Source organism: Pongo abelii, chromosome 4, assembly GCF_028885655.2.
Source record: "Pongo abelii isolate AG06213 chromosome 4, NHGRI_mPonAbe1-v2.0_pri, whole genome shotgun sequence".
In the NCBI taxonomy this organism is placed as follows: Eukaryota; Metazoa; Chordata; class Mammalia; order Primates; family Hominidae; genus Pongo; species Pongo abelii.
Window position 1 is genome coordinate 11008289 of NC_071989.2, and position 72089 is coordinate 11080377.

The window sequence follows — 72089 nt, forward strand, 5'->3', positions numbered from 1 at the left end:
ATACATCTTTTTTTCCTCTTGCCAAGTGGATCAAATCCCATTTTGTTACTCAGCCATCAGATTGGACTGCAGAAGCTCAGATACTAAGATGTTAACTCTTTGGACTGCACCATCATCCAGCTCACCAGGCACTGTATTCTTTGGGCAATTAGAAATCTCTTGAGTTTATTATAGAACCCCATTTTAAATACATGTTTTTAGACTTGGTGTCTTTGCTGTGGCATATAACAAATAGCAAATATATCACTTGTCACCATCTGACATGGTGCAGAGTTACTTGCTAGTTGTTGGTATATTGTGCACTTCCTTGCTCTGGAATGAATGAACACTTCGTTTATTCCAGGGACTGGTTTAATTCACTCCTGTATCTACAGCACCTAGGAAGTGGCCTGACACATAATCCTCTCTCAAATAGCTATTGAATGAACGGATGACTCACAGCTCAACTGAAGCACAAGCACCTTTTCATCAACAGGTTCAAAGTTTCAAGGAGAAGAAACAGTGTTGCTTTAGTTGAGAGTGTAAATAGTTAGATATTTAGAATAATTATCATAGTGTGAGAGCTACATCCTGTGGGGGCACAAGGAGGCCTGGGACCTGGGTCCTATTTGCAGAGAGTTGAAAATCTAGTTGGGGAGATGATGAGTGAAAGGAAAACCGGGACAAGATGGGGAAACAGTAAATGCCAAATCAGAGCTCTCTGAGTGGAGTGAGGTCAAAGAGGAAAAGCAGATGGAAGAGGAAAGGGGAGAAAGGACACAGGCAGACTGGGGAAGGCTTTGTGTAGCAGTGGGGTGGGCTCCTTTTCATAAAGGATGAGTGTGATTTCAATAGGAAAAAAGGGACAAGCAGCCCACAAGGGGGAACATGGAAAGATGTGTGTTGAGCCCCACCTGAGCAGGGCACGCGGCCTGACGACATCAAACTTCACTGCATGTGGGGGAAGAGGAAGAAGGCAGAGGAGTTGCAGCCAGGCCAGGAAGCATCTCTGTGGGGCTGGCCAAGGTGTTTGATTGATGTTGCCCAGACTTGCTGATGGTAAGAATCACTTGCCCAAAAAATACAAAAAACAAGACATTTTAAAAAACTTCTTGGGCACTCATGGAGTCTGATGTTCAAGGGCAGGAAGCATCCAGCATGGGAGAAAGATGAAGACAGGAAGACTCAGCCAGTCTGCTCCTTCCACTTTCTTCTGCCTGCTTGTTCTAGCCACGCTGGCAGCTGCTTAGATGGTGCCCACCCAGGCCGGATGCAGTGGCTCGTGCCTGTAATCCCAGCACTTTGGGTGGCCAAGGTGGGTGGATCACTTGAGGTCAGGAGTTTGAGTCCAGCCTGGCCAATGCAGTGAAACGCTGTCTCTATCAAAAATTAGCTGGGTGTGGTGGCAGGCACCTGTAATCCCAGCTACTCTGGAGGCTGAGGCAGGAGAATGGCTTGAACCCAGGAGGCGGAGGTTGCAGTGAGCTGAGATTGTGCCATTGCGCTACAGCCTGGGTGACAGAGCAAGACTCTGTCTCAAAAAAAAAAAAAGAAAAAAAGATAGTGCCCTCCCAGATTGAGGGTGGATCTCCCTTCCCCAGCCCACTGACTCAAATGTTAATCTCCTTTGGCAACACCCTCACAGACACACCCAGAAACAATGCTTTGCATCCTTCAATCCAATCAAGTTGACACTCAATATTAACAATCACAGGCACTCTTCCAGGCTTATTGAACCAGAATCTCCAGGATTCTCCTTTGAAAAATTCAACCAGTCAGTCAATCAAGACAAATAGCCCAGGCAAGTTTGGGAAGTACACGGTATAGGTGATGAACAGACATGGACAGCTGGGAGTGGAGATATGATTTGACAAGAGCTGTGTCTTAGAAGAGTAATAGGGAGGCGATTTGGAGGTGGGAATTGGTGGATGAGACTGGAGATTGGAAATCAGTTACAAGGCTACTGAGAAAATCTGAGCAGGTAGAAGTAAGGGCTGAAGCCACGGAAGCTGCCGTGGGTCTAAAGTCAACGGGATGCCTTGAGTTAGACCCAGTATGGAACGGACAACTGGTGGGACGCAACAGAGGAGAGAGAGGAAGTCATTTAATGACTGGGAGGCTGCAGGAAGGGTGAAAGCATACATAGAAAGAATAAATTTCAGGAAGGGCACTAACTATACAGCAAGGTGATGGCCTTGGTCTCAGAGAAGTTGTGGTTCTTATAATAATGGGTGTTCCTTTGGAAGAATAAGAGATTGAATTTGTGGGACTGGGGTGTTGGAGAGAGGCAGGCCTGGAGATTAGAAATGACCCTTTTTTGTAGGATGGTACAGTTTACTTATAAACAATGCTGGGATTTGGGTTACTGATCCCTGCAGTTTAAAATCCACGTATAGCTTTTGACTACCCCAAAACTTAACTACTAATGGCCTCCTGTTGACTGGAAGCTTTATTGATAACATAAACAGTCACTTATTACATCTTTTCTATGTTATATGTATTATATACTGCATTCTTTACAATAGAATAAGCTAGAGAAGAGAAAATGTTATGTAGAAAAGATATTTACTATGTATTAGGTAGAAGTGGATCATCATCTTTACACAGAGTCTCAGTGGGGGCAGAGGTGGAGGTGGAAGGGGAGGCAAGACAGGCAGGTGCACTGGGTAGAACTTTTATTGAAAAAAATTCACATATAAATATGCAGTTTAAACCCGTGTTGTTCAACGGTCAACTGAATATTTGCAGCAAAACTGTCAGCCAAGCTGAGAAAAATGAAGAAAGAAAAATGTAAAATGCTATTCAGGCCGCAGTTTACACTAAGCCTGTGCAGGGAAGGAAAGCATCTAAAACTGCTGATCCAGCCTAAAGCATGCTGTGCCCACAGTGGAGAGTCGTATTTATTTAGAGGCAGGCTGGTTTGACTTCATCTGGTGAGGATTACATCCCCTACTAGGGCCGGCATTGTGCCTTTATTCTCTGATTCATCAGCTAATTCCCTACAGGTACTGTGCCCTGGACTTGTTTTGTTCAAAATACATCTTTTTTCCCCCTCAGCAAAATACAGCAGAGTTGACAAGAAGTTCTGATAATTACTCCCTAAACAATAAATCACTATGCTGCTGAACTGTGTTAACTCTACGTGGGACATGAATGCATTTCAAGGGAAACCCTCTCAAGACAAATGGCACCAAGAGCTGTGATTACAGCTTCAACAGACGTACAGACAGGGCTGCTTCAGGCCCTGCGCTGACTGCCAGGCTGGCAGGAACTTTCAGAAACGGCCGCAGTAGGAATGCTGGAGAGAGGGAGCCTTGCTCCTCAATCTGCCGCTCTTTATTGTTGGGAGAAGTGGAGAAGACAAGCACAGGAAGGGAGGGTGCTCAGTTTTCACCCACTTGTTCATTCATTCATTCCTCAGGTCCAGGATGGCACCCAGTTGTCGCAAGCCCTTGTGGGTGGCCTGTGTTCCCAGCCGTCGTCTCCATGATGGGTCCATCCTGACCACTGTTTCCTTTGCTATTCAGGATGCTAATTCTTGCAAATATCACCCTTTCAATCAAATTTTATTGAGCACCTACTATTCTATAGGTGCAATAGAAAGGGCTGGAATATGAAAATGACTGTCCTGGTGCTTGTCCTCAAGGAATACACAAACGAGTGGGGGAGATAGCTGCTTATATAAACACATTTTTAAAAAGACTCTCATTTGATCTAGGTAGAAGCTGCACCAAGGTCCAATGTTTGAAGAATCCAGGGAGGCTTCCTAGAGCAGAACATAGTGAATGAGACTTTGAGGGAGGGCAGGAGGCACAGCACCACAAATATCATGGTCCATTGGGGAAACAGTAGTCGTTTTGAGGATAAATGGATAGAGTACCAGTGGCATGGTTTTATTTTTAAATTGTATTCCCTTCTGTATGTGGTTTTACCATTCTTGTAGTCACTTTGTCATTAAATGACTTCCTGTCCTGCCTATGCTGGGTCCCACCAGTTGTCCCTTTTATGTTGGGTTTTGTTCACAGCACCCTGGGGGTTAACATAGGGGGTACTAGAGTTGGGAAGCAGCACAAAGCATGAGAGTTTGAATGGATTCTTGCAATTCCCTTGCTAAAATCTTTAAGCAGCAGACTGACAAGATCATATGTGCAACTTAGAGAGATGTCTCTAGCATGAGAGTGTAATAACAGTAACAAGAGGCGAGAGAGAGAGAGAACCATTCAAAAACACCATTTGTTCACACATTCATTCAACAAATATTTTTTGAAGGCCTACTCTGTGCCAGGAGACAGGCTAGGTGCTGGGGATATAGTTGTGACCAAAACAATTTACAAGTTAGTAGGAAAGTTGGGTTTAAATAAATAGACACCAAAGTAAATACATATTTATAATCTGTGGAATGAATGGAATTCCACGATGCTATAAACAAGTATGGCAGGGTGTTTCATTTCAATGGGTGATCAGGGCAAGGCCTTTTTAAGGAAATGGCATTTATCTGAGACCAAAAGAATAAGTAGAATTTAACCTGCTGTCTTTCAAAGAAAGACTGGAAGCAGAGAACCCAATAGGAAGCTAGTTCAGTTATCCCTTGCAAAGGAGAGGGAATGACATTGGAAATGTGGGGAAGACAGCTGATTGGAGAGGTCTTTTTGGAGATGCAGAGTTGGCAAGCCTGCTGCAATGTGTTGAGAAGAGATGAGGCTATGAATCAATTCAGAGGAAGATAGCATGGATTTGAAAGAGGTTTGGAGAGGAAAATCCATAGGACTGCATGAAGAATAGTGTGGAGGCTGTGTCAGGGATGGTGAAGCCTAGGATGATTTCTGGTTTTCTGGCTCAGTAACTTGGACAGACAGAGGCACAAGGAACCATAGGTGGCAGTAGGAGCTGATGATTGTTTCAGTTTTGAGATGTGTCTGAGATTCCTGTGGCACATCCAGGGAGATATGTCTACACAGTATACAGGTGTGGCCTGGGCTGGGTAGCATATAGGAACCAATCAAAGTGCAAAGGTGGATGAGTCCAGAATGTGTGTAGGATCCAGCAAAACCATTGCTGAGCCATGCACCTGAAATGTGAACTGATCCTATGTTACTAAGTGACACTCTTACATCAGACATGAAGGCAAGAGACAGACAAGAATGGTGGCAAATTAATAATTGCATCTCGGTGCCTTTTTTAATTCCTCAAATTACTCGAAGTCTCAATTTAATGCAATTTCATTCTGTTCATTTAAAGTCCATTATCCAATTAGCAATGGTTCTCTCTGGGGCTTGAGATTGGGAAGAGGTGGTTGAGGGGAACATTTCACTTATGTTATAAAACTTTTGGTTTTTAAAAAATTTTATTTTGCACCAACAAAATATTCCTTATATAAGCAACAGATAAACAGAGTACTTTAAAATATTTGTTTACAATAAAATTGGGCTTCCCTTCGTATGTTAAATACAACTTATGTGCCAGAAAAGTGGGAAAGGAAAATAGAATCTTGGGACCCCAAACTCACCATGCCAAAGGAAAAGTTAAGCTTGGGAACTGAGTCATGCAAAAACTGCCTTCCTTCTGTGCCCAAACAGATAGCTGTAATTTCACATGTTTACTTTCTCTTATGTAAAATATAGATTTATTGAGCATGAGAGGAATGCATAATTGACTTACTGTTCTACTCCCTTTCTTTTCAAATACAAAATGTAGATTCACGGAGTGCTAATCAGAGCCTCACAAGAATGGAACCGCTTGCCTCATTACCTACTCTGACTTCTTATTATTTTTTTCTTTTTTCTTCCCTGCCTTCTTGCTCTTTCCACTTTAAATATTGAAGTTCTCAAGACTCTTTTTGGAAATAGCAAAGGACACAGGTCCTACCATGACTTGTGTTTCTTTTTCCCAGGTGCATCCTCAACACGGGCAAAATAAACCTCTAAATGGGTTGAGATCTGTCTCAGACACTTTTTGGTTTACAAAAGTGTATACTGTTACAGACTTTTTGTACACTTTTTATTTTTTAAAAAGAAAAAAAAGTTACTCTTCCTCACCCCATCAGATGTTCCACCCATGACTTGGCCACTATAAATGAGTTCTGGAGAAGTGGAGGTGGCTGGGGAAGCAAGGACTGAAGATGCTCAAACAGTGGGCTGCAAGCATATCAGGGTCCTGCTCACAGCTAAGACCTCACTCGGGACCATCCTTTTCTTCAAAAACAGACTGAAACACAGAGGGTTTTCTCTGAAGCCACAGGTTGTAGAAGTCCTTGGGTGACAGGTGATTGACTGGAAGTAGAGGGGTATAGGAGATCCTGAAAATGGTGAGTGTTGCAGAGATTCCACCTTTTCTCAAACCCACTCGAGTCTGCTACACATTAATGGTGACTTTGCAAATAACACTTCTCGGCTGTCTCTGTGTGTTTAAGTGGCACATTGAAAAACAAGACAAAGGCTCGTGAAAGTGCATGTAATAATTTCTTTTCTAATGAAATCTGGAGAACATTCAGACTTTTTCTTCTTTAACGGTAACTCATTGATTTGTTTATGACTCAGGAAAACTTACCCACTGGACTCAGTTCCCTGACTCTGCTCATGTTGGTTGTTGTCTTCTTCCTGGGGTCAAGGATTGCTTTGATGATCTCACTCCTTCTACAAACTCAGGGGGGCTATTAAAAGATCATGGCTGATTACAGAGTTCCTTTTGCTATGGCTAAGACTCAGTCACATTCTTAGGAAAAGACCAAAATGTGCTAATGAGATTTTTCAAATAAGCAAGATAAAAGGAGTTTTTGCAGAGAGGAAGTTAAGAGTTAGATTTAATTGAATAAAAGGGATAGGAGAAGCAGGGGGTGATCAGCTCTGGATTCACTGTGAGTCCAGGATTCTCAGATGTGACTGTTAACAGTGCCCTGTTTTAGTTCAATAGCACATTTTAAACGAAGATAAATGAAAGAAACCTCTTTAAAAGAAGATCAGGCTAAGAAAAAGGTATTCGTTCTAATGAAAGCTGACTGTTCTGCTTGAGACATCTGCTTGTTTGGTGTCATCTTGCTGTACAGGGCCACACTATGAGGCATGTAGGTCAGTAGTGGGAGGAGCAGTTGATGAGCTAAACGAAGCAAAAGAAAAGCCAGGCAATTGGTTAACTGATTATTTGGGCATGTGTGCATCAGACATTTAATTCAACATATCTTAAATGGACATTAATCAGTTAGCAATATCATCTGTGTGACACCACTCTGGAAAACCAAGGCAGAGAGAGAAAAAATAAATCAAAGAATGATCTACTTCTTCATCTACCAGAGAGACAAATTCACTCAAAATGACTTTTAGACATTTCTAGAACTATTTCAAATGAAGTGGGCTGCTTAGGAATTGAAGTAGATCAATTTGGAAGATTAGAAAAGGAGAAGCTTGGACGCTGTTTATTTTACCATTGCACGTAGGAGTCCAAGTGTCACTCCTGAGACACAGGCAGGTTGTGCTGAATAAGGTCGTCAACCACTAATTCTCTGTTTCTGATGACCCTGAATTTCTGTCACATTGAATGATTCTGAATCCACATAGTTAACTCTGGCACATAGTTGGTTCAGGAATTTCAAGGTCTAGGTCTTACCGCCGAGGTCTTAGCAGCCTGGGGAAGTACAGGTCCACTCAGTGCTGCAGACACTGGATGTTTCCATCTGACAAACAGTCTATTGGATGCTACAAATTTTCCCCCATGTAAAGTCTCGGAAGGCCACATAAATTTTCCAAATTACAATCACTTGAACCCTTATCCTGCTCAGTTGCAGGACAACAAATTCTGCTCTCCAAGGATATCTGGGAAGCCTCAGGGATTTCTTAGATGTTCCCCAGTCTCTCTTGGTTGCCAGGCCAGCTGCCACCTAGCTCAGGACCACTGCTCGATCTGCTCTGCCTGTGGTTCACACCAGCTCTTCCCCAAGTTGCCTCCTGCAGAGAAAGCATTTCTGGGGTTGTTGTAGAATTCTCCTTTTTCTCAGTCTTCCATAGGTTGAGCATCAGCCACTACTCCTCCAGCAAATGTTGCCAAGTCTCTCTCCTTCAGCCTCTTTCTGTTCGGCTTTGGGGAATCATCACACTAAAAGCCCCCATGGTCACAGACAAGTCTTGGCTTTGACTATGGGTGACATGGGTGCTCTTGCAGGCACCTTGCCTACCCATCGTCATCATCTTGACCAAGTGCAGACACTGTCTGGGCACTTGGCCTCTGCTGCTACTGGCACCAGCCCCTCTTTTGACCTTGTTGCTGTGCCATTGTAGCCACCTGCATAAGACCAGGCAGGGCTGACTCTTGCCCAGTTCAAGATGCACCTGCTCTCCTGGGCTCCCCCGTCTTTCCACCAGAGTAAGTTACAAAGGTTGTCTTCCTCCATTTTAGTGATTGCCCATCTGACCTCCCAGGAACTGAGGTGTGGGGGAGTCTGTGCTCTGAGTCTAAGCAGGTAGATCTTACCCCTCTCCTTTGGGGCCTCTTACTACATATATTTAGAGAATTAGGAAAATGCCAGCACAGAGCCAAGTGGTGGTTCAGGCTGTTCCCATGTTGTATGCCTCATGAGCCAAGATACCAATTTCTGCCTCTTTCAAAGCACTACAATAAGTGTTCCATTTTTGGCAAGATTCTCTCCAGAGTCCTGTATCATTTCCAAACAGTCTCATGAATCACCTGTGGCTTTAATCCACAAAGTAGCATATGCTAATTGCTATAGTCTCTGATAAGTGTAGGGTACAGTATCTGGGTCTTTAGCCTATATTTATTCATCCCAGAGACATTAATTTATGCATTTATGCATCCATTGAAGGAGCATTTATTGTGAACCTTACTATGGACTAGGCCGAGTGGTAAGGGAGGTGCAAATACATTTGAGACATCGGTCGTATCTTCCAGTAGCTTTCAATCCAGATGGCCAAGTCCACCTGTGAAACATCTGAAACTGTTTCTGCTTCCATCCTCACTAGAGTGACCTTAGGCAAATCTTTTAAGTCGTCTGGGTCTCAGTTCCCTCACGGGAAAAAGGAAATTAAAAACACCTGTCATGGATGTCTCTTTGAACTCTTGTGCAGAACAGGTTCAGATTGTTTAATACCAGAAAGCAGAATTGGACCAAATGGCACAAAATGGCAGATTCTCCAATATAATCTCTGAAGGGATTAACTAACAATCCAAAGTAACCACCATAAATGTGCTGCCTGCACTACAGTGAGCTCTCTGTGCTTGCAGGCATTCACGTGCAGATGAGGTGGATGCTTGCTAGAGATGCTGCAGTTGTGTTAGAAACTTAACTTCATCCCCCACAATGCAGGGTGGTCTTGGTCTTTGGTCTTCTTTTTATTTAAAAGACATTCATTGGGCATCTACTATGCACAAAACTCTGTGCTCTGCCCAGAGGGCATGAACAGGTGAGAGGGGTGGAGTCTCTGTCCTTACAGAGGCAAACATTTTGATGAGGAGATAAACACACATGGTATGAAAGAGTGAATCAAGTCAAAGAAAAGTGCGGAGAATGTGAGTGAGGACACCTGGAGCTCAAAACCTTGGGCTTTTACCCTGGAGTGTGAGTGCTGTGTTCTTCCCCATTATTCTGGAGTCAAGGTTTATAAGAGGAAAAATAATTCTACTGGGCTTTGGAGCAGGAATGACATTGTAGGTACCAGAGTGAGCTAGACATGAAATGTGTTCTCAAATTGGAGACATATGGACCCTATAAAAATATTTTGACCATCTAAAGTTGACATAAACTTTATTTTAATCATAAAGCTATTTAAATACAGACAAAACTGAGGATAAATTTCTTAGGATCATGGTATAGCATATTTATAAATTATATATATACTAAACCATGAAACTAAGAACATTCATGTTTAATTTAATTTAATTTGATTTGATGGGTGTTTTTCTGAACCTAAATTGCTAATAATAGACTTAAGAATGAAGTTTAGACATCAATTTGCCAAGTGTTGTTGAAGTAAATGGAAGAACCAAGATTCTACAGGTTATTGGCCTGCAAAGTCCTGTTCTTGCTCATCAAGGCAAGGACTAGTAAAAAAAGCAACTCCTAAAGTAGAATAGGAGAATAATCCCAGTATTAAGGAGTGTGGCAAATCTGTTGCCTCCTGCCATCCTTGGCATGTGCCTACTAGCAGGTAAGTCATGGGGCTAGTCCACAGAACTAGTCAGATAAAAGCTAAACTCCTAAATCTGGGTTACAGCAAAGCGGGGAGGGGAAGCTGGTTAGCTTAATGCAATCACGCACACATCCAATATTAATGTGGGCTTAAAGAGGTTTGCAGTTAGTGTTGCAGAAATACATATTGAAAAAGAATAATGAACCTCTAATTACATACGGCTTGGGTCTTATTTCTTGGAATAACGAAAATAATCAGATGAGGATTTTTAGTGAATATTGACTGGGAATGTTTACAAAATAATAACAGCCATTGTAATCACTGTGAGTGTCCAAGACTGTCTTGAATCCATTGAAAAACAACATGAGGCTACTTTAAAAAGTTATAAGTTATTTACAACAATACTTTTCTGCTATTGCACAAAATGTCATTGTTCAGAATTTTCTACAGGTTGACTTTGACTCTGACACTAAGACAGATAATGGATTTTTTACCCTTCTGCCCAAAACTTTTCCGACCAATAATCTTAATTGACCTCTATTGTCTACCTCACGGCAGGAACCTGTCAACATTAAGAAAGAAATACAAGGTTTATTATGATTGCCCTCTTAAAATCCTGCTGCAAAGAACACTATTTTTACTTTATTGTTTTTTCATCTGAATTTCTTTGTTTTCCTTTCTTAGTAAGAAGGGCAGCTAGTCACTCTAATGTTTGGTGGCTGACTGAAAATGTACTGTGAGCCATACTGAGGTTGTCATAACTTGGATAAAACATTATCAATATCCCCTATTCAGCTCTTGAAGGAAGTGCCTTGTTTTATTTGCAAAGGGAAGTCTGAAAAAGGAAAAAACACAGTTCTCACAAATAAAGCACAGATTGTATAGGTGGTAGTAAAATATGTCTTCAGTCTACACAAGAATCATTTTACCTGCAGCAGGAGAAACAAGTAAGGCTGGGAGACATCATAACTGCAGTGGTTGTAAAACAAGGCTTTCTTTGGATTTCATTACTAAAGATGAAAATAAAATCAGAGAGGTGTAAAAATTGAGAAAACTGTCAAAAAGCACACCACACCTCTCATCTTAAAATCCATGATCTCCTTAGAAAGTTCTTTCATTTCTTCAAGGAACTGATAAATCCTAGGGCCTGTAAACTGTTCCAGGGCAGAAGGAAATAAGCTTTCCTCTTCTAACCTGATGTCAGCTTAACCCTCTTGCCAATAGGGCAACCACAAATGGGAAAACTACCCAATCCAATCCAGCTTGAACCATAAAAGCAAACATCTTTAATACAGTGTCAGCAGATAAATAGGTGTGTATTTTTAAAAGTAATATTCAAAGGTCAGGTTCCAGGAATGTAAGGATGGTTTAACATGAAAAAATCTATCAATATAGTATGCTCTTTTAATAGATCAAATGATGAAAAATTATATGATTGTCTTTATACATCAAAAGATAATATTTAACACATACGCAAGGCTAACAAGTCTTATTAAAATAGATGGAAAGATGCCTTGTAGTAAGATATGAGATAAAAACCACAATACATTCATGTTATATATATGTCTGTCACATGTGTGCATACATCATACTCCACATCTCTAAGTCACATATGTCTTATCACTGCATTGAAACAATAGCCAATGTCATGTTCGATGGTGCAATATGAGAATAGAGGACTTTTCTCAACAGCATCTAACATTGTTCTGGAAATGCTATAATAAAATTAGGAAAAAATTGGAATCAGAGTGTTATACCGTGGTAAGACAAAGACAGTTTATATTTTCAGATAATATGTTTACTACCACGAAAACCCAAAAAAATCCAGTGGAAAAACTCTTAGAAACAACAGAAAAACTAAGTAAGCCATCTGGTTACAATATGAGCATGCAAAAAGCAATAATGTTTTTACTTATAAATTAGTATATTTCAGACATATAGAACAAAATAAGAAAACCATAGAAACACTTGTGGACCCACTATCCAGTTTAAGAAATTAAACATTGCCAATGTAGTTGAAGCCCTGCATGTTCCTCTCCTGATCACATTCTTCCCTTAGAGGTAAATCCTTATTATGAATTTGGTGTTGATCATTTTCATGCACTTTTTAATACATTTTAAAATATGAGCTAGGCATGGTTGCTTACACCTGTAATCTCAGCATTTTGGGGGGCTGAGGTGGTAGGAACACTTGAGGCCAGGAGTTTGAGACCATTCCTGGTGATACAGTTTGGCTGTGTCTCCACCCAAATCTCATCTTGAATTGTAGCTCCCATAATTCCCACACCTTGTGGGAGGGACCTGGTGGGACATAACTGAATCATGGAGGCAGTTTCCTCCATACTGTTCTCATGGTAGTGAATAAGTCTCATAAGATGTGATGGTTTTATAAGGGCAAACCCCTCTTGCTTAGCTCTCTTTCTGTCTTGCGTGCCCCCATGTAAGATGTGCCTTTTGCCTTCTTCCATGATTGTGAGGCCTCCCCAGCCACGAGGAACTGTGAGTCCATTAAACCTCTTTTTCTTTATAAATTACCCATTCTCAGGTATGTCTTTATCAGTAGCATGAAAACAGACTAATACACCCGGCAACATAGCGAGGCCCTGTCTCTACAAAAATAAAAAAGATACAAAAAACACAAAATTAGCCAGGAGTGATGGAGCACAACTGGGAGGCTGAGGCCAGAGGATCACTTGAGCCCAGAAGTTCCAAGTTGCAGTGAGCTATGATCATGCCACTGCATTCCAGCCTGGGTGACAGAGTGAGTCCCTATCTCAGAAAAATAATAAATAAAATTTTAAAAAATATATGTCTTCTTAAATTTCATTGGCTGTTTGGCTGCTGTCTCATGGAAATGGCATTCTACTGGAAGGGTTCTTTGTTGCCCCACCCATTTCAAACAGCACTGAATTTGTGGGATTCACCTGAGTGGGTGCGTGGGGCTCTAGCACATCATTGCCTTACTATGAATTATTATAGTGCATGAATAGAGCCCTATTTATCCCATTGTTTGCTGTCACTAGCATTCATGTATATATCTCTTTGTCTCAAGTGTTTCTCCAGATCCCAGGGATCTAGAGTACGTACCAGGGACTGAGGAGAATCCCATATCTTCTCTTTTCCAGACAGAACCCACAGCTCTGAATTCATGTTCCAACCAGCAGTGCACACAAGCTCTCACAGCCTCACACCCTCCCCCAAACACTTGCTCTTGACAATCAACATTTTACGATACCAACAATAAATATGCAGAAAGTATAATGAAAATAGAAGATTCCATTTGCAATCGCAGTGATAAAAGTTTCAGAAATAAAATTAGCAAATGTGGTATAGAATTTATGTGAAGAAAATGAAAACTTTTCTTTAAAGACTATAAACAAAGACTTGAGGAAATAAAAAGTGATACATTTTCCTTAGGTACAAAGACTCTAAATTGAAAATATAAAATTTTAAATCTTATCTTAAACAATCATGGCTACTTTCCCATATACATACTTTTTTCTGTTATACTTTTCATAAACTTTTCATAAGTATAACAGAAAAAAAATATATGGGAAAGTAGCCATGACTGTTAAAGAAATGGGAAAGACGGTGAAACAAGTCAACCAGAATCTAAGTTATTTTATTACACACTTAAAACAATACAGTGCTCATGCAAGAAAATGAGACTGGCCACTGAAACCAAGCGTGGTGGCTCTCACCTGTAGTCACAGATACTCAGGAGGCTGAGGAAGGAGGATTGCTTGCACCCAGGTGTTTGAAGCCAGCCTGGGCAACATAGTGAGATGCCCCATCTATAATTAAAAAAAAAAAAAAAATATTGGTCACTGAAGTGGTGACTCTAGAAAAACCTCAAGTATAATATAAACTTGAAAAGTGGCATCTCAGATCATTGGGGAAAAGATGTATTTTATAAATGTATTGGGTTTTTGGCTAATAACTTAGAAATAAACAAATCTGAATTCTTACCTTACAATGTATACACATACAATTCAGGGTAATTAAATACTTTAATTTAAAAAATAAAATTAGAATGATTGAATAAACTTCTTGGTGATTATGTCTATGATACTGAGAACAAAATGAGAAACCACCAAGGAGAGACTTGACTACACCAAAATGCAAATCTTTGGTTCAATGACAAAATCCATACATATAAAGAAAAATAAACTAGAAGAAATATTATAAGAATAGTCCAGACATAAGAGTTTCTATCGATATAAGAAAAAGACATACCTCAATAGAAAAACAAGTACACAAACAAGCAATTTGTAAAAGAAGAAATGTAACACGATCAATAATTAAAATGCATATTAAAGCAATAGTAAGATACCCAGGGATGGCTGGCTTGTGGCAAATAAGCAATAACGAATCATGACACATTTTTGGAGGGAAATGTGTATATATTTCAAAAGTCAAATTGTACATAACTTTTGACCCAGAAACTCTATTTCTAGAAATTCATCACCAGGGAAATAGAGACAGGAAAAAATGTGTGGGCAGCAGCGGGTGGTATAAGAGAGTCCACACAGGAAACCAGATAAGCCTGGGTCTGAATCTCAGCCCAATGACTTTCTAAGCTTTGGCTTTCTCATAAGCATAACAAAATAATTAATCACACTTCTTAGAGTTGTTGTGGGAATTAAATGAAGCAATGTGCTTTGAGTGCTTAACAAAACACCTGACATATTATAAGTACTCTAAATTTTCACTACTATCATTGTCATTACTATTAAGGTCTATCTATAGATAGGTACATTGCATTAATAGTAATGACAATGACAGTAGTGAAATTGTCTTTACTATTAAGTAATACAGACATTTAGTCATTGAAATGATGATGCAAAATCAAGTCTACTGACACAGCAAGATGCCTAAGATATAGTATTAAATGAAAATGCAATTGATATACAGCATTTTAATATAAGTGTATTTCTGAGCTTGCTCTATGTATATGTTTATGTACTCTTGCTACCTCAGGATCAAGAGTGCTGGCCAGTAGATACTTAACGTGAATCCATGTAAATGGTCACATAAGTTTTGTAGTTAAAAAAAAAACAAGAAGAAAGATATGTATATCTTGAAGATTGAAAGAAAATCTCTTGAGAAATTTTATATTTTATCCTTAGCAAACTTTAAGATTATGACTAAGTACTAATTATTAAAATAAATACGTAATAAACTCTGTTGATCAATTTTTGACATACTTTTTCTTCTAAAATGTGGATGAACAACCATTAAGCACCTACTGTGTGCAGGCACTTTGCAGATACTGAGGACAGCAAAGAATGAACAAAATAAAGGCTTACCCATGTGGAGCTCAGTTTCTAGAGGGGAAGACAGATGAAACAAATCAGCAGACATAAGTGCTTGAGGCACTGTAGATGTAGGAGAGGAATATTGAGAGCCGCTCTCAAGAGGAAGGGATGCGCTCTCTGAAGGGGAAGCAGAGGGAGGACCTTTGGGAAGTGGGTACGGATCCCTAGGGGAAGAGAGCTCTAGGCACAGGGAACAAGTGGTGCAAAGACCATGAGCTAGGGTCATGCCTGACATGCTTGAGGAACAGCAGTAGGGCCCATAAGGCTGGACCAGATCTGTGGAGACAGACAGGAACACGTACAGCAAACTGAGGAGGAGCCTGCAAGGAAAGGAAAGTCAAGAGGATTGGTCACCTGGACACCAAGTGAAAGAAGCGTTTCAGGAAGCAGAGAGATAACTTAGTGCTGAGATGTCAAATCCTCAAGGACTGAGAAAAACCATTGCATTGGCAACCTGGAGGTCACTGGACAAGGGCAGCTTCTCTGGAGAGGTGGCAAAGAAAGCATTCTTGCAGTGAGAGAGGACTTGGCGACAAGAGCAAATAATTCATTTAATGAGTTTTCCCATCAAGAGGAGCAGAGAGATGAGAAAGAAGTTAGGGACCAGAGTGGGTTAAGAAAAAGGTTCTTATTTGAATATTGGAGAAATGGCAGCCTGTTTGAGAGACAGTGAAGGGAATGATCTGGTAGTGAAGGAAACAGACAAAGTCAGAAGAGAACAGGGCTGCAGTCACACCCAGGAGCAGTGAGAGGGATCAGATCCAGGGCCTGATGTCAGCTGGCCTTGGCATCAACGGTTCACCTACCTACCGCATTCCTCCCCACCCTGGCTTTACATTACAACAGGTGATAAAATAGGCCCCCAAAAGGATCCCCTGGGGGAACTGAAAAACTTTCATTGCCCAGGCCACACCACGGATCATTCAAATAAGTGCATCGCCTTAATGAAGGTCATCTTTTGACAAATTTCCAGTTTTCCTTTAGTGTCAATTTATATTTTATTTGACTCTCCTAGCAACGATTCTCAATTTATGGACAGCGTTCACTGGGGAGGGAGGATCAGTGAGCATCCATCTCTCTCTCTCTCTCTCCCCTTCTTTCTTATAACTATGATTTACTGAAATAACATAAAAGTTTCTAACACATGGCAGACATTTAATACATTTACTAAATCAAAATAAAACAAATAAAAAATGGCTGGAAATGGCTAAGCTTAAAAGGACACTTCTCTCCCCTTCCAGGCATCCATGGATGTGTCCCAAACCAAAGTGATGGAAATAAACCAGACTTCAAACTTGGGATATTCCTGATGATTCCAGGGAAGATAACAAAACCCAGACTTTGGCATCAGTTTTTAGTTCTGGAGTCCAAGGTCAAGGCACCAATAGATTCAGTGTCTGGGGAGGGCCCATCCCTCATAGACAATGGCTTCTATGTGTCCTCATGTGGCGGAAAGCAGTGATCATTTGCATACTTAATGCCCAGATATTTTCACATGGTAGAAAGCAGTGATCATTTGCGTAGTTAATGCCCAGATATTTTCACATGGTAGAAAGCAGTGATAGTGGGCATTTCCTTTGCTGATTTTGTTGTTATTGCTAGTTATGATATTTGCTTTCTTTTAAAATGTTGATTATAAGCACTCAGGTAATAAACTAGCAAAAAATATATAGGAAGTCTAGAAGGCAATGTACTACATTAACTTTTTTATTTAGCCTTAAAAAGAAAGGAATTTCTGATACATACTACAACGCGGATAAACTTTGAGGATATTATATTAGATGAAATGAGCCAGTCACAAAAAGAAAAATACTGGATGATTCCATCTATATGAAGTATCCATAGTGGTCAAACTCATAGAAACAGAAGGGAAAATTGTGGTTGCTAGAGACTAGGGGGAGAGAGAAACGGGGATTGTGTTTACTGGGTGTGGAGTTTCAGATTTAAGACAGGAAAGTGCTGGAGATTGGTTGCCCAGCAATGTGAATACACTCAACACTACTTAACACTTAAAGTGGGTTAGGATAAATTTTATCCTAATATTTTATCACAATAAAAAATTTTGAGAAGAAAGAAGGAAGAAGGAAAATATGAAATAAAGAGAGAAGGAAAGATAAAGAAAGAAAGAAAAAGAAAAAGAGAGAAAGAAAGAGAGAGAAAGGAAGGGAGGGAGGGAGAGCAGGAAAGAAAAGGAAGGAAGGAAGGAAGGGAGGGAAAGAAGGAAGGAAGTGAGGGAAAGAAGGAAGGAAGGGAGGGAGGGAGGGAGGAAGGGATGGAACAGAGGGAGGTAGGGAAGGGAAGGGAAGGAAAGGAGAGAGGGAAGGAAAGGAGAGAGGGAAGGAAAGGAGAGAGGGAAGGAAAGGAGGGAGGGAGGGAGGGAGACTGTTACCTGGCTTTGTTTCAGGGCTGTAAGAGCTTGAGAATTGCATGGACCTTGGAATGAGGGGATACCATGTCCTCTGAAAGTCATGTTTAGCTCTGTGAATCTGTAAAACGTTAGGATTCTTTCCTCACACTTGCAAAGAATTTAATTATTGAAAAAGGGTTTTATAACATAATTTGTAGCCTCTGTTTTGGGTTTAGACCAAGAGTACTACGAAAGCCTCATATAAATACAAGTTTTAACATTTTGGCTAGTTGAGTCTGAGGAAAAAAATGAATTTTTTGGATTCACTTTCAATATAATCTATTTTTCCAGTCTCTAGTTTACAGTGTGATTCATTTCAAAAGGGATCTATTTAAGGCAATGGGGCTTTAAGTAGGACTTGCATAAAATGAAGCCGCTGCTTCTAATTCATCATTCAGGAACCCAAACTTTGTAATTATGCGGCCAACCGTTTCCAATCATGACTCAGTCGTGAATCTAAATAGAATGGCTCACCCACTGCAATTACGTAAGTTCCTCTTATCAGGCAGGTTGACAGTCCTCATCGCTGGCTTTCTGTCAACTTTTAGAGGAGACTTCTCTTTGAGATGTGCAGCTGTACCTCCAAGCTCCCCAGTCAGCTTGATAACTCCATCAAGGACAGGGGGGTCACCTGAGGACTGGAATCCTGGGGGTCTCTTCATCTAGGCATAAGGATGAGACTCCAACTGCTCCACCCCCCTCACCCCCCATCATGGTACTTGAAGTATAGACATTATTCAGCCTCTGCTTTTTGATCACAAGAGGCCACATCTTCAGTGTGGTATATATCTGAATTACGTACTAGTCACTCCTGTTGTGCATCATAGGTTCGTGGCTTTTAAAAAAAAGTCAGTCACTGGAACTTCAGAAGTAATACGTGCTGCTGGTAAAAATCCAAACACTGCCGAAGAGTCTAAAGTCAAATTTAAAATGCTCCCTTCCCTCCTTCTAAGTCTACCCCTGATGAGGCATTTTGGTATATTTTCTTCCATACTCTTTTCTTTTCTTAGGAATGTATGCATGCATGAATGTGTGTATGCATGTGAATGTATCATGCATGACTGTGTATCAGCATGTATGCGTGTGTGTATGCATGTGAATGTATGTATGCATGAATGTGTGTATGCACGTATGCATGTGAATATATGCATGCATGAATGTGTGTATGCATGTGAATGTATCATGCATGAATGTGTATAAGCATGTATGCATATGTGTATGCATGTATGTGTGTATGCATGTGTATATGCACGTGAATGTATGTATGCATGAATGTGTGTATGCACGTATGCATGTGAATGTATGCATGCATGAGTGTGCATATGCATATGAATGTATCATGCATGAATGTGTATAAGCATGTATGCATATGTGTATGCATGTATGTGTGTATGCATGTGTGTATGCAAGTGTGTATGCATGTATGTGTGTATGCATGTGTGTATGCATGTGTGTATGCATGTATGTGTGTATGCATGTGTGTATGCATGTGTGTATGCATGTGTGTATGCATGTGTGTATGCATGTGAGTGTATGCATGCATGTGTGTATGCATATGAATGTATCATGCATGAATGTGTATAAGCATGTATGCATGTGTATGCATGTATGTGTGTATGCATGTGTGTATGCATGTGAATGTATGCATGCATGAGTGTATGTATGCATGTATGTATGTGTGTATGCATGTGAATGTATCATGCATGAATGTGTATAAGCATGTATGCATGTGTATATGCATGTGAATGTATGTATGCATGAATGTGTGTATGCACATATGCATGTGAATATATGCATGCACGTGTGCATATGCATGTGAATGTATCATGCATGAATATGTATAAGCATGTATGCATGTGTATGCATGTATGTGTATGCACATGTGTATGCATGTCTGTGTGTGTGCATGTGTGTATGCATGTATGTGTGTATGCATGTGAATGTATGCATGCATGTGTATGCATATATATTCTTTTTAGGTCAACCATATCATACTAAACACTGTATTCATTAATTTGATATTTTTCACTCAACCAGTTTATAGGCATCTTTTAAATGTATTTTGTCAACCTCATTCTTACAAATTGCAGAATAGCACAAGGCACTCAGTCATCCAGGATATGCAGGCAGTTTGCCATTTCAAACCAAGTTGTGACAATCACTTATTTGCCTACATTCCTGAGCATTGATTCTTTTATTTCTAACCGATGGTGTCCAGAAGTGGTAATGCTGACCCAACAATATATGCATTTTTTTAAAACTTTTACAGACACTTTCATGCTCTTTTTGAACTTTTTTCCTTTTTGGCAAATGTTGTGATCTTGATATGGGCAAATGTAGGAAAATTGAGGGCATTTCTGGGAGTAGAATCTCTTTTGACCCAAACTAATTGATAAATGTTCCCAAACATGATGCTAAGGTTTAAGAAAATGAAAGCTATGTAAGACGTGATTAATCTGCACATACCTCTAAGTTTCCTGATTCACTGTATAATGTAACTGCTAAACTGCAAGAACTCTTTACTGGGAGTTTGGAGAGATAAAGAAAGACAAGCACTGCATGGGTAGGTGCTGATAATAATGATGAAGATGATGGTAATAGTAACAGCCTCGGCTGACCTTCATCGAAGATGCGCTTGGCTGCTTATGGCTGGTGTTCATTCTGATCAGTCAGTGCCTATGCTAATCTGGTTGTAAAATATGTTTAATATCACCACTGAAAAGAATATCTTCCATTTATTTTAACTGAGCACAATGATCTCTTTTAAGACTCACAATTCTAGATGGAAGCTATGGTTATCACCTCCATCACCTCAAGGAAACCGAGGCTCAGAGATGAATTTGCTCAAGGCAAGCAGCTAGGAGGTAATGGGGCTGGGATTCGAGCCTGGGCTGGCTGGCCATATGCTATTGCTCGCTGCAGTGGCATCTGTGTTGGCGTAGGCAGAAAAACTCTACAGTGCAAGGTGACTTAGAGAAAGTGTTGACAATCTAATAGGACACCAGGAGGAGAGGAGAGCATCCTGGGCATGGTCTGGGCAAAGCCCCTGAGCTGGGAATGAAAGAGTGCTGGCCACTGATTTCCTTCTGTCTGAAGACAACTGTGGGGCTCTTGGGGATTTTGCCCAAACCTTCCTCCCCAGTCTTGTCACTACCCATTGTTCTTGGCGTTCTGTGTTCAGCCCAGTTGGACTATAGAACTCACCACTCTACAAACAGGCTTTGACACTTGAGTGTTATAGGTCACCCTGGCTCTCTTTCCTAATCTGTGTCTGCCCATGTTGGTCACCCTTCTAAGCATATTCAATCCATGATATCCCTCACAGAATCACCTTCATCCTCAAGGCCAGAAAGGTGGTCCCTCGTGGAGCTCTCTCGGTCTAATGTTTGCACCTCTCCTAAAGCACAATTATTTTAAATCTTAGAGTTATTCATGTGCATGGTTTTTGGCACTTATTCTACTGTAAGCTCTGTCATTCATCTTAGGATCACTCATAGTAGGTAGCACCTAGCACACACTGCACACGCACAATAACAACCAATCTGAATATTTTAGAGTCAAGAAAAAGGTTTTCAAAGGAAATCTTGGGCATAAAATGAAGGGTTGAGGCCCAAAATCTTATTACCCATATGATAATTATTGGAAATCATTGTTTATCTTGACACAAGTTTGATAGGTGCAGGCTTTGGTGAGATTATTTTGAGTGAGGCATAGGGTGAATTCAAAGAGAAAATTCTGTTGCTTCACTAAAGTGGAGTAATGCGATGGAGAAGAATGTTATATAGTGCCGGGAAGTATTTAGAGGATATATGGTTTAGAGACAGGATATATGGTTAATGAGGAAAGTTGGGCAGAGAGATGACCTCAAGGCAGGAGGTACAGCAGAATAAAAGGCTGGATTCAGAAGTGGGCTGGAAAGAAAAGAGAGGATGGAGGCAAAGGCAGCTTGAAGGATCTCAGACCAGAGATGCTGGGTTTAGAGAAAGGAGGAAGATTAACAACTGAATTTCCTAATTTTTGTGCTTTTAAAGCTCTGGCTGCCCTCCCTTGGCATTGTGCAAAGACGTATAAAGTTACACATCTCTGGAAAATTCTTTTTGGACATAGTTTGTGAAAAATACATTATTATGTTAAAATCACACATATATTAGAAGCAGGAAATGTTGATATAAAAAAGTAAACTACCAAAATTTCATTTTAGAGTTGGGTTTTTTTGTGTTCCAAATTCGGACTACCCAGGCTATAAATTCACTGTATCTGCTGTAAGGACCTAGTGGGGGCAGTGTTTGAGAAACGCTATGCTGAGGTCGAGGTGCTGCTGAGACAACAGGTGAACATGTCCAGAGTCAGGGAAATACGGGAGGTAGCAAGAGGCCTGTACAAGCCCCTTTCCCAAGGTGGGGGGCAGAAGAGACTTTCCCAAATAAAATCCCCACATGCTGTGCCTGTCTAGACATCAGTATCTCGGAGAACTTGAGCACAGCATTTTTTTTTTTTTTTTTGAGTTTCCCCAAGTCTCATCTTGCTAGGAAAGGAGGTCTAATTCCTTCTACAATTCCTCACGTTTATTCCTAATGCATTCAGTCATTCAACTGATATTTATTTAATTCTTGATGTGTCTGGAATTGCCTGAATGGCGTCTTTAACTTACTTACTTTCTTCTGAAAGTCTCTTATCATCTCTATATTGCTCATAAAACGAGGACCTCGACCGGGCGCGGTGGCTCACACCTGTAATCCTAACACTTTGGGAGGCCGAGGTGGGTGGATCACAAGGTTAGGAGATCGAGACCATCCTGGCTAACATGGTGAAACCCTGTCTCTACTAAAAATACAAAAAATTAGCCAGGCGTTGTGGCGGGCGCCTGTAGTCCCAGCTACTCGGGAGACTGAGGCAGGAGAATGGCATGAACCTGGGAGGCAGAGCTTGCAGTGAGCCGAGATTGCGCCACTGCACTCCAGCTTGGGCGACAGAGCGAGACTCCATCTCAAAAAATAAAAAGTAAAATAAAAATAAAAAAAATAAAAAAATAGAAATAAAAATACAAATAAAATAAAATAAAATAAAGCGAGGACCTCAAAGTGCACTGAGTCATCAGCTGTAGTTTGGTCACATCACATTAGAAATGAACTCTCCCTTTCCTTGTTCAGGATGTAGGACTTTCATTCGGGAAAGCTAAGGCTGTACTGGCCTGCAGGGAACCCCCTCTCACTATGTACTTACTGTAGATTTGAAATCCCAGATTATTTTCCTGCCACTCCTGCAGACTCATATCTTCCTATCCATACCTGCTCTTTTGGAGAGTTGGAGCTCTGATTTATCCATATAGAGGTTCATCCCGCTAGCCCAGGCTGTGGTTAAGACTGCAGTTTCTTCCTGATGTGGTCCCTTGGATCCTGATGGGGATATGAGATGTATTTGTCCACACCACGGACTGCTGAGCTGGCCTTGCACCTCCACATCCTTGGACAGACTTGGTGAAAGATAGTGGGTAAGATGAACAGGGAGCACAGTCAGATTTATCTTCTTTCTCCTAAATTTTAACTCTCTATAGGAAACTTTGCTTTTCAGTGAACTTAGAACACAGTTATTACAGATTCTGTGTATTCTACTAGTAACAATGGGAATGGTTAAAAATTCTGCTAGCAAAAAGTATGCAGTGTGCTCACCGTGAATTTTTATGGGGACAGTGACTTGTTTTTAAAAACCAACTAATTTTTAATTGACAATAAAACATTATATAAATTGATGGTATACAATATAATGTTTTGATATCTGCATACATTGTGGACTGGCTAAATCAAGTTAGTTAACCTATATGGATTACCTCACTTTTTTTGTGTGGAGAGAACACTTAAAATCGACTCTCTTAGCAATTTTCAAGTATATATTGCTAGTAACTATAGTCCCCATGTTGTACAATAGATCTCTTGAATGGATTCCTCCTCTAAGTTTTGTATCTTTCTCCCTACTCCCCCTGCTCCCCAACCTCTGCAACCACCATTTTCCTCTCTGTTTCTATGGGTTTGCCTTTTTTAAGAGACAATGACTTTCTGATAAGGCTGTAGATACAACACTGGTGAAATGTGTTATTTCACAAATGACTGACTCTAACATGTGTATGTGTTTGTGTGTGTTTAAAATAAATTGAAGTTTAATTTGATTTTTTATCTGAGCAAATTTTTGTTCATTACCCAAAAGAGGAGTTTTTTAGGTTCAGGGAGAGCAAAATAAAGATCCTTGATATGTTAATTTATAGTTCCTCTCTGTCTTTGCTCCTGGCCTTCAGGAGGGTGTCAATAAATGGTAGCCAATGAATTGCCAGACAATCCTGCCTTCCGATGCTGGGAGACCGGCATAGCAGGAATGGCAGTATGTAAAGGGACCGTCAGGAAGCTGGTGGATCCTGGACAAACATACCCGGGATTCATTTTCCCCAGTGGCCTCCTTGTCTATTTCATAATGTTGTAGTGAGAAGCAAATAACACATTCAGTGTGAAAGTACTTTACAAACTGGAACCTGCTGTTCAAATGTCAAGCATTATCATTTAGTAACTCCAGAATTACCTAAATTTACACTGAGACATCACCGCTCACATGATTAACACCTTAGTTCACACAAGAGCACTTTAAATGGTTGATACGTTCAGGTCAGGTAATACAGAAGAAGAAAAATTCAAATAGAGAACAAAAAGAAGTCGGTCATTGAAAAAAACAAAATTACAGTGTTTGAACATAGAGACGAGCCAGCCATAAGAAGCCCTTGGATTAGTAAGTTTATGGTGTCAGGAAATTGACTGTTGGAAGGTGTTTTCAATGATATTTCATTGAAACAAACAGGAAGAGCATTGTTAGTCAGGACACAGCTAGGCTTGATAGTTTCCTTCCTGATGCTGAAATAGACTCTGCTGTTTTCTCTTTGCTTTGTACTTGTTGGTGTATCGTCCCCAAAGCTCACTAATTTAGTTCACTCTTTCACTACGTGTCCCTGAAACATCTACACAGACCTTCAACAACCAAAGAGCTTGCACAGCAAAGGAGTAGGATGAAAGGGGATAAGCAGAGGGTCAACGTAAACAAGAGCAGAGAGCTGAAGCCACCACCTAAAAACTGATCAGAGCCGCAGGAGTGGTCACCAGCAGGCCGCCGGCACCAGTTTTCTTTCAGTGTTTGCTCACATGGCATGCAGGGATCGTCTGTTCCTGTACCTATTCTCTTTGATTCTCTAGACCCTGAGTCCATGAGGAAGGCACAGGAAAAGCACATATCCAATCCAAACAGTGAAAGGTGTCATTTAAGTGTGTTTCTCCCCTCTTTAACTTCAGGGAGAATGGAAGAAAAGTGGGACAGATTGAATGATAAATATACTCACAAAGTAAATGCCTTTCTCAGTACACATATCATATTTGGACAAGTTTTGTTGGCCCCAAGCTAAAGGACAGCATAAGGATCTCATTGTGTTTTTCATTTTATTGACTTTAATTTGCTCACAAGTTTGACAATTTACTGCTGTAATTGGTATTATTTTTTAAAGCCAATAGTCTTAACAGTTAAGTTTGCCCAAACTCACCCAGCTCAACTTCACAAATTTTAAGATACAAGCATATACATTTTTTGACAGTTTCTAGTACCAAGTCCACAGTGTGGCCATAAGAAGATATAGTAGAGCAATAACATATAAAAAAGGTTCTTTATAAATGGGGCTTTCAGAAGTTCTTAAAACAGTTGAAAATGAGCCAAAAGTTTTTACACTATGGAGAAAGTGAGAGATTGCTCAAAAAATGCATTTCAGCATAAATTGGTGGACGTAAATGAGTGGACCACAAAATCTTAGTCATTTGTCCTATTTGCAAAGGGGCTATAATTTGTCTGCTAGTTATTTTAATGAATATCCTTCATATTTGCTTGGATTTCTTGTTTCCTGCCCAATCTTTGTGCAGATGACGGTATTTTCAAAGCAAAGGCCCATGTATGAAAGGTGCAGTGGTTAAATGTGGGAAAGGCCATCTCAGTCTTCCAACCCTTTTTCTTTCCCCACAACTCCAAATCTTAGATTTGAAGGTGCCTCTGGTGGTAACTCAGAACCTACAGAAATTGTAGAGACATTTAAAGGAGCTCTTCCTGACCAGGGAGGTACCTGGCTTTCTGGGCAGCTACTTGAGTTCCCAAAGACATCATTGAAATGTTTGGAAATACCTCTGCCAAAATATCCCAGCCATCTGATTTGGCCTAAGCAATGTATAGTTTCTGCATTTTAGTTTAGTTTCGATTCAGTACTTAGTTGGTTCTTCACTTGGGAAGAATTCTAGAAGAGGCAATTGTCCATCGTTGGCTGGTTTTACTTCCCTTTGTTTTTGAAAGGCTCTGTTTTTTTTTTTGTGTGGGATCCAAATAATATTAGGAGGTAAATTTGGAGGATGACATTTCTTTAGATGATGTGAAAAACAATTCAGCCTTACCACTTTCATGTGCTAGTAGGGCTGACATAGAGAGTGGAAAGAAAATGTCATAGACATCTCCTATAGAATAAGTAATCTGATCATTGGCAAACATGACAGGTTGCTGAGAGGAGAGCGAGCCTTCTTTCAAATGCTTGCAGATGCTCACTGGAAAGAGATGACGGCAGAGTTAAGCTTTCTTTGCCTGTACTGTATTTCATGTCATGTTATTAATACATTGTCTTCCAAGGGGACCAAATGAGACCTACTAGTATTACTCTGAACTGGAGTCTAGCTTTACATCCTTGTCTGGAATAAGGGCTGATAAACAAAAACATGTGTAATCTGCTTCTCTGGGGACCATAGAAGAGAGAGAGGTGTGTGCTTCTCTGAGGACAAGCGAAGGAATGAGTCTCTGAAGAGACAGAACTCTTAGGATTTATCATGGTGTGGGATCAGCCATGTTTTTATCAACTCAAAGATCTCAATTAGGTTAGCTGATTAGGAAAAGATATTTTCTGCACAGCTGTTTGATTTTTCATCATTTGACAAGACCTGCAAAAAATTACTTTTATCAATACACAAGGAGCATATAGTAGATTGTTGTTCAGCTGAAGTAGCCAGTGGCCAACGTGGTGAGGCGTGAGGCATCCTCCTGATCCCAAGCCTCCTGTCTGGCCCAGAACAGCTCTGCAATTACCCTTGTTCTCACTCCCTTGGGATAAGTAGTGATTTCCAAACCCTGGCTATACTTAGAGTCATCTGGAGGGGATTTAAAAAAAATACTGATATCTGGGTTCCACTCCAGACCTACAAAATCAGAATATTTATGGGTGGGGCCTGGACATTTGGTATTTTTTAAAGTGCTCCAGGTGATTCTAGTGTTCAGGTACCAGAGGACTAGAGGGCGAGGACTATTCAGTGACTCCATCTCTTCTGTTAAACAGACAGGTTTTCTGGCAGAGGGAACACATGACATCACCATAAGTCATCAAGACCATTTACATCGGCCTGGGCACAGTGGCTCACACCTGTAATCCCAGCACTTTGGGAGGCCAAGGCAGGCAGATCACCTGAGGTCAGGAGTTTGAGACCAGCCTGGCCAACATGGTGAAACCCCCATCTCTACTAAAAATACAAAAATTAGCCACGCAGTGGCGCGTGCCTGTAATCCCAGCTGCTTGGGAGGCTGAGGCAGGAGAATTGCTTGACCCAGGAGGCAGAGGTTGCAGTGAGCCGAGGTTGTGCCATTGCACTCCAGTCTGGGCAACAAGAATGAAACTCTGACACACACACACACACAAATTTACACCTTTGCTGGAAGCATCGGGCAGGAGAGGAGTCTAGTGTTGGAATAGGTGGGTTGACACTGATGAGAAGTGAGAAGGAAAGGATTAGAGGAAAATGCCAATGACTCTGGGATGTCAGAGGGCCTAGAAAACCAAGGTGAAAATCATGCCAAAGGAGGTTTGAAAAAAAAGAATGAGAAGGCACATGAAGACAAAATTAATTTAGTTTCCAATTTTACCAGGGCCAGTCAATTACTGGAACAGCAGGTGGTGGGTGAGGGATGCAGAGAGGGGAATTAACTTAGAACTTTCCAGTTTGGAGGTCAGATGGTGTAATTCATTATGGAAGCTGAAAAGGACATGGGCAAATTTTTACCCTCAAAATTTGTTTGGCTGCAGGCACACCGCCCAGGGAAAACCCCCAGGATCTTTTTTTATGTTTAAGGGAATGAGAAGTCATCATTAGTCTACTGTAGTCCAGGAGCAAGAATTCCCTTTTGGAATGTGGCTCTCAATTTTACACTTCTGTGTAGCTAACTCAACCTTTCCATGAGTAATTCAATGCAGGTTGACAATTTATTTCCTAAAATGTAACAGTGCCCCATTGTCATGCCCAGTTGAAGTGAGGGTCTCTGTGGATCCTGCTAATAGTTGAAAAATCACAAACAGCCATCGTAAGCATCATGAGGCAAAAAGCAAAAACCAAAAGTGCCTCTCCTGATGAGAAATTTTTGGAAGTCAGGGCTGTGTATGTCAATAGTATGGTTGTTGGTAGAAAAATGTTCTTTAGTTAATATCAACTCAATTAGTCCTTGGTTTTAATTTGCTTTTATTTATTTTTACCAAAATATAGGTTAGGCCACGGAAAACAGTGATTTAAAGATGTATTTTTCATCACCTGAGCACAAGAAGTTGAGGCTGCAGTGAGCTGTGGAGTGCCACTGCACTCCAGCATGGGTGACAGAGTGAGAACCTGTCTCAAAAACAAAGAAAAAGATGATGCATGTAAAAGAAATTACCATCTCTGAAATAGGAATGTCTTAAAATAGGTAGGGTTTTATATTAGGAGAAATAAGGTTGCTCTCCCAGCCTTTACCAATCTCCTCTTTCCTCCATGTTCAGGACCCATTATTTCCAAAAGCTGTGACATTTCCTGTATATTGGCTTATCCCTCATGGCAGCGTTTCTCAGATGCATGAATGCTTGACTCTACTCCTCAGAGAATAGCAGCTGCCTGGGGTCCTGGTCTTTGTCTCGATATACCCCCTATCACTCAGTCTTTAAACCAAGTGCCACTGAGGAGCCGCCCTGGATGTTCCCAGGTAACAGCAGGGAGAGAACTGAATGGCTTTGTCATGGAAGTTCTCCTCAAAGCATGTGGTTGACCTATTTTTATATTCCAGAAACACTTTTGTATGCTTCAGTTCAAAAGCTTAGAATTCTGTTAATGCTCAGCTTGTAGCTCTAACAGCTCTAACAGGCTTACTTGGAAAATCTCCCCTCGAAAGCAGAAATCTTTCCTCAGCATCTGTCATCACCAGCTTCTGCTTGGTCCTCATGATGGGAACCTGACGCTTGCTGAGACAGTCTGTCCACTATTTGACAGAAATTTCTGCCTAAGAAAATTCCCACAATATTCAGTCCAAGAGCAGCCCAACTGATCCCGAGTTCTTCAGGCTCCCAGGGGCCATTCCTGCTTGCAGTAAGCGAATGCCCAGAATCCAAGGCTCCATCTCGCATGACTACAGGAGTCTAGTCCCTTCCTGAGGAATCCCGGGAGTGCTCACCTGTTGGCTTCACTCCTCACTCCTGCTCCACATGCCTACTTCAGATATATTCGCCATAGTCCATGCACCATCTTGGTGCACTTCTCCGTGCTGGTGGAGCTCTCATGGTCTCATAACACCTCATGTCTGAACTCACACTCGACTCCTCTCTTAATCTCCAAGGCATAGCACCATCGAGACAGTGGTGTTTAAAATACCTTAATGAAGACCTGACAGTAATGTAAGGGAATTAGCATTCAGGAAAGGACAACTTTAATTTGAATGCAGTGGCTCATGACACCCCATCAGGCCCATGTGGCTGTCACCCTCCTTAGGCTGTGTGTGCCAACATTTTGCTGGGCCCATCTTTGTTTAGCATCCACTTTGTCATTTCCTCTTCTCCAGCAAGTCCCAGGGGCTCCAGTTACTCCTCTCTGCCCTTCCACCCATTTCCATTATAAAAAAACTCTCAAAGATGCCCGTGATGAAAATAGCCTTTTCTATTAATGTGATGAAAATTTAACATCTCAGTTTTAAGCATTTACATTGGGAATACTTCCCAAAGTTCAAGGACAACAAAAAGCTTCTTGTTTTAAAACTTTCAGAATAAAATTGCTCACAAAAGTGAAATAGAGTCTTTCCCAAGGGCAAACTCACCCTTTACCTTTAGAGTCATAGGGCATATATTTCTGGCATTCTAACAAATAGCAGTTTGTCCCCAATTCAGACTGTCAAAAGTTTGGAAACACTGTGGTTCAGTCACAGAGCCTGCTACTATGAAGTTTACAAATGCATACCAACTACAGGTGTGTGAACATACAGGTTGCTCAGGCAAATGAAGACATAAAACAAGTGTTATGCCATTGAGGCAAAATTTGGAGTGCATATTGTCTAACATTTCCTTTTAGAATATCCAAAAATTAAATATTACATTAAAATGAAAGGAAACTCATTTTAACCTGAAATCTTCCCAATATTTGCTTCCTCTGATTCTAATTTTTTCCTATGAAATTAGGATTAGAACAAATCTAATCTCTTCAACTTCATTCAAATATGAAAAATGCACTCTTGTCTCATCAAGTCTTCTCAAAATTTTTAAAAAGAAATTTAACCTTATGCTGTCATGTAGGTTTAGCATGAGATTTAGTATTTAATATCTTGATCATTAATTAAGAAAATGGAACCAGAAACCAGAGCAGAAAAGCTGAAAATTCTAAAAACCAGAGTGCCTCTTCTCCTCCAAAGTATTGTAGCTCCTCGCCAGCAATAGAACAAAGCTGGACAGAGAATGACTTTGACGAGCTGACAGAAGTAGGCTTCAGAAGGTCAGTAATAATAAACTTCTCCAAGCTAAAGCAGGATGTTTGAACCCATTGCAAGGCTGCTAAAAACCTTGAAAAAAGATTAGACGAATGGCTAACTAGAATAAACAGTGTAGAGAAGAATTTAAATGACCTGATGGGGCTGAAAACCATGGCATGAGAACACGTGCTTTGGAAGAACATTCCATGCTCATGGATAGGAAGAATCAATACCATGAAAATGGCCACACTGCTCAAAGTAATTTATAGATTCAATGCCATCCCCATCAAGCTACCAATGACTTTTTTCACAGAATTGGAAAAAACTACTTTAAAGTTCATATGGAATCAGAAAAGAGCCCACATTGCCAAGTCAACCATAAGCAAAAAGAACAAAGCTGGAGTCATCGCACTACCTGACTTCAAACTATACTACAAGGCTACAGTAATCAAAACAGCATGGTACTTGTACCAAAACAGAGATATAGATCAATGGAACTGAATAGAGTCCTCAGAAATAACACCACACATCTACAACCATCTGATCTTTGACAAACCTGACAAAAACAAGAAATGGGGAAAGGATTCCCTATTTAATATATGGTGCTGGGAAAACTGGCTACCCATATGTAGAAAGCTGAAACTGGATACCTTCCTTACACCTTATACAAAAATTAATTCAAGATGGATTAAAGGCTTAAATGTTAGGCCTAAAACATAAAAACCCTAGAAGAAAACCTAGGCAATACCATTCAGGACATAGGCACGGGCAAGTACTTCATGACTAAAACACCAAAAGCAATGGCAACAAAAGCCAAAATTGACAAATGGGATCTAATTAAACTAAAGAGCTTCTGCACAGCCAAAGAAACTATCATCAGAGTGAACAGGCAACCTACAGAATGGGAGAAAATTTTTGCAATCTACCCACATCTGACAAAGGGCTAATATCCAGAATCTATAAAGAACTTAAATTTACAAGAAAAAATCAAACAACCCCATCAAAAAGTGGGCAAAGGATATGGACAGACATTTCTCAAAAGACGACATTTATGCAGCCAACAGACACATGAAAAAATGCTCATCATCACTGGTCATCAGAGAAATGCAAATCAAAACCACAATGAGATACCATCTCACACCAGTTAGAATGGCAATCAATAAAAAGTCAGGAAACAACAGATGCTGGAGAGGATGTGGAGAAATAGGAAGGCTTTTACACTCTTGGTGGGAGTGTAAACTAGTTCAACCATTGTGGAAGACAGTGTGGTGATTCCTTAAGGATCTAGACCTAGAAATACTGTTTGACCCAGCAATCCCATTACTGGGTATATACCCAAAGGATTATAAATCATGCCACTATAAAGACACATGCCCATGTATGTTTATTGTGGCACTATTCACAATAGTAAAGACTTGGAACCAACCCAAATGTCCATCAATGATAGATTGGATTAAGAAAATGTGGCACAAATACACCACGGAATACTATGCAGCTATAAAAAAGAATGAGTTCATGTCCTTTGCAGGGCCATGGATGAAGCTGGAAACCATCATTCTCAGCAAACTATCACAAGGACAGAACACCAAACACTGCCTGTTCTCACTCATAGGTAGGAATTGAACAATGAGAACACTTGGACAGAGGGTAGGGAACATCACACACTGGGGCCTCTTGTAGGTTGGGGGCGGGCGGAGGGATAGCACTGGGAAAAATACCTAATGTAAATGATGGGTTGATGGGTGCAGCAGGCCAACATGGCACATGTATACCTATGTAATGAGCCTGCACATTGTGCACATGTACCCTAGAACATAAAGTATAAAAAAAAAAAAAAGAAAAGAAAACTGAAGTAGGCCAAATTAGGATTTGAGGATTATCAGAGCCTTCAAGTTGGGGTCATCCATTCTAGCCTCCAGTTTATTGATATTTCTTTCATAGTGTCCTTGAAAATAGGATGTTTTGTTAAAAAAATTTAAAGATATATTTTCAGAATAATTCCATTGTAATATGTAATGCAGTGGCAGATATCTCAAGTAAATGGAGGTCAAATGTTTAAAAACGCAGTGTCGTTTGAAAAGATGCTGAAGTTCATTTACTGATATAAATGAACAAAATGGCAATTTTACAATGTTGGTCCTTTATCCTTAATTTGAGGAAATGGAAGAATAAATTTGTGTTGTCCATAGTAGGTACTACCCTTTTATCCTTAAATGCTGACAAAGGAAAAAAGTGATACCTGAAGTATAGCTTAGTAAAAGTTATTGTAGGTTTTCATATTATTTTTAAGTACTTGTAATTTGTAAGTAAAAGATTTTGATTTTTCTTACCTTCAAAAAAGCATGTAACTCCATCAATCAGGTAAATATACAATATAGAGTGATGGCATGGATTATTTATACATTTGCTGCTTAATTTCTTAAATTACAGAATTTTGTAATTATTTTTTGTTATTTATTTCTAGCTAAATTTCACTGGAGCCAGAGACAATATGTTGTATAAGTCTGATGTTTTGAATTGTGTTGAGATGCTCTTTGTGAAATAGCGTATGGACATTTTTGTTAAATGTTTCTCGTGCATATAAAATATTGCAGGCTCTGCAGTTGCCAAGTGTACAATTCTTTACATGGCAATTGCTTCGTGTTAATCATGTTGTCCCAATCTTTTTTATGTTTTTCCTCTGTGTGTGCTACCAGTCACTGAGAAATGTTAAAATCTCTCACTATAATTGCACATTTGTCTATTTTTCCCTTTAGTTCTATCAATTTTTGACTTACATATTTTGAAGCTGTGTTATCAGGTGCATATACCACTTGTTATATCTTCCTGGTGGATTGACCTTTTAATTTTTCTTTATAAAATTTTCTCTTTCTCTCTAGTAATGTTTCTCATCTTAAAGACTGCTTTGATATTAATAAAGCTACACCAGCTTTCTTTTAGTCAGCATTTATATGGTATGTTTTTCTCATTCTTTTCTGCCAACTGTTGGGAGTTTCTAAATAGTTAGGCTTTGTTTTCTTCTTAGTCTTAGAATGTTTTTTTCATTAAAGCATTTGTTTTTTCACATTTAATATAATTACTGATACATTTGGGCTTATAGTTACCATCTTATATTTGTGTTAGCTGTTTTTGTTCTTTATTATTTTAGAATTTTCAAGTTTTTTTCTAACTATTCCATGATCTCCTCTATTAATTTTCTACTTTTTATTATATTTTCTACTTCCTACTTTTAAAAAATACTTAGAGATTACAAGGTGCATCCTTAGATTAAGGTCTAAAATAACTTACTAGTACTAAGTTATTACAACAGTCTGCTTCTTGGACAATGCAAACACATTAGAAAACATTAACTTTTAACATTTACCACATAATGCTTTGTGTATTATTCTGATAAATTTTAATTTCACACATCTTAAATGTTTTTAAGATGTGATTTCTTAAGATGTGATTTCTTAAGATGTGATTATTGTTTTCTATGGTTAGCATTCATTGGGATTTATTCACATTTTAAAATATATATTTTTTTTATTTCTCCCAGCATTTCCATGCTTTTGGCTAAGATCATATTTCTTCTGCCTGAAAAAGTCCTGTTAGGTTAATACAGGTTTGTTGGTGAAAAATCTTTATCTTAGCCTAACTTTTCAAAGATACTTTCCCTGAGTGTTGAGTTCTATGTTGGCAGTTATTTTCTTTCATTATTTTTAAATATGTCACTACATGGTTGCTTGGCTTCAGTCAAGTCTATTAAAAAGTCAACTGTCCATCTTCTTGTTGCTTTCCAGAAGATAATAGGCCTTTTTCACACTCTGGATGCTTTTAGGATTTTCTTAGTCTTTGATTTTCAGTTGTAGTGTGCTTACATGTAATTTTCTTTGTATTTATATTACTTGAGTTTGTAACACTTTTAAAACCTGTAGTCTGATTTTTTAATCAATTAAAAAAACTCAGCCGTTATTTCTTCAATTACTTCTGTTCTACTCCATCTGCACCATTTCTGAGACTCATACAATACACACAATTCAATTACACATATGTTAGACATTTTTACCATGCCCTACAGTTCTCATGTCTCATGCTCTTGTTTAGTTGTTTCCTTTTCTTTCTGTGCTTCGGTATGGATATTCTTTAATGACATACCTTCCAAATCGCTAATCCTCTTTCTAGTGGTGTCTAATATCCTTTGAAACACATCTCTTTATATTTTTAGTTATTGTACTTTTCAGTTTTAGAATTTCCATTTGATTGTATTTTAATAGATTTCAGTTCTCTAGTAAAATTCTCTATTTTGTCTTAAAGTCTGTCAATAACAGTGAGAGTCCAGTCTCTAAACTCTTTTTAACTTAGATTGCCTGGGGTATGTTTTTATTGTCTTTTCTTCTTTTTCCTCTCTCTTATATGTCCTGTCTCTTGATATACCTGCTAACTTTTCATTGAATGCTGTAAATTGACATACATTCACTCACATTCTAAGAAATTGTAGAGGCTCTGGATGATTTTACCTTCAAACAAGGATTTTCTTTAACTCCTGATATGGAGTTAGGAGCAGATGACCTTTATCCAACTGAAGATGACATTGATTATAGTCTAATTTCCAGTCTATCAAAGGTCTAGTCTGTTTCCAGTTTACCTTTACTCCTAGAGTGTAGTCCTTCAGGGGTCCCAACTGCAAACTGGAATATTTTCCAGGAGCTCTCCACTTTGGTTGGCATTCAATCCCAATTTTTGTTTCCCCAACAGTGTAAAGATGACCATAGCTCTGCTTAGTTTCTTAGCCTTCTGCGTACTTTTTTTTGGTCTCAATTTCCACACAGTTTTTGGACTGCATATCTTAAGAGAATGCTTTGAGGGAAAAGTGACTTAAACTATCGGATTTTGTTGTCTTCACTTTTCTTCACTTGAGGATCTTGGTATCTCAAGTCCTGACTACTTTGGCAGGCCTGTATGTCTAATCTCTTCCCTTGTATCTGCATATCAATTGCTGGATTTAGGGCCCACCTTAAATACAGGATAATCTCATTCTGAGATCTTTAACTTAATTACATCTGCAAGGACTCTATTTCCCAGTAAAGTCACATTGACAAGTACTGGGGTTTGGAACTTAGGTATGTCTTTGGGGGACAGTATTCAAACTGTAAACACACACAAAAGCTTAGAAAATATAGAAGAGCTATGTCAACAAATGTTGCCATCCTAAGCTAAATTGGAGAAACAGGGTAAACGTCTAGGAATAACATCCTCCCTGAGTTGTCCACAGAAACTTGAATGTTTTGATAGGAAATGCACTGGGCAGTATTTTATTTCTTACCAAGCTTAGCTTAACTAAGAGGTTGGACTCATGTTAGCAGGAAGGGTTTCTTCAGCCTCATCTACAGCAGGCAGAGGTCAATGCTCACAGGGATATGGCTTCACTGCCCGCTGCACAGAGCAGTTATTTCCTCCACAAAGGAAATGCACTGGCAAGTCCCAGGCCATGGCTAGAAGGATTTGAATAATCAATTGGATAGGATGACTCATTTTGTGGACAGCACTCAGCCTCTTTCCCCAGCCACCTGTCATTGCCCAATGGGCTCATGAACAAAATGGCCATGGTGGCAGGGATGGAGGTTACGCATGGGCTCAGCAACATGGACTTCTACTCACCAAGGCTGACCTGGCTACAGCCACTGCTGGGAGCCCAATTTGCCAGCAGCAGAGACCAACACTGAGCCCTTGATTTGGCACCATTTCTCTGGGTGATCAGCCAGCTACCTGGTGGCAGGTTGATGATATCAGACCTCTTCCACCATGGAAGGGGCAGAGGTTTGTCCTCAATGGAATAGACACTTACTCTGGATATGGGTTTGCTTATCTTGCATGCAATGCTTTTGCCAAGACTACCATCCATGAACTCATGGAATGCCTTATCCACTGTCATGGTATTCCACACAGTATTGGTTCTGACCAAGGCATTCACTTTACAGCTAAAGAAGTGCGACAGTGGACACATGCTCATGGAATTCACCGGTCTTACCATGTTCCCCATCATCTGAAAAAGGTTCCCTGCTCCTCCATCTGAGCACGTAGGTTCCACTTGTGGCTGTAAGCTTGGATCGTGTGGGCATGCTCAGGTTATATGACCTTTAAACTGGGGGCCCATGGTAACTGAAAAACAACCCACAATCTTGTTACATAAAAGGAGAACCAGGTTGGTCTGGTGCAGTTACACATGTAATGATTGAAGCTGTGTTATTAATAAAATGCTTAGAATGAATGATTATCTAGATGGAATTAGAATGGGAGACACAGGGACAGCTTTATACCATTCAGAGGTGTCTCCATTGGTAGAGTCTGGAGATGGCAGCACATGTCTACCCAAAAGGGAAATTTCAGATCACAGCCCATCAACATCCAGACCCCTGGGGTCTGGGAAATGTGAGAGAACACATGAATATCCAATGAGCCACAGGTTCTCCGCCCCAGGTCCCCATTCACATTTCATCTTGATCTAACTTCATCCCAGTTTTGTATTTTCCCCAACAGGTTAAGCTCCTTTTTCTTCTTTTCTCTCCTCCTTTTGCCCCTTGTCTTCCATTCCTTCACCTCTGTTTCCTAATCTTCGCTCGATGCCATTATCGCTTCCCATTCACAAAAGCAGTCTCCACTCTAGGGGGTGTAGCTGGAGGGGTCAATTAAGGCTGTACTGATCACCACATTCAACGAGTTCCATCAAGTGGCATCCCCTTTTCAGAACTGTTCACTTAAACCAATGGTTCTCACACGGGAATGTACATCAGCATCCTCCAAAGGGCTTGTGAAAGCACATAATTCCGGTTCAGTAGGTTTGGGGTGGGGCTGGAGAATTTATTTTTTAAACAGGTTTTCAGGTGATTTTAATTCTGTTGACCTGCTCAATACATTTTGAAAAACAGTTAAACCTGCATTTGGGAGGCAGACTATTTCCATTTTCACAGATTTATTATCATTTAGAAACCCTCATTGTCTTCCTACTAACACTGCTGGGGCAGTGTGGCCAGGCTGGGAAGCGTGGGAGCAGAAATATTTGTTATTTGGTCTGAAAGGCTGAGGGGTAAAGTTTTGTGGTCAATTCTAAGAGGTGCCTGGGCTTGCTGGAAGCAGCTTTTCCCATTCCTTTTGGGCTGCCAACTGAGGACTGTTCTCTTAGCCCAGAGATTTGTCAATGGGAATGTTTCCCTGGTACAGATGGGAAAAACTTCACTCAGCCTGCACTGAGCGGGGTCCCTTCTGTGTAATGTAGGATGTAGGTTTGGGACTGGCTTTTTGGTTTGATGGCCAGGCTTACTAACATTTTGCCCAAATATAATTCAAAGAACACAAGGTATGAGAATAAAAATGTGGAGTGAGGCATCTCAACATTACTGTCTTCTCACTTCAGACCAGTTAATGAGATGTTGTAAAAGTGGCTGAGAGAACTAACGTGTGACCCACTGATTGTTTCCCGCTGATCTCTTGCATAGCCCATCCTTACTTCCTGCTGTGCCTGCCACTTGTGTAGGGAACCATAACTTACAATAACCCCTTTCTCTTTCAGGGAACACAAAAAATAATTAAGATCTAACTTATTGTTAGGTATCTCTGTGAACAGATGAGTCCTTTCTATTCCTCTTTTTATCTCCACACCTCTTTCTCTATTCCAAATTTGGGAAGCCCTCAGTTTGATAGACATCCTGAGTCTGACTGCCTTTCACCTCCCTGGGGACAGAATTGAATTGAGCAAGTATGAGGATGCCAGATGGGGTGGCAGGGTAGGGGGCTGCCTTCTGATGGGAGCAGGGATTGAGGGGCAGGGCTCTCACTAATGGTGTACAATATGATTATACTCATGCTCCGATAAAACCTTCAGTAAAACTTCCTCATTCACTAATGCCTTGTGCAATCCTTTTATAGGGGTTGGGGGTATGAGCACTAAGAACAACTCTTAAGTTGGCATCAGATGACCCCATGGGACGACAGCCACATCTCACCCACAAGGTCCACACTCAGCTTTAGGAGTTCTCCTGGGCACAGACCAATGCTCTAAGTTGGCAATGCTGACATTATGGGGACTCAGTATTTAAGGTTTATCATTCTTATGAAATATTTCCCTTGTGTCTTTTCTATTTGTCCATATTTAAATTCATGCAGCAGACATTTATTGAATCCTTGCTGTGCATTCCATGCTGAAGGAACAAGAAAGATAAAGGTAGCTAATGTTTATATTCTTCTTTAGAGCTTAAAAATGCTGTTGCACGTATCAATCTGTTGGATCCAATACGGCCTCTGCTCTCAAATTATGATGACATCATAAATATGCCTTGTTTAACTGAAGTCAGGTGTTTGAGAAAAATGAAACAGTATTGGGAGGTACGGGTGTTAACCTTACAATAAGAGCAGGATTTTAAAGGAAGAGAAGACATTCTTAAAAATGGCAAGATGGATTAGACTTAATGCCTCACATTAATGAAGGGATTTCAAGTGAGTGGCTGTGTATTTTTTAATAGACCACAAAAAAAATTCTATGTAGAAAACTGAAGAATTAAAATGGTTGACAGCTTTCCTTGCCTATTTTTGTCCTTTTCTAAATGTACTCCTTATGGAGAGAAGAGTCGTGATGACAGCCCACAGAAGTGACGAGTGCTTGGGGTCAAATGGGTTTGCTTTGGGGCTGCCAGGAAAGCTTCTGTTTGGATTTGTTGCCGTGGCCTGCAGCAAAGGAAGCCTGCAATTTTAGCTCTGGAAATAGTATTCAGCTTAAGGTAAGTTAAAAAAAAATAAGCACCTGTCTCTTCTGAAGACACGTTGTCTTAGACAAATCATTCTTGACTTTCTTGTTGAGATGGGCCTTAGGTTGCCTGGAACTACATAAAGATCTTTGGTGTTCATTCTTCCATTGAACCTCTCAGAAAAAAAAGAATCTCCATTCTGTGCTACTTAGGGCACAAAAAAGATAATTTTGGTAATATAAATGAGATAGAATATACCATGGCACTACATTATAATGATACTTCCCTGGAATGATGATGGCGGTGATTTTGATTTTGAAATCTGCATGAGATTCTGATCCCACATTCCAAGGAGAGCTTTGGAATGGCTTGGGGGCCTTGTATTCCCTGAGAAATCTTCATTACAATCAGCTCTGGCAATTTATAGAAGACTTCAAATTCTGAGAACTTTAGTCTGTTGAATACAAAAAAGAAGGAACAAAATCAATCCCTTTGTGGAGGGGCTACCTGTCATATTTACAATGAAAAGGAAATGCCATTTGCGCATTTTAGGTTGAACTTTAGAATTCTTCCAGCTCCACTATAGAGGCAAAAGAAAGAATTGGTTTGTGGCCAGTAATAAAGGCAATCAGCCATAAGGTTTGCTTTGCTAAGTTGTCCCTCCTGTCACATATATGTGCAGTTACACACTAGGAAAGGGACAGTGCCAGGTTCCTCATTAGCCACTGTGTTTGTTTATGCTGGGGAAGAAGCTGACCACTTACAAAGAGCCAGCTGTGCATGAGCCGGCCTCACCGTGGTGCCCATGAAGGCTGCAGCCCCTGCCTGCACAGAATCTATGGAACGATACTGTTTATCTCACCTAAATTGGTTAATTACACAGTTTCATTCTGTGTGATAAATTCAAAGATAGGTGAGGGGAAGAAGCACATGTGAGGAACACCTGCTCCTCCTAGGAGTCAGAGGAACGAGGTTGCTCTGTGAGTGTTCCAGCACCAGGTTGGAGGGTGCCCTAGACATTGATCTCCACCTCTGAAGCCACCAGGTGGGGTATGGAGTGGCTGGTGGGGTGGGGTCTGATCCTCTGGCCAGAGAAATCTCAGCTGGCCTCTAGGTTCCGCTCAATCTATTGATTACTTGGTGCCATTCAAATATGATCATTTCTCTGGATGTCATTACATGAACAATATTGGGAAGCACCATGCTGGAAGATAGGTCCTTAGAGAAGATGGCTAATCCAAGGCTTCCAGTTCAAGAAAGAGAATCCTGGGCAGAAACTAAGCATATGAAAAAGATCAGAGATAACCAGTATCATGACACTCAGGGTGACAGTGTTTGATTCAGCTGGAGAGAAGGCAGCAGGGAGAGGCAAAGGGCCAGGAATGGAGGGCCTTATAAGGCCCTTTAACCTCCCCCTAAATCTGAGCAGAGCCATTGAAGGACTCTAAGTGGGCTGATCATTCCATCTGTTCTGGTTAGAGGAGGCTGGAGCATTGGAACCTGGCAGCATGCAAACTGAGTGAGCAGCTTGGGATTTTTTGCAGGGAAACCTGATCAAGGGCTCAACCAATGCCATAACAATTGTTAAAGCAATCTTTTGCAAAATGTGCAGTGAATCACAAATGTGGATTTTAAAATATGCCTGAGCAGATTGCCTGTATGAATTGAAGAAAAGTTCTATAACTACCAGTTAGGGCAGCTGAATGGATTATTGATTCTTTAATTTCAGGGCACAAAGAAATCATTACATGGAGTTATGAGAGTTTGGGTTAAATTAAGAAAAATTAAATATGTTTAGCAGAGTACGTTTTGCTTGCCTAGGGAGATTGCTTCTCCAGAGCCACTTAGAAATGTCTTATACAGTCACTATCAAGGTGGCTGGGACAGTCAAACAAGAAGGTCAGAGAAAAAAGGAGGTACCCTCCTGGGTATTTCTAGTCTTAGGGGATTTTATTCTTAGAGTGTGATGTTAATCTTACAACTGGGGATTTGTGCATCAGCCACCAGGCTCCATGTTATTTCCCCTTCAGTCTCTGGTAACCAATGATTCTACTATGATTGACTGGCATTTATGCATTCCCACTGAGACCCTGATGTGTGGATGTGTGTAATGGTGTTACATTAGGACTGTTCTAGTACTTTCATGTTTTGGATGTTGAGGCATGGGTTCAGAATAGTTTATCCTATTCTGAGCCATGTTTATCCTATTCTGAGCCAAATTCTAGTGGAATTTGCTGAGCTGCGATGGGTGTCTTAAATATATGAAAGTGAATCTCTAGTTTGTTAGCATTTGGAGTTTCCTGAAGTATAATCAGTTATGTTGCCTAAATAAGAGGGGATGTTTGGGCTTGACTTTGTTAGTAGCAACACTGCCTAACTGCAAAAGCACCTGCAGGGCATGACGGCGTGTTCTCCTCTGAAGGTCTTTAAGAATAGCATGGAGTCAGGCTGGGCGCGGCGGCTCACGTCAGTAATCCCAGCACTCTGGGAGGCCGAGGTGGGTGGATCACATGAGGTCAGGAGTTTGAGACTAGCCTGGCCAACATGGTGAAACCCCATCTCTACTAAAAATACAAAAATTATCCACGTGTGGTGTTGGGCACCTGTAATCCCAGCTACCCGGGGGGCTGAGGCAGGAGAATCGCTCGAACCCGGGAGGCAGAGGTTGCAGTGAGCTGAGATCACACGGCTGTGCTCCAGCCTGGCAGCCTGGGTGAGAGAGTGAGACTCTGTCTCAAAAGCAAAACAAACCAAAAAAAAGAATAACAGAGTCAATTCCTTTGCTCACAGTGGCTAAACAGTTCCTACCTGAAGAAAACAGAAGTGGATCTCATGACATCTTGAGTATTTTGCAGTCCCATTATCCATCTCAAAAATGAGCCTTTTATTCAGCCTAACACTGCATCTAATAAAATAAGATTTTTGAGAGTGAGCTTTTGAAATTATAATGTTGGGATGTCGCTAGATGCTCTTTGAGTGATGAGATTTTAATTTTGAAAACCAGCAGTGAAACACTCACAAACATGTTCCTTCTAGGTGAAGCTGCAACTGCAAGACAGTCGTTACTCTTTCGATAACTCGAAGGCAGTTTTAATTATTAACTAATTAGGGTGGAAACAGAGGCTTGTCATTTTCATTATTCTCATGGCACACATTGTTAATAATTTTCTGGCTTTTGGCATAGTGATACAGGGCACTTCAGTTATGGCTTAAAAAAGGGGAGGAGGGCACATCTTGGAGGTAGATTAAATAAAGATTTAGCTTCTTTGCCTCAGGATTGATATGTGCCATTTTAAAGCAAGGCTCGTGAGATCTCTGGATCAAGAGGTCAGTACTAAATACAGGAATGAAAATGCTGCAGGCTTTGGGGAAGGGAGGTGGTTAATTCTGCCCTGGGGAGAAAGGGTTCATAGCAGAGCAATTTCACATGGGCTTTGAAGAAGTCCGAATGGGGTAAGGGATGGGGTCTGGGAGAGAGAATATATGACAAAAAGAACCAGAGGGAAAAGGACATCGACATGAGGCTGTTGAGCATTTATTCAGTCAACAAATATTTATTGCTGTCTACTATACGCCACATACATTCTAAGCTCTGGGCACAGCAGAAAATTAAATGGGCATGTTTCTACTTTCCTGGAGGTCCTAGTCAAGTGATAGTGCTCCAAGGATTCTAAGCAGCATGGTAAAGTTGGCGTCAGACAGGGAGCAGGTGTCACAGTGTCCAGTGGTGAAAGACCATGCAATTCTGGGTCAAGGAACTCAGGCTCTGCTCTCTGGTCTCAAGGCAGCCCCTTTGCTAAGTGGCTCTATGGCTCCAGATTTTGTGGTAAGAGGACCTCAGCCACCCCTCCAAATATCCCCAGTTATTTCTGGGAGCAAGTCCCTTGACGTGCCTCTCGTGCATCTGCACAGGTTTTCAACAACAGTCCTCTTGCAGTCTTTGCCCCGTTTTTCCTTTCCTGCCCTGGCTCAGGCTCCCAGCTTCCCGTGGTATGGCCCGGGTTTCAAGTCCCGAGAAAAAGCTCATCACACTGGCACCACCTCATAGGAACAGGAGAGATCCTTGGGTAAGTGAGGAGATTTTACGTCCTAATTGGAGTAGTGATTACATGAGTGAATACTTTTGTTGGAAGGTACTATATTGTATCCTTAAAATGGGAACATTTTATAACTTATTTTATATCACAATAAAGTTAATTTTAAAAGAAAATAAAAATTGTGATGTCCATCTTTTTAGTAACCTCGAATCTTTTTACTTATTAAGGAGATCTATAATTTATTGTTTACTATGTATTGAATGCTATGTGTTTTACATTAATTATTCCATATACCTAGGATGAAAATACTACTATCATACCAATTTGTGGCTGGAGAAACTGAGGCTCCCAGAGGCAAAGTAATGAAGGAGCTAAACTGGTATCCCTGTAGTAAGGGTTGGAGACAGGATTGGAGCACAGCCTTTCTCAATCCAAGTCCTTGCCCTTATCCATTCTGTGAAGCAGCCTCTTTTGTCACAAAGGTTATAATTTTACTTCCTTAGTAAAATAAAAAAGAAGTCCCCTGTTTAGCAGCTGAGCTTTGGGGTGCTGGTGTGGGGCTCAGAGCTTTACACAGGGTGCCACGGGAGTGGCCAGCACATCTCCAGTCCTGTTTCTCGATTGCCAGCCCTTCCTCTCAAGTAACAATGCTGGAGTCAGCAGGCAGGAGGCTGTGAACATAGCACTTAATGACTCAGTCCTGTTGCTCCCTGAGCCAGCTGGAGGAGCCTGGCTCACACAGCCTGAGAGATCTCTCAGGCATGGAGCTCAGGTAGCCTTCTCCACCTACCTTTTTTTTTTTTTTTTTGAGATGGAGTCTCGCTCTGTCACCCAGGCTGGAGTACAGTGGCGCAATCTCGGCTCACTGCAACCTCCATCTCCCGGGTTCATGCCATTCTCCTGCCTCGGCCTCCCGAGTAGCTGGGACTACAGACGCCCGCCACCACGCGCGACTAAGTTTTTGTATTTTTAGTAGAGACAGGGTTTCACCGTGTTAGCCAGGATGGTCTGCATCTCCTGACCTCATGATCTGCCTGCCTCGGCCTCCCAAAGTGCTGGGATTACAGGCCTGAGCCACCGCGTCCGGCCCTTCTCTTTCCACTTAGTGGCATCATTCTTCATCTGTAGCCATCGCTATCCTAGATCATCACTCAAGGTGAAGCCAGGGTTGGACTGCTGTGTTTATAGAAGCCTCAGGTTAGTCTTTGTAGGCTCTGTTCACTTTATAGATCACCCAGGGAGGGCATAAACCAGTGGGCCATTCTCACCCCTGAGGACGGAACTAGACTTGGGGGAATCCATGCCTCCCTTGCCCCAACTCCTGTCTCTGAGTCCATCTGTCCCCAAGATGGACTAGAGGAGAACAGTGATGTCCCACAGCCTAAAGACTGAAGCCTCCCACTTGCCCCACACCCCATGAGGAATCAAGGGTCAGTTTGAAAAGAAACTGAATTGAAACCGGTTCCAGTTATTGAACACCTGAGCTAATGGACTGAGGTCATCCATCTCTATGTACATAGTAGTCTGGAGTGTGAGTTTTGGGGATTTGGGTGGACCATGGAGGGCCAGGCCTTCTACAGGGCATTGTCCTTCTAGGTTCTGGGAGAGAAAGTGGGAGAGGAGGGTGTTGGCCCCATGGGCAGGTCACACCATAGACTCTTACATGGCTATTTGCAATAGCTCTGAGCCCCACTCAGGGCAGAGAGGGGATATCTAGAGGTGGCTCTGAAGGAAGATAAAACTTCTTTAGCAAAGATTACTTCTTGAGAGAGGGAAAAGGAGGGGCCCAGTGGCCTCCGGGTTGTACGGGAATTGTATATTCTCCTGAACCCATCAGCTTTCCTAGCACCTAACCAAATGGAGACACACAGACATACCTCATGAATGGGGATCTAGGGGGATTTCAGATAACAACATTCAAATGTCTTTTCAATGGTCTTTCTGCATCCAACCTAATTTCAATTCAAAACACACACTGCTTCATGTACGCTGACAGAGAACTGCTTCTCTCAGGATGTCACCTCACTCAAACTGTTACTGTCTCTCAAGGCAACATTAACATAGGAAAACCCACAGTACTCACCTCCACACCCTATCTCCCAACCTTACAATTTGTATCACAAACAGTGATGGAAGAAGAAAGAGAATAAAGAATAAATTAAGGGAATAGATGAATATAAAAGTGAAGATTAGAAAGATGGAGTAAAGAACAGAGGTCTTTCTGGGGATAAAGGGGCCCCAAAGAAGAGGAGCTGCTGGTTTCAGAAGAACAAAATTGTGGTCACCTCACCTCAAAAAGGGTCATATATTTCCTTTATGGGTCTCTTCCCGCCACCCCTTCTGTCTGAAACTCATTTTCATGTTATCCTTTTGTCCTTCCTTCTATAAACTAAAAATAAAGACCCAAGCAACAATGCTCCACCCCCCACCCCACCCACTGACTGGGCCCACTTATGGCCAAGAGGACCCCAGAGAATCCTTAAAAGTGAGTTCCTTGCTTTTACACTGTTGGTGGGAGTGTAAATTAGTTCAACCACTGTGGAAGACAGTGTGGTGATTCCTCAAGGATCTAGAACCAGAAATACCATTTTTCCCAGCAATCCCATTACTGGGTATATACCCAAAGGATTATAAATCATTCTACTATAAAGACACATGTACATGTATGTTTACTGCAGCACTATTTACAATAGCAAAGACTTAGAACCAACCCAAATACCCACCAATGATAGACTGGATAAAGAAAATGTGGCATATATACACCACAGAATACTATGCAGCCATAAAAAAGAATGAATTCATGTCCTTTGCAGGGCATAGATGAAGCTGGAAACCATCATTCTCAGCAGACTAACACAGGAACAGAAAACCAAACACTGCATGTTCTCACTCATAAGTGGGAGTTGAACAATGAGGACATATGGATACAAGGAGGGAAATTCACACATCGGGGCCTGTCAGAGGGGTGGAGGGGCAAGGGGAGGTAGAGCATTAGGACAAATACCCAATGCATGCAGGCTTAAAACCTAGATGATGGGTTGATGGGTACACCAAACCACCATGGCACGTGTATACCTATGTAACAAACCTGCATGTTCTGCATATGTATCCCAGAACTTAAAGTAAAATTAAAAAAACACACAAAACAAAAAAACTTGAGTTCCTGGCCGTGATGGGATGGGAGATCAGAGGCCTCATTCCATCCTCTCCCTTTGGTGGTTCAGACACAACAACTGGCCGGCATTACTGTTAAAATAGAGATTGTAAGACAGGCAGAACAGACACTTTGTGGCAACACGGTACCAAATTATAAACAGGGCCCAAGGCCATGCCAGGCAAGGGTTAAGTCACACACCCATAAACTTAAAGAATCAACTACGTTTTAACTGCCAGGAGGTCACTCTTTTTCTCTAGCAGCTAAACAAGCACTGGCCCTGAGATACGCAATATGGAAGCAATTGCAGCTCAGCCACCTCCAAACACTGACTAAGCCCTGCTGTTCCACCAGCCATAACTACAGCTTTGATTGGACAAGAGACTGATTTCAGTAACTTTCTCTGATAAGATGACCACCAACTGTGGACTGGATCTGGGCAGTCTCCACAGGGTGCACACTTGCCTGCCTTACTGTCCTGAAAAGACCTTTTGATTATAGGGCCTAATTGTAATACATTCAAATGTTAAGTCTCCACCCCAAACTGAACATGGGTCATATGTTACATACATGTTTATTCAATATACATGTGTCAGGACCACCCTCATGAATATTTGTAGTTCTTCCTGTAACCTGTTGAATATGTATGTTTAGCCAGCCTGCTCAGCATAAAGCTCCCACCCCAACCCTTTCTCCTTCAAAGTGCCCGTCTCTGGGCTTCAACCAACCGAGGCCTGTGTTGCCCAGCCCTCGGGGTGGCCACCTTACAGGTGGCAACTCTTTACAAGAAATAGTCTCCTCTCCTTTTCCAAACTTTGAGTTTTTTTTTTTTTTTTTTTTTTTTTGAGACTTAGTCTCACTCTGTCACCCAGGCTGGAGTGCAGTGGCACAATCTCAGCTCACTGCAAGCTCCGCCTCCTGGGTTCACACCATTCTCCTGCTTCAGCCTCCCGAGTAGCTGGGACTACAGGCACCCGCCACCGCGCCCAGCTAATTTTTTAGTAAAGATGGGGTTTCGCCGTGTTAGCCAGGATGGTCTCGATCTCCTGACCTCATGATCCACCTGCCTCAGCCTCCCAAAGTGCTGAGATTATAGGCGTGAGCCACCGCGCCCAGCAGTGAGTTTAATTGTTGTTAACATTTCCTTCTTTCTTTCTTTTCCTTACCTCTCCTCTTTTTCCCTCCCTCACTTCCTTCATTCCTTCTTTTCCTTTTTTCTTTCTTTTTTGAGAAGTGCCAAACTCTCCTGTAATGGTAGAGAAAAAGACAGGATCACTTAGGAGTTTTGATTGTTTGATTTCCGGGCTAGTTCAGATATGTCAATGTTTTTAGTATCAACAGTCCTGAGGACATTTTGCTTTTTTCACCAGAAGCTGTTTTTTAATTAAAAGTTGTCTACTGTCTCACTGTTGATTTTCTTTTTTTTTTTAATCATGTAAGACGTTCCTGTAAGCAACTTCAGAATATCCTCTTTTCACATTTAAGGCTGCAGTAATTAGACCGAGATTTGCTGAGCCTGTGGGAATCCTACAACCAAAGTGATCTTAATGGCATTTTAATGTTTGAACTCTTCTGTTCTTATGTGCGAGGTTACCAAGTAGATAAAAGAAATGGCTTTGACATCCTGGTGCTTATTGGAGTTTAGAAAATGCCCCTTAAGGGTGAAAGGTTTGTGAGTTTTTCTTTACTAAATGAAAAACACTGAAACCACCAAACTTGTATCAGGACTCACAATACATTTTGGGTTTTTGGTCTCTTTATACTTCAGATACTTTGAGATATTCTTGGGTAAATACTTATGTAAGAAGATTTTATGAATGACAGCACCTTGATTTTATGAATGACAATACCTTGTAAATCAGGAAACAGTAAAAAAAAAAAAAGTGTTCAATCATTTGTAATAGGAGAGATTTTGTGTCTTCAAACGAAAGGTATGTATTTTGCAAATTAAAGACATGGTGGTATTTGGGATTTGAGAAGACTTTGCACGAGATTTATTACTTTATAGAGCCTTATAAAAACACCCAGTTCACAGATGCCAATTTTATTGGTATTACCTCCATGTGATTTCTGATAGATGATCAAATGAAGAAAAAGCTAAAACAAATTAACCAAAGCATGAGATCATTATTGTCTCAGGCTGTTACCTCACTTAAATTTTCTCCAGTTTTAGGGATCCAAGAACTGTCACCTGGACTATCGCTGGAGGATATGTCCTATTCCCCAAATCCTACAAACTTCACTTTCAATTCAATAATAAAATTCTTTGCTGGTTGTTTCCTTTGACTCATCCAATTCTTTTCTAAGTGCGAGATAATTTCTAAGCAGAGACCCACTTTGTTATTCTTGTAGAACCAGTCCATTAGCTCAGTAATGTTTCTCTCCTGATAATTACACAGCACCTGTTTATGTCACTGCATTCATGGAGCACTCATTGTGTGCAAAGCATTGTGCCAGGACTGTAGGACTTCAAGATACCCAGGACAGTCCTTGAGTTGCTGTTCTCTTTTGGAAAGTCTGCAAAGTGAACCAATAAGTGATTTCAATACAATGGTGTGATAGCGATGTAACAGATTCCTTGGGGAAGCTACAAGGGCAGACTCACTGTTGAGTTGGGACCTTAAAATGCAGGTCTTGAGTGGTGTGTTAGTCTGTTCTCATACTGCTAATCAAGACCTACCCAAGACTGGGTAATTTATAAAGGAAAGAGGCTTAATTGACTCACTGTTCCACGTGGCTGGGGAGGCCTCACAATCATAGCGGAAGGCGAATAAAGAGCAGAGTCACATCTTATACAGCAACAGGCAAGAGAGTTTGGGCAGGCGAACTCCTATTTATAAAACCATCAGATCTCGTGAGGCTTATTCACTACCACGAGAACAGTATAGGGAAAACTGCCCCCACGATTCAATTATCTCCACCTGATCCTGCCCTTGACACGTGGGGATTATTATAATTTAAGGTGAGAGTTGGGTGAGGACTCAGCCAAACCATATCAGCTGGAAATACGACTGCGGGTATCAGTCCACAGCTGAAGGTGGAGATCACCGATTTACCTGAGGGTAGGGCATAGAGCAGGAGGAAGAGAGGTTTGGGGAAGCTCAACATTTAGCGAGTGAATGAAGGAAGAAGAATATCGGGAAGCTCCAGGAAAGAAGTTGTCAGGGAGATGGAGGAAGGACCAGTGTTGTTCCAGAATCTTCACTTCCCATCCCAGACCCATCCACATGGAGCTGATGTGCCTCTCCTTACCTCTTTTGAATTCCACCTCCTTTCCTCTTGTGAATTCTTCAAGAAGAACGGAAATGTTTGCTTCCACTGTGCAAGTCCCCAGATTGGTTAACATTCTTTGTAATGAAGGATTCTGTCTTGAGTGGCCTCATGAATATGAAGCACTGTATGTCATTGTGTCTTTTGGGTCCATGCCCTTAAGAAAGGCTATTTTTTCTTAGATGTGGGATATCATTACAATTACCTTCTACAGAAACTAGGATTGCTCATTTGTGATTACCAACAAATATCTTTAAAGAGTGGTGCACAGTTTGGAGAAAATTTGAACAAGTAAACATACCTGTGAACAGTTAGATATCTTTCCTATTTAACTCACAACTTTCTCAATCATTGCTCAATGTGATACTCATTTTCACACAAGTTTATGAAGAATCATTCATTCTGATATGGTGTTACTCCTCAGTATTTTTTTAATCAAATAATCCTGAACGAATTTTTCTAGGTGTTAATGCCCTTGTAACTTTTCTTTTGCTTTCATTTACCCCAATTATCACGGTATCAGGGAAGGTCTGACTACATCATATTGTAAACTCTTTGAGAATTGGTACCCTTCTTTGACTTCTTTGTACTAACTTAATCCTCTCTATGGAAAATGATCCATAAATATATATTGATAAAACAATTGCTTACAACTTGTCAGTGAAATGAACAGTTAGCATTCCCAAGATCCCAATTTTTTCTTGGCCTGCTTCTCCGTTTTTAGACCCAACAGAAATGGAATAACAAAATCATATCCTAAGATATGCTTATTAGTGTGAACATCCCGAAAGGGTCTTTTTCCAATAAGAAAAGAACCTCACACAAATTTTACCAATTGCTATAAGGTTTTTCCCCCCATTGGATGTGTTAAAAAAAACTGCCCAATGTTGGCCTTCATCATTGAAATTCACTGTTTTTGGGTATGAAGAGAACTAACTGAGTCAAAAGACTGTCTCATTTTAAAGACAGTCCATCCTTTTCAGAAAACTTACCCTTTAAACTTACTTAACTTAAACAGAGTGGGTTAAATAAAATTTGAAATAGAGATATAAACATATTTCCCACTATTAATTAGTGTATGTTAATATCCTCTAAGTAAATTCTTCATTAACCTAGGCAGGCATGGGAACCGGAGTCCAGGGATCCCAGAGGGGCTGACGTCTGTGTGTGTTTCCTATTGCGGCTGTCACAAACTACCAAATGCATTGAGTCTGCAGACAACACACATTGATTATCCTACAATTCTGGACATCAGAAGCTGCAATGAAGTCATAAGGGGGAAGGAATGTGTTGGCAGGGCTGCGCTCCTCCTGCAGGCCCTAGGGGAGAATTCATTTCCTTTCCTTTTCCAGGCCTAGAGGCTGGCTCCATTCCTTTGTTCATAACCCCATCCAGTGAACAATCCCAGCACGCCCAGCTCTGCAGACATCACCGCATCTCTGTCTCTGACTCTGGCCCTCCCCACTCCCTCTCAGAAGGACATTTGTGGTCACATTTGGCCCATTGGCTAATCCAGGATTACACCCCCATCTCAAGATCCCCAATTTAATGACATCTGCAAAGCCCCTTTGCCATATAAGGTCAGGTAGTCAAAGGTTGTGGGGACTAGGGCGTGGCATCTTTGAGGAGCTGTTATTCAGCCTTTAGCACAAAGGGTGTCTGGCTGGCAGAAGGTCCTCTGCGGCCCAGAGAGTCTGGCTGACTCTATTCTCCCTTTCCCCACTTTTCTTTCCAATGTGCCACATTTCTTCATTTCTTTCCTCTCCTATCTTTTATTTTGCATGTGCCCTGTTCTTAGTCATTGCAAAAGGACCGAGGCAGGAGTAATGAATATATACCTTTAATACATCAAGGGGATATACAGCCTGTACATGATAACATGAGCTCTCAATTCTGGATGAGTTATGAAACGAGATAGGGGAAGATACAAGGGATTGTGGCAGCCTGAAATATGCCCCATTGTGCACTCAGCAGCAGGCATGATAAGTAGCTCAATGCCACGTCTTCATCACAGTCCCAGAGTAAATGCATTTTATTGATTTTTATGTTTAAAAGTCTCATCTGCTCAAGTACTGTGTTTAATGCTACAAGTACAACAAAAATAAGTTAAAACTCTAACAGGCAAAATAAGTCCTACAATATATTGAAAAAGCTGCAGCAATTTATTTAACTATTTGCAAGTTTATACAGTATTGACGTTTCAGTTACCCTTTTGGTTTCTCCTAGCTTTTAGTAAACAATATAAGTGCTCTTGTCCAATTTAAGGATGATCACTTTGAAAATCATACAAAGGTTTGGTGCTGGGAGAATTTCTTCCCACAGTGATTACTTAAAGATGTGAGTTTCTATTGGAAGGTGAAAGACCACTGTTGATAAAAGTTTAAAACAATCATTTACCTTTAAATTTAAAATGAGAGATACTTGTCCCATTAGCAATAATTTTTATAGAGCAAGTAAATCTTCATTTATCTATCATCCCCAAAGATTGTTCTAAGCACAATTGTAAAGCATTTCCTGGATGGGCACAGTGGCTTACGCCTGTAATCCTAGCACTTTGGAAGGTGGAGGCAGGCAGATCAACTTGAGGGCAAGAGTTCAAGACCAGCCTGGCCAACATGGTGGAACACCATCTCTACTAAAAATACAAAAAAATTAGCTGGGTGTGGTGGTGCATGCCTGTAATCCCAGCTACTTGGTAAACTGAGGCATGAGAATTGCTTGAGCCTGGAAAGCAGAGGTTGTAGCGAGCCAAGATTGTGCCACTGCACTCCAGCCTGGGTGACAGAGTGTGACTCTGTCTCAAAGAAAAAAAGCATTTTCCCACCTCCCTTTTCCTGTTCTTCTGGCCTCCTTATTTACCCCTAATTCACACTTTGCTGGTACCTAGTGCTATTGTGCAGTTCCCAGCCTCTCCAGAGACTCCTGGTGCAGAGCCTCAGCTGGGCTAGCCCTACTTACCCCCTGCTCCCTTCCAGAATCTTCCATGAAACTTCAAAGATCTTTTCTTCAGAGGATTGTCATCAGGTCCCTGCCAGTTATCCCACATCAGACAACCTGATTTTTGTGAAGGCACTGGTATGCTTCTGTCATCCTCTCTGGAATGGCTGGAAATACAGGACTTTAACTAGAATTCCCAGTGTGAATTCTTTAGAACACAAGTTTCCTAGCAGGTGAATAGTTGCCACACAAAAAATAGGTTCAGTTGCCAAATAAATCTTGGAAATTTGTAGTGTGCATTGGCACATGTGAGAATAAAATACTCCAAATCACTTATTTAAGGTCACTTAACACAATCTACAGGACCATCATACCATCTACAGGACCAGGGGACCCGAGACCTCGTCAAGAATAAAGGATCTTTAAAGATGAACCATCATCCTCAGTAATGGACAGGAAACCATTTTGGAAAGCATCAGCACAAAGCAAAGCAGAGAAGTTACTCAGCTGGTGTTTGGGATTGAAGGCCTTCAACAGCAAGGGCGAGAACACTCAACTCAAACGCAGGTGGAAGAAGGGAGACTGTTGGTTCACTTATTATAAAACGTAAGAGTAGATTTGTTTCAGCTGGGGCTTGGCCTCCACTAACAAATGTTAGGAAAGTCAACTCAAACTTTAGCAGAAAAAGGAAAATTCTTGGGTTGTTTACTAAAAATCCCAAAATGAGGATAGGCCGAGGCATTCTAACATGGTCATCGGGGACTCGTGTTTTTCTGTCTCCTGGCTCTGACTTCTGCCTCTTTGATTTCATTCTCAGGACCCCAGGTGGTGTCTTTGCCAGCTCTGAACTCACATCTTCCTCACTGCAAAAGAAAAGTCAGAAAAGTCCTCTTGCATTTCACTGATTCTGCTGATTGGATGACATGATCCTCTCTGAACCCATCATAGTGGCCAGGGAGATACCATACTCTGATTGGTCAAGTCTGAGTCCTGGGACCAGGGCAAGGGCCAACTCCACCCAATGCACATGGTCAGAAGATAGGCAAGATAGTGGTCTGCCAGAAAAAAATTGTGGCATTATTACCAGAAGTAGAGTGAATGGGTTTTTGGTGGCTGGAATACAACTTCAGCTGAGAGGAAACCATTAGCCAGCATGTGCCTTGGTCTTTATGTATTTAAAGCAATTCAGTTTTACAAGATTAAAGAATTAGCAGGTTAGTGGTGCAGATAATCAAGATGCCTGAAGTTATTATAGAAAATGCTAGAGAAAGATGTCCCCAGAATATGAAGCAAAAGTTAGCCTCTGAAAATGTGACTATCCAAAATTCACCTCATAGAGTATTCATCAGTGCTCTGTTCCTTAGTAAGCTGGTTTCCTTAAGGGTAAGGACTTTATCTCCACCTCGCTGTTACTCAGCATAATACTTTGTGCTGAAGAACTTGTTAGAAGACCATTCTTGACTGAATTAACGAATAAATTTGCAGATATAATTTAAGATGATATTTTTAAAATGTATGTCCTGGGGTGCTTGGAAGACACCCCTGTCCAGTAAAAAGGGAACAGTTTTTGGACCATACTGTGCTACCAGGGAAAATCTGTAAGCTACCAAGTTGTTCTGAACATGTCTGAAGGCTATGGGAAAGCAAAGTCTTGGTCTAGGAGAAGTCTAGGAAGGGTAAACAAAGAGCTGGGGCTTTTCAAAATCAATGGGAGAGGGGCCCTGTGCAGGTGTCTAAGTCTGGTCAGCTTGCTATAGACTGGCAGGCTTATAAACAATAGAAATTTACTTCTCACAGCTCTGGAGGCTGGAAATCCAAGGCCAGGATGGCAGCATGGTTGAGTTCTGGTGAGGGTGGCTTCTGGGTTACAGACTGCTGACTTCTCACTATAACCTCACAGGACAGTGGGAGTGAGGGGCTTCCATTGGTATACATATATAGGCACTGATGCCATTCGCAAGGGCTCTGCTCCTGTGACCTAATCACCCCCCAAAGGCTCCACCTCCTAACACCATCACCTTGGGATTTCAACATATAGATTTTTGGGGGGACACAAACTCGAACTAGCTTAACTCTGTGTAGCTTTCTTCTCTCCTATATCTGACCCACAAATTCAAGCCTCCCTGGTCTCCCCAAACTTTGGGTTCTCTCTCTCTTTAACTCAGCAAGGTACTGCGTGAGGTTCCCTCCCTGTCCCCCATGTAGTGTGCTGTTGAGACCACAAGGCTCAGCTCATCTTGTTTCCTTCCACTCAGGGACCACAGTCCTGTGCAGCCCTTTGTGCAAACCCTTTTACTGCATCCATTTTCTCCAGTTCTCTACGTGTTTAAGGTAAGAGGGGAAATCTGGCTCCTGCTACTCCATCTTGGCCTTTGACACGTGTAGTGAACACATTGTGCCTGGCCGGGAGTGCAGGCCTAAGGAGGACACGTGGAATGGACAGAGGAAGGAGGGAAGATACAACTGGCTCCAGAGTTCTGACTGCTGGATACCATCCTCACAGCTTCTCCTGGTTCTCTGATGAATGACAATGGCTAAATGTAATTTGAATCCCCAAGGTGTCCTAGTGGACATTTATCATGTTTTCTGGAGGTGGGGCATTGTTAGGACATATTTGCTTTAGTCTAAGTCCAGACTTCCCAAGGCAGAGACCAGAACATTTGGATCCTGAGTGGTCACTGAGTCATCGATGCAGGCACGTGACCTGGGTTCCAACCATCAGCCTCCGCCCTGAGGCCTTTCAGTTGAGTGACTTGAGGAACGTGGCTCTGGGCAGAATCCATTCTCTCAGGACAGGTGGTGGCACAACTGTCTCGCAAGACCCTCTGTCTTAATCCATTTGTGTTGCTATAAAGAAATACCTAAGGCTGAGTAATTTATAAAGAAGAGGTTCATTTGGCTCACGGTTCTTCAGGCTGTACAAGAAGCATAGCGCCAGCATCTGCTTCTGGTGAAGTCTTTAGGCTGCTTCCACTCATGGTGAAAGGTGAAGGGGAGCCAGTGTGTGCAGAGATCATATGGCAAGATGGGAAGCGAGAGAGGCGGGCGAGGGAACTAATAGAGCAAGAACTCACTGACTCTCCTCACCCCAGGGAGGACATTAATGTATTCCTGAGGAATCTGCCCTACTACCCAAACACTCCTCATTAGGTGATGCCTTCAACATTAGAGATCAGAGTTCAACATGAGATTTGGAAGGGTCAAGCAAACCAAATTATAGTACCCTCCCTGGGCGAAAGTGGGTTGTTGTGGACTGAGGCTACCATTCTGTTTCCTCTGGCACCCAGAAGAGGAAGAGAGCAGAGGCTTGGCTCCCTGGCCAGGCAGCTCACAGCTGGATTTTAGTCGCTGTGCCCAGAACCTTAGCTTTTGGTCTGTTTCACCAGCCATCCCAACAATTCTGTAAAAGAACCTCCTTTTACTTCCTCATCAACCAGAGTTGGCTGACTTCCACTCTTATTTGGAAGACTCATTGTCTTGGTTGTATTATTATCTGACTAAATAGCAAATGATTGGCAAAGAGGTAACTGAAAAATAGGATGTCATTTTATCAAATAAAGACAGGCTACATTTAAATAGCTGCTTCCAAGTAGATGTAGGTCCTTATTTATAAGCCATCTATGTACATCATAGACCAATGCTGAAGACCAGAAGAGAGCAAAAACATTAATTATTCCAAGACTTATCTCTTTCTATTGTCAACTGTAACATTTTTCCACTTGAAATAAAATCTTCTATTAGTCTAGTAATTGTTTCTGAATATTTTAATGACCTGTGTCAGCACTATACAAACCATATATTTTCTGTACAAGTTTCTAGGCTTCACAAGCATTTCCGGAGATGGACATTAGTAATCAAGGTATAGGATGTACTAAGCTGACAAATGGTTTTCTTTAATAGAAGACTTGGAAATAGCATCTGATTTCATTAATTTTATAACTTTTCATTCATTTACATTTGTAAGCTGAACATGTACCCGCTATGCTTCAATTCATTCTTTTGAAAGAAATGCACAGACCAGGGTCATTGCTATGGATAAATGTGCACTTTTAAAAACAGCATGGGTAGTTGTGGCTTAGAGTGGAAATTATGATGTCAACTGAGCCACCAGGATGATGCATGCCCCAGGAGTCAAGTAGATAAGATGTGGTCATGGAAGATAGGAAATTCTGTCTTAATAAAGCACCATCAAGTCCTTGTCTTTTAAACATAAAATAACTTATTCCTGGTCAGTGATAGAAAGCATATCACTTGGAGTTTCTGGAAGGAGTTGCTTTAGAGTGGAAGTATATATTCAAATTTTGAATGGTATACTTCGCTCCTCACCAAGATTACTTGGTAAGATTTGTATGGACAGACAAGAAGCTACTTTGTTATGCAAACCTTTGAAAGGGGATGAGAGAGAATAAAAAAATCAACAACCAAATAAATGAATGGGCTATGAACATAATAGGTGAGACATTGAACTAGCTGTTGTTTATCCTGGCAAGAAGTTGAGAGTGTTTTTAAAATAGTATCTAAATCCAAAACCAAGCCATTGTAACAAGAAAGAAAAGCCTCATTGGGCTTTTTGTGGTGTGTGAAGCAAAACTGTAGATATAGAGAATAAATTCACTAGAAGAAACCTTGGAAGTGCATTTAGTTCAATGCTCTCATTCTGTCAATGGGGGAAACTGAGGCCCAGCCAAGAAAGTGATCTACCCAAGGTCACTTATTAGGTAGTGGGAAAGTGCTATAGACTTAATGTTTGTGTCCCTCTGAAATTCATATGTTGAAATCCTAACTCCTGAGGTGATGGTATTAGAAGGTGGAACCACTGGGGGTTGAATAGGTCATGAAGGTGGAGGCCTCTTGCATGAAAGTAGAGCCCTCATAAGAGAGACCACAGAGAGCTCTCTCCTCCCTTTCTGCCATGTGAAGGTAGAGTGAAAAGATGGCCATCTATGAAACAGGAAGCAGGTTGTTGTCAGACTCCAAAACTGCCATGGCCTTGATCTTGGACTTCCCAGCCTCCAGAACTGTGAGAAATAAATGTTGTTTAAGCCATCCAGTCTATGTCATTTTTGTTATAGCAACCCAAATAGGCTAAGACAGAGAATGTAAGTTTAGAAGACTGTGTCAAGGAAGGAGCATTGTGAAAACTTTACCATTTGATCCAGCAATCCCACTACCGGGTATCTACCCAGAGGAAAAGAAGCCATTATTCAAAAAAGATACTTGTACATGCATGTTTATAGCAGCACAATTCGCAATTGCAAAAACGTGGAACCAATAGAAATATCCATCAATCAACTAGTGGATAAAGAAACTGTGGTATATATGGTGGAATACTACTGAGCCATAAAAAGGAATGAATTAATGGCATTTGCAGCAACCTAGATGATTGGAGACTATTATTCTAAGTGAAGTAACTGAGGAATGAAAAACCAAGCATCCTATGTTCTCACTCATAAGTCGGAGCTAAACTATGAGGATGAAAAGGTATAAGAATGACACAATGAACTTTGGGGACTCGGGGGGTAAGAGTAGGAAGGATGTGAGACAAAAAAGACTACAAATTGCGTGCAATGCATACTGCTTGGGTAATGGGTGCACCAAAATCTCACAAGTCACTACTAAAGAACTTACTCATGTAACCAACACTACCTCTTCCCCAATAACCTATGGAAATAAACTTTTTTTAAAATAAATAAATAAGAGTTAGTTACATGAAAAAAAAGGTGCTAATACCTATATAATGTGCCCATTGTGATGAGTAAAAATCTGGGGGATATTTGCAAAGTAGGGAGCTCCCGGCTCCTCCATGCTGTAGGCAGCAAGGTGAGCAATATTCTCCATGGATAAAATTGTTTTAATATGAAAAGTTGCCTGGGTTTCCATAGACCTGAATGGGCACTCTCCTATTGAACACAGGACCTGAATAACACCCTATAATGATTGATAGGCTTTTGCACTGACAGCCCCCTCAATGCTGGATCAAGATGCAAAAAGGCATGGCTGAAATAAGATGAAATCCAAATGCAATTAAAAAGATCAAAGGCATAGGTGCAAGAAGAGAGTGCCTGATAATAATAATTCTTATTTGCAAAATCAAAAACAAATAAAACCCTCCCCAAACAAAAAAAAGACCTAGAGATTTAGTTGATTCAAGCTTAGGATGCACCAAGGATGTGATGTGATTGTCATATAAACTGAAAGAAAACTTAGGCTGAATTAATCGGACTCAGTGTCCAAAAGCCCTAGAGGAAGTAACAAATAGGGGGTATAGATTCAAGTTCAATATAACAGGGAACTTTCTTGCTATTTATTGTGTTATTAGATTGGGCTGATAATTTGGTGTGCATTTCTGGAAGGTTGTGAACAGCTGGGTGAACATCTGTCAAGGATGCTGTAAACTTGATTCTGCTTTTGACAAGATGACCCCCCAGCTCCACTCTAACTCAAGGGTGTAAGTCTAAAGTCTAGCTTTACTCTCCAAGTCCTACCACATACTGTGTGACCTTAGACAAGTTATGAAACCTCTCTGAGTCTCTTTTCCTTGGCTTTAAGATCAGGAAGATTAAATACATCTCTCAGAAATTATTTTAAAATATCAATTTAAGAAATGTAAAGCAAAGCCCCTAGTATAGCGTTTGGTACATAATAATTTTTTAAAATGTTTGTGTTGTCAGAATTGTCCATTCTTCCATTTATAACAACTCAATCAGGGATGAGCATGTGACCCCCATAACAATTAATGAGATAGACTGTGATTTCTGCCAAGGCTTCATGGAGTTCTTCTTGCTTAATGGATTTAAGGCTGAGATGACACTTCCTGGAGATCTATTACATCTGAACTCTGAGATTAGGACCAGGACAGCTGCAGACAAAGGCAAGAGCCAGAGAGAAACAAGCCTGTGAGGACTTTGGTCCACCATGCCTAAAGCTTGATGACTTCTAGGCTTCTCATTTACATGTGTCAATTAATTCCATTTTGCTTCCCGCAGGGTTTCAGACAAATGTAACTAAAGAATTAAAAAAAAAAAAAAAAGAATTGGGACAGATGCAGTCCTGGAGAAAGACATTCTCGTAGCCTTACAGTTTTATTATTTTTGCTCCATGCAAAGCCCCAACCTGGCAACAACTTTTCCTTTCTTCCATGCATGGTCCTATGAAGCCACCACGGGCACTACTTTTCTTAATTATCTACCTCTTCTTACAGCCCAGGGCAGCCAAGCTTGACACATCGAGGACACATTGACCTGAAAAGTCTATTGTTGTTTTTGGCAGCTCTCAGCTTACAGATCATACCTTTAAAACCACAGCTGTGTCTTCTTTAGTTCACCCTCGAGGTGCCAAAAGCCTAATCAATAATGAATAGCCATGATGTCTTCAAACTGACTTTAGCATCTGGCCTGAGGAGGGGCACACCAAGTCTGGGTCTCATGGCAAGCAAAAGTTGGAACGAAAATAGAAATGCTGAGACAAGCTCAGTCACAATGTAGATTCACCAGAGGTTCTCTTCTTCGAATGTTACATTTTTGCCATCACCTGCTTGCTAGTTAAATTAACTGTCAAAACCTGCGACAAATTGTGTTAAGGCTGAAGTGAACTAACATGGAAGCTCCATGACCATCACTGAACAAGGTTGTTGAAGCCACAGCTCTGACACTTTCTGATGTCAGCTTGTCTGAATGACCCCTGGAGATTCTCCTGACAGCCTCCAAGGAGGCCATGGGTCTATTGATGGATACGAATCTGAATTTTAGTGGCCAAGCTGCTGGAGGAAGAGCTTTAGAGCCTACTGGTTTCCATAGATACGAATCATTCAATGCTGGTGTTCTTCCCAGAGGTGCCTCTTTCTTCTGTTAGTGTTGTATAGTCCCCTTGCAAAAACAGCAGGGACCCTTACCCCAAATATAGTTCAGGTATGGAGGTTGATGACTCTCCATGCACAAGAGTGTTTGAGAGAAGGTTTATTACTCACACAAGGGACTCTCTGGTAGAGCTGAGCAGATGCCAGCAGGTCCAGGGTTGGCTCAGGCAGAGCAGAAGAATGCGCTTGGGCCTTCAAATAAGTGGCTAAGAGCCCAGGACCTGCTCACTGGATTTAGGGCCCAATGAAATCCAGTTTGACCTCATCTCTCACCTTGAGTACATCTGCAGAGATCTACTCCCAAATGAGGGCACATTCTGAGCTTCTGGGTGGACATGAATACTTGGAAGAAACAGTTTAACCCAGTCCACAAAGTGAAAGCACTTCATTATCACTTCTGAAAAATCACCTTTATCACACTTACCATATTGCTGAATTTTTGCTTCCCCAAATGGGACTGGAAAGAACCTTCATAGGCTTGTGGGATTCCCAGGAAAGTCTGACCCTTGAAGAGGATTGAGACCTAAAGAATGGATTTGCTCAAAGCAGAGCTGAGAGGGGGAAGCAGTGGAACAGGGACGCCACCTCTTCAGCCCTCACCTGAGGGCAACACTGGCTGGGAGTGGAGAACCTTAGTGTCTCATACCGGCCTGTTTTCCCAGCAGAGACACAGCTGAGTCAGCAACAGTGAGTGTGACATTTGGAAGCATCATGGCCTCAGGATGAGTGTGGTCACCAGTGCTCTTAAATGTAGTTCTCATGGCTGGTGCCCCATTAAGACAGATTTGATGCTTGGTGACACATTGAATTTGAAAATTTCCCACAGTTTGGCTGGATTCAGTGGCATCCCCCTTTGATTCCTGTGGGGCTGCCATAACAAAGTACTACAGGCTGGGTGCTTAAACAACAGACATGTATTTTCTCACAGTTCTGGAGGCTGGAAGTCCAAGATCAAGGCGCTGTCAGTGTTGATTTCACTCTGAGGCCTCTCTTTCTGGCTTGCAGATGGCTGTCTTCTCACTGTGTCCTCACATGGGCTTCCCTATGTCCCTATATATGTTCAAGTGTTTTTTTCTTATAAAAACACCAGTCCTGTGGGATTAGGACTCCCTCTAATTACTTTGTTTTAACTTAATTACCTCCTTAGAGGTAATTTAATAGGGTCACATTCTGAACTACTGTGGCCCGGGACTTCAACATATGAATTTGCAGGAGACACAGTTAAGCCCATATCAATCCCCTCCACATGTTTGTGCTGAGTGAGCAAAGTGCATGCCTTCCTTTGTTACACATTTCTCTCCCTGAAAGTTACGACTGTCTGTCAAGGAAGGGTCTAGACTTTAGATGGCAGGGCCATGAGGCACAGCCAGGCTGAGAGCTCAGAATCGTGACTCAGTTCAGCGTGTGGGGTGCATGAACGCTGAGGGGTGGGAGCTAAGGTGCAGCACTGACAGTTTCTTGACTTTTCCCTTAGAGAATCCCAGTCTTCAGGGAGTCTTTTCAAGATATTTATACCTTGACTTCCATCCGTGCTGGAAATGTTTATCCACCTCTGCAATTGGCAGGCCAGGTTGCAAATAAACCTATTTCTAAGCGTGAGACTCAAAAACATGAGGGACTTTGTTATAACTGTAATTCCAGTTACAGAGAAGAACTCAATATAAGATAGATTATTTGAGGGCCTTGTTCTAGGAACAGCAAGAAGTTATTTTAATCCCAGCTCTTTGGGAGGCCGAGGCGGGTGGATCACCTGCGGTCAGGAGTTCAAGACAAACCTGGCCAACATGGTGAAACCTTGTCTCTACTAAAAGTACAAAAATTAGCTGGGTGTGGTGGCGGGCACCTGTAATCCCAGCTACTTGGAAGGCTGAGGCAGGAGAATCACTTGAACCTGGGAGGCAGGGGTTGCCGTGAGCAGAGATCGCCACTGCTCTCCAGCCTGGGCAACAAGAGCGAAACTCCATCCCCCCCCCCAAAAAAAAGGAGAGTGTTTCGTTGTTGTTCTTTTTTCTATAGACTCTGATAATGATGCTATTGCAAAAGCCAGGTGTGGAAGACAGAATAATAGTCCTTCAAAGATGTCCACATTCCAATCTCCAGAACCTGTATGTTATCTTACATGGCAAGAGGGACTTTGCATATGGGGTTAAAGAATATGAGGTGGGGAAATTATCCTGGATTATCTGGGTGGACCCAATGTAATCAGAAGGGTCCTTATAAAGGAGAGAGGGAAAAAGGAGATGGGGTGGGGGAGTAGAAGAGAGGAGGAGTTTTAGCCATGCTACATGGCTGGATTTGAAGATGGAGCCAAGGAAAACAGGCAGCTTGGAAAAGACAAGGAAAGAGATCCTTCCTTAAAGCCCCCATAGGGGCACAGCCACACAGCCCTGCCATCCCATCTTGGACCTCCAGAACTAGAAAATAACACATTTCTGTTTTAAGCCATGAAATCTGTAGTAATTTGTTACAGCAGCAATAGGACACTAAAACCTCAGGGTAATTAAGTTACTGTATCTTCAGCAGCCAGAAGTAACTGGGTAACATTATCACTGAACAATTGCCTCAGCATCTTCAAGGTGCAAACAGTGGCCTATTTTTTTATTTTTCTAAAACAAGAAATGCACCATCTGTCAATTTAATGGCTATCTTTCCCTCATCCGAGTTGATCCAGCATCTGAGGCTTACAGAGTCCAGCAGAAATGGGGTCCCAGGTTCATAATCCACCCTTGTTCTAACTGCTGCTGTCCTTGGGCTGAGCTAGGCAGAGTGTTACACTGCCCACCCCTTTACAAACCCCTCTTCTACACATCGCCTTTCCTCAGTTCCTCCTAATATGCTTCACCTTGGAGACCTCCCTCCTTCCTCCACATCCCCTGCAACATGCTGATGCTCTTTTCCCTACTCCAAGAACCTACTACTGGCATCCCTCTAAAGCCCACCTCTCCCTCTCAGATGGCCATCTGGCTCCATCTCATGTCTACTCTTGCATGGATGACAGCCATCACATCCCTCCATCCAGAAAACAGTCTCCTTCAGGTACTAGAACGTATCCAGCTTGGAGAGCTTTGGGTGCTTATTAACAACACTGGTTTTCTCATTATATTTGTTTCCAAAAACTTTTATATAATGCCTCTTATGTGGTAACTTCAGTAATTGTGGGCTAACTGAATGAATGTTAATAATATACATTAGATGTGGCCATTTGAGGTCTTTCATGGTTCCATTTTTCATATGGAAAAAAATTAGAATTTCTAATTAGAATTACTTTGTCTATTTCTGTGAAAATGTCATTGAGATTTTGATAGGCATTTTATTGAAACTGTAGGTTGCTTTCTTGAAAAGTAACAAAACTGGAGGCATCAAACGTCCTGATTTCAAAATATATTATAAAGCTACAGTAATTAAAACAGTATGGTACTGGCATAAAGACAAGCTTATGGTACTAATGGAACAGAACACAAAGCTGAGAAATCAACCCACACATATATAATCAATTATTCTTTCAAAAGGTGATAAGGGTGCCAAGAACAATGGGAAAAGAATCATCTCTTCAAAAAATGGTGTTGGGAAAAGTGGATGTTCACATGCAAAAGGATAAAACTGGACCCTTATTTTACTCCATACACAAAGTAAACTGAAAATGACTTATAGACTTAAACATAAGTCCTGCAACTATAAGATTCCTAGGAGAAAACAGGGGAATAGCATCATGACATTGGTCCTGGCAATGATTTAATGGGTCTGACAGTAAAAGCAAAGTTCAACACAGGCAAAATTAGACAAATGGAGCTGCATGAAACTGACAAGCTTCTGCACAGCAAAGGAAACAATCAACAGAGTGAAAAGGCAATTTACAGAATAGGAGAAAATGTTTGCAAACCATCAGATAAGGGGTTAATTTCTACACTATATAAAGAACTCCTACAACTCAATAGCAACTAAACTAATAACCTGATTTAAGACAGTGTAAATACTTAAATAGACATTTCTCCCAAGAAGCCATGCAAATGGCCAACAGGTACATGAAAACATGCTTGACATTACTAATCATCAGGGAAATGCAAATCAATGTCACAATGAAATATCACTCACACCTGTTCAAAAAGATGAACAATAACAAGTGTTGGCCAGGATGTGAAGAAGAGGGAGCCCTTGTATACTGTTGGTGGGAATGCAAAATGGTACAGCTGCTATGGAAAACAGTATGGAGGTTCCTCAAAAAATAAAAAAAAATAAAAATACCATATTAATATGGTTTGGCTGTGTCCCCATCCAAATCTCTTCTTGAATTCCCATGTGTTGCGAGAGGGACCCTGTGGGAGGTAATTGAATCATGGAGGCAGGTCTTTCCCATGCTAGTCTTGTGATAGTGAGTAAGTCTAATGAGATATGATGGGTTTATAACGGGGAGTTTCCCTGACCAATCTCTCTTTTTATGCCTGCTGCCATCCATGTAAGATGTGACTTGCTCTTCCTTGCCTTCTGCCATGACTGTGAGGCCTCCCGAGCCACATAGAACTGTGAATCCAATTAAACCTCTTTCTTTTGTAAATTGCCCAGTTTCAGGTATGTCTTCATCAGCAGCATGAAAACTGAATAATACACATATCATCTAGAAATCCTACTTCTAGGTACTTATCTAAAAGTATTGAAACAGGATCTTGAAGAGATATTAGTATTCTAACATAGTTTGTGACACTACTGACAATAGTCAAAATGTGGAAGCAACTTGTGTTCAGTGACAGATGAATGGATAAAGAAAATGTGGTATATACATACAAAAATATTATTCAGTCTTAACCAGGTGTGGTAGTACACGCCTGTAATCCCAGCTGAGGCAGGAGATTGCTTGAGTCCGGGCGTTTGAGGCTGCAGTGTTCTCTGATTGTGACTGTGAATAGCTGCTACACTCCAGCCTGGGCAACATAGCAAGACCCTCTGTCTAAAAATAATATATATATTTTTTTAAAAAAGGAAATCCTGCAGTATGAGATAACTTGAATGAAACTTGAGGACATTATGCTAAGATAAATAAGCAGTGACAGAAGGGTGAATACTGCATGATTCCACTTAAATGAAGTATCTAAAATAGTCAAATTTAAAAAATCAGGGAGTAGAATAGTGGTTGTCAGGGGCTGGAGGAAGGGGAAATGGGGAGTTGCCAGTCAAAGGGCGTAAAGTTCCAGTTAAGCAAGATGAACAAGTTCTAGAGATCGGCTGTGCAATGTTGTCCCTATAGTTAACAATACTGTATTGCACACTTAAAAATTTGTTAGAGGGTGAATCTCATGTTAAGTATTCTTACCATCATCACCACCACAACAAAACAAAACCAAAACCAAAAAAGGTTGCACACTCGTACAGTAGTTAAAAATGTTATGGGCAATGGTATCTAGAGCTGGCCTGTAATGGCTCACAAGAGCTGATTGTTAAATTTTCAGGAACATCCTGGTTAAATATAGCCATTATTAAGTGTTAAATGGTATAAATTTATACTTAAACAAATTAAATTGAAAATAAAGGTAATAAATATTCAGAATCCATCACAACATAATTATTTGACTACATTCTACTATTATCTATGTTCTAGAGGTTACCTAAGTTATTATCTATTTTATGTGCATCCTGGAAAGTACATATAGGTTTACTACCAACCATTCCTTTCAACTCTGCATTCAGTGACATCATATTGGCAGGTTGAAATTGGTCATGGTATGTGAAGTTACACCACAGAAACTGGCAAATGCTATAAATCACATATTTTTTTTTGAGTCAGTTGTTAAATGTTCATCAGACACCACTGTTCCTAAGCCAGTTCTTCACAAAAGACTTCACAAAGACTCCAAAATGGAAGCAGAACCGATATTACCACCAATTTACTAATACAGAAAAAGAGACCCAGACATTAATTAGCTTGTCCAAAGAAGCCTTCGGAGTCCTACCATACTGCATATTTTTACCGTTATATAACTTTTAAATCATTTATTAATAATTGAAATAGTCTCAATTATCTATGATCATCTATGATAATTGAAATTAATTATTAAATTCTTAAATTTATTTTTACTTTTTCCTATAAAGCATTATACACTATAAAAATAATGGTAGAAATATAGATTAAACTAGGGTTGCCAGGTAAAATACAGGACATCTGGATAAATTTTAACTTCAGATAAATTATGAAAACATTATTTAGTATGTTACAAATATTGCATGGGACACATTTATACCAAAAGAAAGTTGGAGGCCGGGCACGGTGGCTCACACCTGTAATCCCAGCACTCTGGGAGGCCAAGGTGGGTAGATCACAAGATCAGGAGTTCGAGACCAGCCTGGCCAACATGGTAAAACCCCATCTCTACTAAAAATACAAATTAGCTGGGCATGGTGATGCATGCCTGTAATCCCAGCTACTTGGGAGGCTGAGGCAGAAGAACTGCTTGAACCCAGGAGGTAGAGGTTGTGGTGAGTCAAGATCATGCCATTGCACTCCAGCCTGGGCAACAAGAGCAAAACTCCGTCTCAAAAAAAAAAAATTCGGATTATTTCACTCAAATTAAGTGAAACACTAGCTATGCTTTCATATTAACAAGACAGGAAGTTTTCTTACTCTATTTCTATTAATTTTTTTTTTCAATCTGTAAGGTACATGGAAGTACTTTGGTCAAGAATTAGGCCAAGGCAGACATCCAGGCCTGCATGACTCAGCGGGACTGGTACGCAGGTGCACACCTCCACTTGTTATATAACCTGTTTGTGTAAGCTCATACTTGGCTCTACGCCCCTATTGTCTTTTTTTTTGAGATGGAGTTTCACTTTCTTATTGCCCAGGCTGGAGGCAATGGTGCAATTTCAGCTCACTATAACCTCTGCCTCCCAGGTTCAAGCGATTCTCCTGCCTCAGCCTCCTGAGTAGCTGGGACTACAGGTGTGTGCCACCACGCCCATCTAATTTTTTGTATTTTTAGCAGAGATGGGGTTTCACCATGTTGGTCAGGCTGGTCTCAAACTCCTGACCTCAGGTGATCCACCTGTCTCAGCCTCCCAAAGTGCTGGGATTACAGGTGTGAGCCACCGTGCCCGGCCGTATGCCACTATTGTCTGTAAAGGGTATAACTGCCCTGCTGATGCTGATACATGCTGCTTGGCTCTCATACCCAGAGAGAGAGAGAGTAATGCTACTGACACCTGTAAGGGAGAGCTGGCCTTGTAGGTAAAGGAGTGCAGCTGTAGGCGTGGGGGTGGCAGGGGCTGTGGAGCCAGCTGCTGAGAGGAGCCACAGAGCTGGGGCAGACGGCCAAGATAAAGGCGGACAGTGCAAGAGAGAGCTAGAGTGAGTAAGCTGCTGATGAAAGAGCTACTGAATAACATTTCACCTGCCTACGGCCCCCCAAGTGTTCTTTCAGCTATCTGCCACCTACCCACTCCTCTCAGACCTCAGCATGGCCAGACATTTGCTGTAGGAGTGGATCTGACAAAATCTGACTTTCTTTACCACGTCCTCTAGTCAGTTCTACCTTTAAACCTTTGCTAGGGTCAAAGTTAATAGCATAAATAAATTGCTTACGATTACCTAGTGCAGGTACAATAACCTAGCGACTTTGAATTTCTACCTCAAAGGGACTGCCAATCTCCTTTCTGACTTTTTAGACATCTCTGGAACAGTCTAAAACAAAATAGAAGCATTTAAAAACACCATTTCCTTTTCCATTCATCGCCATTTCGTCACACAGTTTGCACAGTCATCTCCTCCTGGGGGGATAGAACAGTCTCCTTGCCATTAGCACACTCTGGGATCAGGTGTGTCTTGGCCAGTGGCTTTAGTTTTTTACGGATTAGAAATTCTTAGGAAAGTAAGTAAAGCTGCCCTTCAGAATCTTGGATCTTGAGTGAACAGAAAATCTGGTTGGGATACCTCTCTAATGGAGCTCAGGAGTGTGCCTGGAACAGCGAAGCGGTTGTTGGCAGGTTGATTATCACACCTGTAATGCTGAGTGTCTGGCTATTGAAAGCTGGCGCCATTCATCTGGGCCATGTTTCATTTGCTACGAATGCTCTTTGTTTTCAACAGGGCCCAAGGATTAGTGGCAAAGAGCTCCCCTCAGAAGGTATGGGACTGGGAGTTGTGGAAACAGAGCAGGCAATTACATTGCATTGGTAATTTAGGTGGTGTGTGTCAGCAGAAAAAGAAGTGATAAAGGGCCTTGCAATTTGGAGGCATTCCCATTTGGAAACAGTATTCTCAAAGCCCAACTCAGAAGAAAGACGTATCATTGCTCAGTTTCCTAGCCTGTGTTATTCCTTAGTTGTTTCAACAATTTGATCATCTTTCAATGATTGTTTTCATTGGTTATAGATTGTGAACACATGAAGAACATAATTACTTAAGAACCTGAAATTGCTCTTAATAGTGTATTGAGGCATTAATACAATTTCAAATGCTTTCAGTTGTAAATCTGCAGCATATTTTACTGGTGGTTGAATGAATAAGATATATTAGGATGGTGACTACAGAAAGTGTCTATGGAACACTTTTCTGCTTACCAAAATTGGCATTGAGTTTTTAAAAAGTAATTACATTTTCCTAACTTTTCATAAAAGTATGTTCTTTTTACAATAAAATGACAATATGAGTACTTAACTGGGTTTTGTGTTGAGATTGCTTCCATCGGTCCAGGCTTCTGTTACTTCCTAGGAGTAGGCAGGAAGGGTCTCTATAATGTGATCATGAGTACTTGACCATTGCCTGTTGTGGAATATTCTTGTGATTGGTGATTTTTGAGTGCTCTTAGAAGAGAGCCAGGTTATTTCTATCTCCTGTTCTGCTCTCCTCCACTTTGGCTTTAGCCTAATTGGGCTCCTCATGGTCATAAGATGGCTGCCAGGAACAACAGTGGCTGAATGCTTCCTTCTCATTCAGCTGGAGGAAAATAAAAACTCAAGATCTAAAACCTTTTCTTCTGCCATAATGGCATGACTTTTTCTCACATTTATGTTAGTTACATTATTTGTTTTTCACTTCTTCTAGTAAAACTCATCATTTTTGCCATTATTCAGAAATATTGGCTAAATGTTTGAAAGAGGAAGCTGAACCCATTGCTGCAAAATGTTACAAGCTTTGTGGTAGATTGTACCAAAAAGGCCACTGTAGTATTTCTATCCCACAGGCTCTTCCAGAATCTTGTCACTCTTCCATCAAGAAACACAGTCTGTTTCCACCCCATCCCCTGAAACTGAGCATTATTTTGCAGCTGCATTGACTGACGGAATGCATCCCGACTTTTGTGCCTGGCTTTTTGCCTTGGGATATGGGTTTTGGAAGCTTTGAGATAATGTGTAAGGAGTAAGGAGTTTGGCTGCCCTGAAGCATCCCTGATGGAAAGACCTGGTGGAGAGAGCTCAGAGGACGCCTGAGGAGCCACAGCTGTCCCTGTACCAGCTACTTGAGTCTTCCCAGCCCAAGTGCCAGACAGCTAAGTGATTGAACCTTTAAGTGATTCCAGCTTTCAGCCCTGTGCCTCTGCAGCTGACTCTGAGTGCAGCACAGCTGAGTTGTCCCAATGGAGTACAATCCAGGTAACAAATTCTTCAACAAAGTAAGTGTTTCTCTCTCTCTTTTTCTTTTTTTAAACCACAACTTTTGAAGCAGTTTGTTACAGAGCAATAGAAAATCAGAATTAGTCTAGTTCAAATTGTGTATGTGTGTGATTTTCAACTCTGTCTTTGATAATTAAGAATTGGCTATATATTCAGATAGTAGAATTGGGATAGTGTTTCCATTGATGACAGGTTAGCTCAGGTGTGCACATGCAGTCTTAACATGGCCAATGATTTGGGTGTAATTCCCACAAAGGCCAGTTCACTTTCCCCTGCTCCATGACTTCACTATGTAATTATCTCACAGATGTCTGCTTGCAATTATGAGACATGAAGAATCCTTGCAGCCATTAGGAAATGGGCACCTGGCTTCTCTGCTGAGCCAGCGAGTAATGGAAGCTGTGATGAGAACTCTCTGAACAAAAACATAGTGTTGGATCCATCAAGGGCCAGGCTTCTGGTAGACTGGTCATACAAGAAATGAGGATAAGTAGCCTGGAGCAGATGGGGTTGTAATGGGGTAGTAAGGGATGAAAGTCTAGAAGAGAGATCAATGGCAACGGTAATTGATGTGGCAGGTACTGGTTGTGTCGGATGCATGGTGAACAGCAGTAGACACCCAAACTCACTGAGCTAAGGATCAGACTTATTCCATGTTGCCCTGTATGGATGTCATGGTGCTGAGTAAAGGGGGACCCTGGAGAATTAGACTGAATTAGACTTTTTCCTCTTTATGGCCCCTTTGCTTGGCACACTCGTAATCATCTCTTGAGCAGGAAAGCCCCAGTTGAATATCCAGCTGCAAAATTTTATATTCAGCTGCATGATATCACAGCATCTTCCCCCTCCCCCCACCTTTTTTTTTTTAATTTTTGAGACAGAGTTTTGCTCTTGTTGCCAGGCTGGAGTGCAATGGCACAATCTTGGCTCACCGCAACCTCTGCCTCCTGGCTTCAAGTGATTCTCCTGCCTCAGCCTCCCGAGTAGCTGGGATTACAGGCATGTGCCACCACACCCCGCTAATTTTGTATTTTTAGTAGAGATGGGGTTTCTCCATGTTGGTCAGGCTGGTCTCGAACTCCCGACCTCAGGTGATCTGCCTGCCTTGGCCTCCCAAAGTGCTGGGGTTACAGGCGTGAGCCATTGTGCCTGGCCCTTCTTCCCCTTTGCTAAAAGAAAGCAAGGCTGAGGATACTAGTAGTGAGCAGGACAAGGAGAGCAAATGTTAAAACACAACGAAGGCAATACAATACCATACAAATAGAAGGGGTTGTTTCTAAACCATTTGCACGAGCATGAGTTACCTTCGCCTTGGTTTAAAAGTTTATTTTGCTGTCCTAAAATAGTTCTTCATTCCGTCTGTGATTGTCCCAGCCCAGGGTCTCAGCTCAATTGCTAGCCCATTCCCAAACTTTTCACTGCCTCGGCCTCCTACCTCCCGTTCACTCACCCTCACCTGCTTCCGGAGCGACTCCCGAAAGTCCTGCACAGTCTGCACGTTGCAATGTGCAAAGGTTTGTTTTCAGCCATCTTTCTCCTTGTCATCCTCTGTGCCCACCAGTGGCATTTGCTGCTCTCTGCACGTGAAATGCTCTCCTTCCCTGGTTTGGATAAAGTACACTGGTCTCATTCTTCCCGCCTCCACCCCACCTGGCTTTCTCCTCAGTCCTCTTCTGCTTCACGCTGCTTCCCCAGGGGTTCTCATCATCCCGGGACTCTCTTTTCTCCAAATCTTCTTTTTCATGGATGCTCTGTCCACACCCACTTCCAGCTTTTAACCTCAAAGAGACACCCAATTCCACATCTCTAGTTCAAAGTACCATTTGCACATCCCACCGCCCTCTGTAATTACCATCAGCATGGGCAACTTAACATGTCCAAAACCAA

At 41.3% G+C, this 72089-nt stretch overlaps 1 long non-coding RNA gene across 1 annotated transcript; it reads right to left on the bottom strand.

Moving 5' to 3' along the window:
- Positions 1-23047: 23047 nt before the first annotated feature.
- Positions 23048-50647, bottom strand: LOC129059331 (uncharacterized). Its single transcript, XR_010140149.1, has 5 exons — positions 48946-50647; positions 47710-47789; positions 39409-39806; positions 36643-36773; positions 23048-23310 (listed from the first exon to the last, which is right to left on the bottom strand). It is a non-coding gene; the product is annotated as an uncharacterized LOC129059331 (long non-coding RNA).
- Between the last annotated feature and the right edge of the window lie 21442 nt (positions 50648-72089).